At 39.6% G+C, this 72,089-nt stretch overlaps 1 protein-coding gene across 3 annotated transcripts; it reads right to left on the reverse strand.

The window, feature by feature from the left end:
• Positions 1 to 5,620: 5,620 nt before the first annotated feature.
• Positions 5,621 to 57,117, reverse strand: XPO1 (exportin 1). 3 transcript variants are annotated; one of them, XM_079792411.1, is made up of 25 exons: positions 56,326 to 57,117; positions 52,663 to 52,794; positions 44,506 to 44,607; positions 40,721 to 40,793; positions 24,549 to 24,610; positions 24,286 to 24,330; positions 22,551 to 22,732; positions 20,845 to 20,893; positions 20,647 to 20,766; positions 18,886 to 19,014; positions 17,650 to 17,808; positions 16,018 to 16,215; positions 15,451 to 15,589; positions 15,086 to 15,267; positions 14,850 to 15,006; positions 14,590 to 14,753; positions 14,219 to 14,353; positions 13,687 to 13,870; positions 13,298 to 13,404; positions 9,995 to 10,189; positions 9,129 to 9,297; positions 8,132 to 8,266; positions 7,893 to 8,052; positions 7,715 to 7,811; positions 5,621 to 6,676 (listed from the first exon to the last, which is right to left on the reverse strand). In XM_079792411.1, exons 2-25 carry the CDS (start codon positions 52,786 to 52,788, stop codon positions 6,530 to 6,532), a joined length of 3,216 nt encoding a protein of 1,071 aa, XP_079648537.1. In that variant the 5' UTR covers positions 52,789 to 52,794; positions 56,326 to 57,117; the 3' UTR covers positions 5,621 to 6,529. The 3 variants fall into 3 exon arrangements, with proteins under 3 accessions (XP_079648537.1, XP_079648538.1, XP_079648539.1); XM_079792412.1 differs by lacking the exon at positions 56,326 to 57,117 and adding an exon at positions 42,519 to 42,601; XM_079792413.1 differs by lacking the exons at positions 44,506 to 44,607; positions 52,663 to 52,794; positions 56,326 to 57,117 and adding an exon at positions 43,552 to 44,481.
• Positions 57,118 to 72,089: the final 14,972 nt, after the last annotated feature.

A 72,089-nucleotide genomic window follows, 5' to 3' on the forward strand; every position in this document is an offset into this window, starting at 1 on the left:
GAGAAAGATAAACATTGATGTGAGAAACAATGATTAGAGAAATATCAGTTGCCTCCTGCATGTACCCCAACCAGGAATTGAACCTGCAACCTAGATATGTGCCCTGACTGGGAATCAAACCTGCAAACTTTTATTTATTTTTTTTTATTTTTACAGAGAGGAAGAGAGAGGGATAGTTAGAAACATCGATGAGAGAGAATCATCGATCAGCTGCCTCCTGCACACCCCCTACTGGGGATGTGCCCGCAACCAAGGTACATGCCCTTGACCGGAATCGAACCTGTGACCCTTCAGTCCGGAGGCCGACGGTCCATCCACTGAGCCAAACCGGTTTTGGCCAAACCTGCAAACTTTTGGTGTATGGGACAATGCTGTAACCAACTGAGCCACCTGGCCAGGGCTTATATTTCTTTATAATCCAGACCTTTATCCATGAACTTTTAAAATATTTTCATTGATTTTAGAGAGGAAGGGAGAGGGAGAGATATAGAAGCATCAATGATCAGAATAATTGATCGGCTCTCTCCTGCATGTGCCCTTGACTGGAATCAAACCAGGGACCCTTCAGTTCACAGGCTGATGCTCTATCCACTGAGCCAAACCAGTTAGGGTCATCCATGAACTTCTTAATCACAGAACCAAAACCAGTTCATTGCTTTATGTGACCATATTTTATGAAACTTTTTCTTAAAGACTTGTTACAGAATGAATTCTGCTGGCAACATTTCTGGAGGAAAATCCAATACATATGAGTAAGTCGGACTAATTAGTTCTCAACATTCTATATTGTATTTTTCTTTCAAATTCCATCCTTGCCTATCTCTGTTGCTATCATAACATGAAATGCCTGCATTCCAGGAAGTCCTACCAAAGTAGATTAGACTTAAATGGGCTAAGAATAGCCTATGAAGACAAACTCATACTTGGTTTACTTACTGCTTTATTTAAAGTCAAAGATGAGCCCAGCCAGCTTTGCTCATGGTTGAGCATTGACCTATGAACCAGATCAGTGTTTGATTCCTGGTCAGGGCACATGCCTGGATTGTGGGCTTTAACTCCAGTAGTACAGGGGTGTGCAGGAGGCAGCTGATCAATGATTCTCACCATTGATGTTTCTCTCTCCCTCTCTGAAATCAATAAAAATAAAACCATGAAAATGAAGACAACCAACTGAATGGGAGAACATATTCACCAATGATACATCAGATAAGGGGTTATCCAAAACCTATGAAACTTACGCAACTCAACACCAAAAACAATGTAATTATAAAATGGGCAAAGGATCTGAATAGACACTTCTCCAAAGAGGACATGCAGATAGCCAATAGACATATGAAAAAATACTCAATGTCACTAATCAGAGAAATGTAAACTAAACCTGTAATGAAATGACTCAACACCTGTCAGAATAGCTATCATCAATAAATCAACATATAAGTTATTGGCAAAGATGTCGAGAAAAAGGAACTCTCGTGCACTGTTGGTGGTAATGCAGATTGGTGCAGCCATTGTGGATATGGAGTTACCTCAAAAAATTAAAAATGGAATTGCCTTATGACCCAGTAATTACACTCTGGAAATATATGCAAAAACCCCCAAGCACTAATTCAAAAGAATGTACTAGTATGTACCCCTATGTTCATTGCAGCGTTAACAGCAGCCAAGACTTGGAAGCAGCCCAAAGGGCCATCAGATGAGTGGATAAAAAAGTTGTGGGTGCATTTACATAATGGAATACTATTACTTTTTCTGATAGCATGAAGAATATTATTCGAAGTGAAATAAGCCAGTCAGAGCACCATATGTGGAATCTAATGAACAAAATAAACTAACAAAGTATAAACAGACTCAGAACAGAGTGACAGCTGTTAAGAGGGTTGTGGGGCTAGGTGAAAAGGGGGAAGCGATTAAGCAAAGAAAGAACAAAGCGCTGAGACACAACAGTATGGTGATTACCAGAGGGAAAGCAGGGATGAGGGATGTAGAAGAGAGTAAAGGGGAGATAAATGGTGATAAGAGACTTGACATGACTGTGAACACCCAAAACAACATACAGGTGATGTATTATAGAATTGCACAACTGAAGCTTATATAATTTTATTAATGTCACCACAATAAATTCAGTAATTTTTTAAAATTTTTATTGATTTCAAATAGGGAGAAATAGAAACATCAATGATGAGAATCATTGATTGGCTGCCTCCTGCACGCCCCCTACCAGGGATCAAGCCAGCAACCCGGGCATGTGCCATGACTGGAATTAACTCGGGACCCTTCAGTCCGTAGGCCTATGCTCTATCCAAACCAGCGAGGGCTCAATAAATTTTTTTAAAAGAATGAGAACAAAAACTCTGGAGGGTGAGGGCATGTATGGGAGTGTGTGTGTGTGTGGGGGGCAATGATAAGATATGTACATGTAATACCTTAATGAAAAAATGAGAACACTTTTAACTGGGTATATATTTATGATACTCGTGTGAAATGTGTAAACTGGTTACCTCCTTTTAAAATGTAATTTATCTGTTTCACTTATAAAATTGCATTGCTTGGCATTTGGTAGATAATTCTTTGCAGAGCTTATGAGGAATGCTCTTATTTGGTTTAAAAAAATGTTTTTTTCTAAAAATATACTGATTTCAGAGAGGGAGGAGAGATAGAAACATCAATGATGAGAATCATTGATCAGCTGCCTCCTGCATGACCCCCACTGGGGATTGAGCCTGCAACCCAGGCATGTGCCCTTGGCCGGAATCAAACCTGGGACCCTTGAGTCTGCAGGCTGACGCTCTATGCACTGAGCCAAGCCGGCTAGGGCGGTTGCAAAAAATTTGGTTGCCACTTTGGAGGAAAAAAATAAAAAGAATTGTGGTTATCCCTCCAACAATGAGGATTTTCTTCTTAATATCGTTTATGTCTGCTACTTCTTTTTACATAAAGAGGAACAACTTAATTTAATGTTGAACTATCTTTTGGAAGACAATTTTAAGTACCAATACTATCAAATATATTATAGCCAACAGCTATAGGTAAGGTCAGACCCAGGAAGTACCTAGACTAGGATCCACACACTCTTACTATTTACTAGTAAGACAATCCCAATTATACTTTGTCATTTCTAACAATTGAAACAGTACCTTATTATGAGTTAAATAGCAGTATGCCAAACAGCTAAAATGGCGTTTGCTGTCAAATACCTTGAGGCTGACCCAAATATGATTAACATTTAATTAAGCAAGTAACTGCCCATCTAGGATTTAAGTTGCTAACACTTGGTTTCTATAGTTTTGGTAAATATTTTTGCTTAATACGCCCACAAAATAATCTTCATGCAGGGATTGAATTAACGAATAGAATCATGGACCGCTGATGAGATCCACTTTATATAAAAACACTTAAATCTTATGTTTCTAGTTTAATCTATGAATTATCCTTGAATATGTGAGGTTAATATATTGTAAGCCTCAAAGAAGCGATACTCGTTTTGCTTATAGATGTAATTATCAACTCATTTGTGATATAAATTTACTTTTGGCAGTGGTGGAATCCACGGTTGCAAAACATTAATTCAAAATGGACTATCCTGGTTCCCAAGCCAAAGCTTGGTTTCTTGCAACATCCCCAACATATCAAGTCCTGTGGAGCTATAGGAAGGTAAGAACATTATACATGACCATTATTGAAAAGTTACAGAAATTATAAACTAACAATATGTACCTTATATAACTAATTGAAATAGGGCAATCAAGGCCTAAACTCTTACCTGATTTAAGAAAACCCCTTAAGCCCTAGCCAGTTTGGCTCACTGGATAGAGCATTGGCCTGCGAACTTAAAGGTCCTAGGTTCAAGTGCGGTCAAGGGCAAGAACCTTGGTTGCAGGCTCCTCCCCAGCCAGGGCCCTGGTTGGAAGCAACCAATCGATGTGTTTCTTTCACATAGATATTTCTCCTGTCTTTCTCTCTAAAAATCAATGGAAAAATATCCTTGGGTGGGGATTAAAAACAAAAATAAAAAGAAGCACAAAACAACATAGTACTTAAAAAAACCACACAAACCTTTAAAAAAATTTGTTAATCCTCTGCTGAGTATATTTTCCCTCATCGCTTTTCAGAGAATGGAAGGGAGAAAAATACCAATGTGAAAGAGACACATTGACTGGTTGCCTCCCCACATGTACTCCACCAGGGGTGGGGAGTGAACCCACAACCCAAGTATATGCCTTTGATCCAGAATCGAACCCAAGATATTCTGGTCCATTAAGGAACACTGGCCAGGGCCCCTTAAAACATATTTTGTTATACGCCAAAAATTAATAACACAGCCAAAGAGTTGAATAAAGCTGAAACTTTAAAAGTCTTCCAATATTTCTCTTTGAATACATTTAAATCCTTACCATTTGCTATTTTAGAAACAAATCGCTTAAAGTAGGATTATATTCTATTGAAATGATGGCAGTGTTGCCACACACTTGTTAGGAAGATGGCAATTATATAAAATTGCTGATTCTCCAACTAACATGAGGTCCTTTGGGTGCTTAAGCTTTAATCTAGTTTATCCTCTGGAAACAAGTTCACCCCAGCTGGTTTCCTTTTTGTATTCCCTTCACTCTACCAGTTTTTGTGTTTTATAGGTCCTGTATACGTTTTTCCCCTTCCATCCACTTACTTCTAAGGGTTACATTTCAACAGAACACAAATCAATATCTGGCCCTGGCCAAGTGTGGCTGTTATCCTGTGCACAGAAGGTTGCTGGTTCAATTCCTGATGAGGGCAATTGCCCAGTTTTCGAGCTTGATCCGACAGGGGGCCTGAGGAGGCAGATGACTGATATTATGCTCTCACATCAATATTTTTCCCTGTCTCTCTCAAAAAATCTATTTAAAAAAATATATTTATTTTTTAAAATATATTTTATTGATTTTTTACAGAGAAGAGAGAGGGAGAGTGAGTTAGAAACATCGATGAGCCCTGGCCAGTGTTGCTCAATGGATAGAGCGTCGGCCTGCGGAATGAAGGGTCCCAGGTTCGATTCCGGTCAAGGGCATGTACCTTGGTTGCGGACACATCCCCAGTAGGAGGTGTGCAGGAGGCAGCTGATCGATGTTTCGCTCTCATCGATGTTTATAACTCTCTCTCCCTTTCCCTTCCTCTCTGTAAAAATCAATAAAATATTAAAAAAAAAATTGATGAGAGAAACATCGATCAGCCGCCTCCTGCACACCCCCGACTGGGGATGTGCCCGCAACCAAGGTACATGCCCTTGACCGGAATCGAACCTGGGACCCTTGAGTCCGCAGGCCGACGCTCCATCCACTGAGCCAAACCGGTTTTGGCTATTTTAAAAATATTTTTAAAAAAACAATTATTTTTTAAAAAACACCTGGGTTAGGACACAAGACACTCATTCTCTTTAATCACAAATAAAGGTAAAATGTATCAAATAAGAAATTTGTTTCTTGGGAACAGAAGGTATCTGAGCATATTAACTTTATATAACTTTTACTCCCAGGCACTTTAGAAATATTTGCATGTCAACAGGTTGCACACATCATTTTAAAATGAAATACCTAAACACAAACAACCCCTTTAATATAGGAATAATTTTGAGCCAATAAAGGGAAAATAAATGTAAACCAAGTTTATTTTGCTTTTTAAAGTAGTGTTCTTAAAGCACTACAGCTTGGTAAACAATGTAAATTAGTATAAGTCATCTCAAAAGCCAGTTTTGTTGTTTGTTTTTTAATGAGTTGTTAAAAAGATGCAGCCTATTCTACCAGGATAAATATTTTTAACCATTTCACTTCGAGTTAATGAAGGCTCACAAATGAGCAACACTCCTCATTGAGGAAAACAAAAAGCTGTTGTCGACAAGCGACAGCACACACACACAAAAACAAAAAGAACTGTGTAAAAATAACTAACTGTGTTCACATATTTTTTGAAGTTGCTTTACAATGGGATGATATGCACATGATCTTGCTGCAAACTTGCCATACAGACTTGTAATACATGTAGTCTAGACAAACGATTCAGTCCAAGAGGTGCTAACTTCAGACAATGCAGCACTATAATCCTTTTAACAATGCAATTTGTTTTACTCATTATTTTTCTTCTAGACTGAAATACAGGCTAGAAAGAAAATTCTCCCTAATTAAAAATTGGTAGTTTACAGAAAAAAAAAATTGTATAATTTTGCATTAGAATTTACAAGTATATGTTCAAATCGAATTTGCCTCCTCCCCCATCCTAGCCACAAGATGGGCATGAAGTAGAATTTTAAAAAATGCCTTAATTTTCAACTTCATGCAGACTAAATAAAGATGACCAAAACAAAAGCTTAAACAATGGAAGGTATTTCACAGAAAATTTCTTATACAAAAAACACATAAGAAAAAGGGCCACTAGGTGACATTTTAATTTACAAATTGGCATCATTTTGGTCGACAAATATCCAGATGCTGTTTTCTTCTGCTAACAAAAGTTGCAGAGAGGAAAAAAAAAAAAAAATCAAACCCCAGCATGACTTCTGATTTTAATCACACATTTCTTCTGGAATTTCATGTGGATTAAGGATGCCAGGGACAGACATTTGAAGTTTATGTTTCTCTTCCTGAGCCTGTCGGAGGGCTGTTTCTCTTTCTTCCAAAAAGAGGTCAGATGTATCTTCACCTGCAAACTCCTGTGAAAACAGATAGTTGAAAGGTCAACATAAGTGTGTTATGAAAAACAAATAGTTTTTTTTTTTTGGGGGGGGGGCGCGCAGGCGGGGCAAAGGTGGAGATAAGCATATCCCTGTTTACACAAGGGATATAATTTTTCCATCAATTGGTTAGGTTTGAATTTCATTATTATGTGGCTGAATTAAAAACCAAAAGGTGTTGCACAGAATTTGCGCATCAACCTATGAACCAGGAGGTCATGGTTCAATTTCCAGTCAGAGCACATGCCCGGATTGGATTACGGGCTTGATCCCAAGGAGGGGTCCTGCAGGAGGCAGTTGATCAATGATTTTCATTATTGATATTTCTCTCCCCAAAATCAATAAAAATATATTAAAAAACACAAACAAAAAAAACACAAACAAACAATAACCAAAGGTGCTAGTGGGGAAAACGTTATAAAAGAGCCATAGAATGTCATATATACAAGGAGTGGCCAGCTTATTATGACCTCTAGAATGCATAATAATGTGGCCACTGTGTGTGTGTGTGTGTGTGTGTGTGTGTGTCTCTCTCTCCTATATAATGAAAGGCTAATATGCAAATTGTCCTCTTGACAGGGAGTTCAACCAGGAGTTAGACCAGGGGTGGAGCCGGCAGGACAACAACCTGCAGCCCCTCCCCTGGCCGGCTCCACCCCTGATCAACCTCCCCCACCCCAATTGGGATGGGCCGGCTGTACCCCACCCGTGCATGAATTCCTGCACTGGGCGGGGTCCGGCCAGCCTGGCCAGGGGGACGGGACATGGGCGGTTAGCCTGCCTGCTGGTCCACCTCCTGGTTGAGGGGACAATTTGCATATTAGCTTTTTATTATATAGGATATACACTGAGTGGTCAGATTATTATGCGTTCAGTCAGAGATCATCATAATCTGGCCACTCAGTGTGTGTGTGTGTGTGTGTAAAAATCATTAGCAAAGATATAAAAAAGCTGTTTCTCTTAAAACTAATGACCAAGTTAGTTTTATATTTTTGCAAATGCAAATAAATCACGTACCTTTATTTGAACTAGGAAATCCCTAAGATGTTCCTTGAAAGCAGGAATATCCTGATTTAAACTGAAAAGCCCTGTCACAAAGAGCTTTACTTGAGCACTGCAAAACAAAACACAGTAATTAAATAATTGCTCTTTTTAAAATAAGAAATTTGCTTATTAAAAGTATATATATATTTACTCTTGCAGATGAGGGAATGCAGACTTAAGGAGATTAGCCACATATTCCTGAATAAACATTTGGTTGTTAACTGGATTCCCAGGATTTAATGGTGTACTTATTTTTCCTTCTTCAACCAAATTGAACATATATGCAAGTATTGACGCATGCATCGTCAAACCTGTTGATGAAAAGAGTAGTCTTAGCTCTAAGATTTAACAACTGGAACATTTAACATTTTTATAGCTTTAAATCCTTACCAGCAGTATGTGAGGTGTCTGTCACAACAGAAAAGATATGTTGAAGAATATCACAAAAATAAGTTTGATAAAAACTTTGAGCTGCAGCTTCTTCTTGTGCAACATTTTGCAAGAGTGTAAAAAGGATCTGTAAGCCTAAAATACATAGAACAGCAGCAAATTACAGACTGACAACACTCACATAATACACTCACATAATAGTATTTTACCAATATACTATTCTGACTCAAAGCCCATTCTCCCTCTTTTTAGCTAATTCTTTGCCTAAATTATCCTGAATCAGTAATAGGTCTCTTAGAATCAATGTCTGCTTTCTGACAAACTGTAAATAATAACCATAACCACCTTACCACTATGTCTAAAAGATCAATTGATTTTCTCCACATCCACACCAAAAACAGCACAAATACATGTTTCTGTTACATAAACAAATTACTATTTAAACAGACAACAAATAAAAAAATCCTCCTGCTAGAGATGTTCTTTAGGTTTATCCTCAGTAAATTCTTAGTGCGACAGTGGAAAAGCATAGGGAGAAAAGGAAGCAGTAATAAAGATACGGAGCGCGGCCTGCATGGCTCAGTGGTAGAATATCAACCTATGAATCAGGAGGTCTCGGTTGGATTCCCAGTTAGGGCACATACTCAAGTTGCAGGCTCAATCCCCTGCATGTGGAGGCAGCTGAACAATTATACTCTCTCATCATTGATGTTTCTCTTTCTCCCTCCGTTGCCCTCCCCCATCCCTCTCTGAAGTCGATTGGGGGGGAAAAAGAGATCAATAAAGTGATGTTCTCCCTACTTTTTAATTTTATGCCCATCTCCCCATAACTAATTCTGCCTATGTACTATGTATAAAACAGACAACTAAGTTGCTTTTATGGTTTACACAGACAAAACTTGACAAGTGAAGTGATACCTACCTGTCTACAACTAAATATCTATCTCTGTAGAGTTTGTAAATTGGCAGGCAAATAAATAAATTTCTATGCATTTACCTGTATCTGCAACATTCCTCATAGTATGTTTGAAAGCCCAAATAATGGAATCTAAAACAAGTTTAAACTGTGCAGGTGGAATAGCCAGAAATGCTGGGAAACAATGAGAATTGACAGCCTGAAGTAGTAAGAAAAAGTTCGTTCTGTGCTCAGGATATTCTTCAAAGTCCTAAAAATAAATAGTAAGAACAAAATAAAAAGCAAGCCCTAATTCCATATACTTGTTAGTGGAACTCTTAAGTTGTATGGTTATTGAAAGGCCAATTCAAAGACAATATAATTCACCTCTCATGGATCATAAAATTACCATCTGTTAAACAAATGAATTATGAAAATAAGGAGACCTTAGGTCACATTTTAAAGCAACTCATCAAAATGCACATAAAAGAACATCATGTTTAACATGCTATATAATCATTAGTAACTTGAATGCAATCTATCAAATGTACTCCTTGCTGTTATTTTATAGTAAACTAGAAGCCCGGTGCACCTCACCCTCTCCAATCTGGGGCCCCTCCAGGAATGTCCAACTGCCCGTTTAGGCCCGATCCCACCGGGCCTGTTGGCTCCCAACTGCTCGCCTGCCTGCCTGCCTGATTGCCCCTAACTGCTTCTGCCTGCCAGCCTGATCACCCCCTAACCACTCCCCTGCCGGCCATCTTGTTGTGTTAGAGTGATGGTCAATTTGCATATTACTTCTTTATTATATAGGATTAAAAAAACAAAACAAGCATTTCCCTGATCTAGAAGTTCAAGCATTTAACTACAGGACCTATGCTGCACTCAAAAATACCATTTATGCTTTCAAGAGTTTAGGATATCCTGTAGAATTTCCCATTTTATAACTGAAATGTAAATCACATTACCTTATTTATCATATTCAACGTGCATTCAAAAACAGCATCAAATATTTGAGGTATTTCAGCTGTTATATGTCCTCCCAACTTGTTGACAATAATAGCCATGGTACTAAGCACTTCTGGTTCTCTAGCAGCTGGGACATTTCTCTGATAATCAATGAGAACTGCATCCAACAAAGGAGGAACAAAATTTTCAGCTACCTGTTTAAAAAAACAACCACACTTTTAAGTTTAGAAAAATACATACATACATACATACATACATATATTTTAGAGAGAAGGGAGTGGAGGATAGAAACATAGATGAGAAACATCAATCAACTGCCTCCTGCAGACTGCCCAATGGGGAGCAAGGCTGAAACACGGGCATGTGCCCTGAACAGGAATTGAATTGGTAACCTCCAGGTGCAATGGGATGACACTTAACCAACTGTGCCACACTAGCCGGGCAAAACTTTTAATCTATGTATTTGGTCACTATTTTAAAAAGCTAGGTCACTCTTGTCTCTCAGGATGCTTTACTATAAACTGGAAATGCACTTTGACTAGGTTTTTTGTACACTAAAGCATTTAACCAAAAGAAACCAAAACATCACAATAGGCTGGGAAGGGCCAAAACACAGTGTAGTTCAAATTTATAATTATGAAAGAAACTAAGGCCCAAAACCAAGCGACTGGCTCCAAGTTGCTGTGGCACAACCAGGATTCTAGGAATCTTACCTATCAATAGACAAACATGTAAATTGATTGCACCTCCGCCACACCATCAGCCAATCAGGAACGATATGCAAATTAACCCAACAAAGTTGGCGGTTAATTTGCACATACAGGCGCTGAATGATGGGGGCAAAGACGCAGGTGTTCTGCCCCACCCCCGGTCTCTCAGGGCCTCTGGGCAGCTTGGGAAGGCGGGGCCTGAGCGCAAAGGGGCTGGGTCAGAGTGGAAAGGCGGGTGCTGGCAGCCAGGGAAAGGAAAGCCCATTCTAGCACGAATCTTCGTGCATCGGGCTTCTAGTACTGTATATAGCACGAATCTTCGTGCATCGGGCTTCTAGTACTGTATATGAAGGATGAGGAATCTAGCAGGAAAGAAAAATCATCCTAACCAAGATTATATCAGTTTCTTCAGTGGATAATATCTATAAAAACCAAAGTACTCATATCTAACCAAAATACACCCAATGTATTTTATTTATTTTTTTAAAATATATTTTATTGATTTTTTTACAGAGAGGAAGGGAGAGGGATAGAGAGTTAGAAACACTGATGAGAGAGATACATGAGAGAGAAACATCCATCAGCTGCCTTCTGCACACCCCCTACTGGGGATGTGCCCACAACCAAGGTACATGCCCTTGACCAGAATCGAACCTGGGACCTTTCAGTCCGCAGGCCGACGCTCTATCCACTGAGCCAAACCGGTTTCGGCCACCCAATATATTTTAATAAACAAAAAGAATAGCCATCACTTTCACTTCTTATATAAGAAAACAGAACTGCACCAGAGACTGTGAAATTTCTAGAATTCTCAATAAATATAGTCATATTAAGGTGTGACACCTATGCTTTTCTAAGACATGTACAATAAATACAACCATTTTTTCCTTCACTGAAGATCACCAGTGTCAGTGGTGTAGTAATATACAAAACAGGTTTTATAAGATTGAAGAATAAGCACAAAATTATTTTTCCAATTACCCACTTGGCATCTTAAAGAACGGTTCTCATTTACATGAGACACCTGGTTTGGTTGCCTCCCACAAGTGCCACTACTGGGGCCGGGGAACTTGCAACCTAGGTATGTGCCCGGGACCAGGAATCAAACCTGTGACACTTTGGTCCACAGGCTGACACTCCAGTCACTGAGCCAAACCGGCCAGGGCATCATTTCTACTCTTTTTTTTCTTTATTGATTTTAGAGAGGAAAGGAGAAGGAGAGAGAGATAGAATTATTGATCGGCTGCCTCCTGCACATCCCCCACTGGGGATCGAGCCTGCAACCCAGGCACGTGCCCTTGGCCGGAATCGAACCTAGGACCCTTCAGTCCGCAGGCTGACGCTCTATCCACTGAACCAAACAGGCTAGGGCTCATTTCTTTTTCTTCTTTTTTTTAAAAAAATATATTTTATTGATTTTTTAAAGAGAGGAAGGATGAGGGATAGAGAGCCAGAAACTTCGATGAGAGAGAAACATCAACCAGCTGCCTCCTGCACATCCCCCACTGGGGACGTGCCCGCAACCAATGCACATGCCCTTGACCGGAATCGAACCTGGGACCCCTCAGTCCGCAGACCGACGCTCCATCCACTGAGCCAGACCAGCTCCGGCCAGGCTAGGGCTCATTTCTACTCTCGACACTAAAAGAACTCTTTTCCTAGAAACTGAATCTAAAGTGTTTACTATCTTTGAAGTTACTGCCCTAAACCATGACATAAGTCTAATTGTAAAATATAATGGTGCCATCTTTATTATCACCACTGATATGCCTAAAATTTGCCCAACTTATTTTAAATTACGAACTTCATAATTCCTTCAATTCTTCCTACTTTTACTTAACAATTTTAAATACAGTTGTACTTTCATAATGCACACGTTCAAAACTTTTCAATATTTAATCTGATACCTTGAGAATTCCACAATTGTTTTCTGAACAAGTTTCCTGGGAATTTCCTTATCAATTGGAACAATATTGAAATTTTAAAATTATACAAATAGCTCACTTGTCAACCAATATTTCCACACAGCAGTGTTAATAAAGACAGAAATTTTTGTAATGTTCCAAGGATCAAGAGAATGAAAAGGTGTAACAAAAACGAATAATTATTAATATTTTTCCAAGTCGAGGCATATGGAGCTCAATTAGTTTCTGAAAACCATACTCCTTTCTGGAAATGATTTAGACTAAAAGCAGTAAGAGTAAATGAGATTTTCAAACCTTCAACTGGTAAAGCACTTTTTCTGAGGAGGCAAACTAATGACAGCTTTGTAAATTGTTTTGAAAATCATGATGAACACAAAGATTTCACCTGACCTCTTTATATATCTATCCATGGAAAAATTAAAATTACCAAATCTATTCCTTTCAGCTATCTTGTTACATATCAGCACCATCTAAACGTCTTTGCAAGATGGTTTAAAACTGTTAGTATTTTTAAGTAGTCAAGGAATGTAATAAATAGAATGCTATACAATAACCCCAAATGTAGACATCTAAATTACCTTTAAGTTAGCCAAATACATACAGAGATAAAGCTTACACCAGAGAATGCAGCATCAACTTAAAAAACAAAAAAACACATCTCACTTACCATCTGTGGATCATTGGACCGGCTCACCCAACCAGATATTAACTTTAAAGTTTCCCTTTTTACTGTTCGCATACTTCTAATCAACGGTTGCTTTGTAACCATTTCACCTAAAAAATACAACCAAGTGGAATCCAACTTGACAACTAAAATTCTGCATTGGTAATTACATGTGCTTCCAATACTATTTACCTCTAAAGATCAATTTAATGGGGAAAAAAAAAAAGACTAATTTTATAAGGGAAGGGGCATGCAACTGGTTAAAAAATTATCTAGGGTTATCTGGAGGGAGGCTTATTTAAAACCTGTAAGAACTACCGAATGCCTACACTAAGGCAGAGAATATAGAACTGATGTTGTACAACATTCCATAAGAATTCAAAATCACTCACCATTAGCTTGGATAGCTGCAGAAATATTTTCACTGAGGCACTTGTATACATTAAGCATATCTAAGTAAATTCTCCCAAGCTGAATTACGAAGGGGTGTCCAACAGCTTTGCAGGCTCTCACATTTGTTTTCAATATGCTACCAAGCTGCTTAACTGTTTCAGGATCTTTAAGTATATCCACATTCTGTGAAAGACAAAAACATCTATTTATCACATGAGAATTATCCTTGTAATTATGAAAGCAAAAACTACTACCCACGTCATTCCAAATTTATAATCACATTTATAATCCAAAATGGTATAAAAACACAAAAGTCTATTACTAGTTAATACCTACTAACATTAGAGTGAAATCTTCCCAATGTACCAGCAAAACAAAATAAAAATATACTTATTTTTTTAATGCACAAAAACACACACAAAAGTAGTTATGAATCAGATATACATGTCAAAGGTACCAAGATCACTGCTCTTAAAAATAACCCTCTTCTTAAATTCCACCATAACTTCTGTAATAAGTAATATAACTTACTTTGGTTGCCTGCTGGATTATGCTATCCCAAACTTGATTAGGAAGCAGCATGTATTTTTCTATCAAATGTTCTTGTACTGTTTGGTCTGTTTGTGCACCAATCATGTACCCCACAGCTTCATAAAATGTATGGACCTACATTGAAAGGCAGACATTTTACTTTTATGTATCATACACAAACAATTCATGTACATACTGAAACTAATTTTATTAAAGTGTCAGAAATAAATTATATTAACAGGAAAACAGCCTGACAAACTTCTGGTTGAATTTTGACTTAACCAGAGATACTGGGAACTAAATTTAATAGTGACATTCTTTATATTCCCATCTGACTAAAACAGAAGTTAATAGGCTAAGATCCCCCATACCTGTTGAGGTTGAAGATCACAAATTATAGTGTTAATGTTGTTCAAAATCTCATCAATAAACGGCATTACTTCTCCAACCTGAACCTGAACAAAATGTCTGCGGCACTTCTGAGCTATTTTAATGAAAGTATCACAAGCCATATCTTGGACTCCATCATGGGTCTCTAATGAAACAAAAACATTTATTAAAAAATTTTTAAAAATAATTTTTAAACAAAAACAAACAACTAAATAAAATATATTAAATAAAAAGGATTTACCATGCATGAATTCAAACAGCTTGTTAACTACAGTCTTTAAAAATTTCCAGTGAGCTCTTAAAAATCTTGGATATTGACCTACTATGTACATGATATTTGATGCAATTATAGCTTTATTATCTTTGCCTCTTTTCTGTTCACATAATCCTAATAGATCCTGTAAAATAAGACAAATTTCAGTAATTTGTAATAAAATATAATTATTTAATTCCAGTCTATACATACCACGTGCATACCTTTATAACAGTAACAAGAAATCGTTTTTCATCCTCTTCATGCATTGCTCCACTAATGGAGCCTATTGCCCAACACAATGTATTTAAATTTTTCCATGACCATTCTGTACCATTCACTTGATTGTGAAGCTTTTCAGTCATTATTCTTTCTGTATCTACATAATCCAGATGAGTAAGATAAACTACAAAGGAAAAAAGTTTCAGATGCAAAATTTAATGAGCAAAATCTTTTACTAAGGGAAGAGCAGCACATTAATAAAATGGCTATTAACAGATTCATAAACTAAGTGGATCACATTTCCTGCAGTATTTTAATTCCAGAATAGAATCACAAAGACTTAAATTAATAGTATTTATTAACTTACCTAATGTTTCTCTCATATTCTTATACAAATTTATGGAATCTGTATCCTTCATGAATTCTCTTACAACTTCTCCCTGATCATTTTCTACAACCAATACTTCCTCTGGTTTAGCCATACGACTAACCATCAATAAACGAACCTATTCAACAAGAAAAATCTGTTAGATGTTAGAAATCAGCCACATCAAATAAAGATTAAAAAATTAGGTTATATGCACCTTAAGGTACCAAATTGCCCTGACAATATAAAAGAATGGACATATTTAAAATGTAATTCTGTAACAGTGGTTCTCAAACTTTATCATGAATAAAAACCAACTGTCAAATATACAGTGTTTCATCCAGACACTGAAAGGGGTAGCCTCTTAACTTGCATTTCTAATAAACTCACAGATGTGCTTATAAAAATCCTTTGCATGTTCTAGTTTTCAACATGCATGGGGAAGTTGGACTCTTTTCGTAGCTCATTTATTTGGATCGATTAGTGAAAAACAAAAGCCAGTGCTTGCATTTAGCTCTCAAAATCACAGTAAGCAACAAGAGCATCAACCACCCATTTTACTGTTACCTTGGATAACACGGGCAAATACAGCTGCCTCCTGGGAGGAACATCAAAATGTTGACTTCCAGATAGTAACGGAGAGGCCAATGTAGAGAATGGGCTCTCTCTATAGAGTTCAGCTGCCAAATGATTCCAGTACTCAAGACAAATCTTAAAGATTTCTGTTTCCTCCACTTCTGATACCAACAACATATAATGAAGGGCCTACAAAGAAGACCAAAACTTATTAAAATAACTCATTATTAATTGCTTTGCATTCATTGTGCTATTTAGAAATAAAAGTTCCTGCTTTAAGTTTCACAACTCTGATATTTCATTATTCATGCACCATGCTAAAAATCCTCTAGGAGCAAATTGCAAATTGTTTTCTTCTTACATGTCCTGGAACACTTATATAGTAATTAGTTGGTATCAATAGCAAAAAGAAAGAAACAATCCAAATATCCATCAACTGATGAACACACAAAATTTAATATATATATATGCCATACAAGAAACTATTACCCAGTCATGAAAAGGATGAAGTACTGGTACATGATGTAACAAGGATGAACCTTGAAAACCCAACTACAAAAGACCATATGATTCCATTTGTATGAAAGGTTTAAGAGTAGGTAATTCCAGAAACAGAGAGCAAATGAGTGGCTGTGAGGGAATGGGGCAGAAAAAAGAATGACGTAACTTTCAATGGGCATTATCACTGGTTTGTGGGTAAAAATCTTTTGAAAAATATAGATGGTTGAAAACACTGTGAATGTACTAAATGGCACTAAATTATACACTTTAAACTGGATAGTTTTATGTAGACTACAAATCAATTGTTTTAAAAAACTTTTTAAAATTGATTTGAATTATATATAATTTTTATTTCAAAGAGGAAGGGAGAGGTAGAGATAGATACAACAATGATGAGAGAAAATCATTGATCGGCTGCCTTCTGCATGCCCCCTACTGTGGATTAAGCCCGCAACCTAGGTAGTATGTGTCTTTGACCGGAATTGAACCTAGGACCCTTCAGTCCAGAGGCTGATACTCTTCCACTGAGCCAAACCAGCAAGGGCTTTAAATTGATTTTAGAGAGAGGAAGGTAGGAGAGATAGATAGAAACATCAACAATGAAAATTATTGAAAAGCTGCCTCTGGCATGTGCCCCCCCCTCCCCCTGGGGGTTGGAGCCCATAACCCAGACATGTCCACTGACGAGTAATAGAACTGCAACTTCCCAGTTCATGGTCGACACTCAACCGCTGAACTACACAAGCCAGGCTATACATCAATTTTTAAGCAAGGTAATTAGACTTCATCTTAGAAATGACACATCTGACCCGACTGGTGTGGCTCAGTGGTTGACCATGGACCTAGGAACCTGGAGGTCACGGTTCGATTCTCGCTCAGGGCACATGCACGGGTTGCAGGCTCGATCCCCAGTGTGGGACATGGAGGACGCAGCCTGTCAATGATTCTCATCATTGATTTTCTATCCCTCTCTCCTCCAATCCTCTCTTAAATAAATAAATAAATAAATAAATAAATAAATAAATAAATAAATCTCAACACGTCTGTACATCCTTTAGGTATTTAAGAGTTATTATTATGTAAAAAAAGAAGTTCAGAAGCCAAAGGCTCTACAAAGCCTACCTCCATGAGTGTTTCCCTGAGATTTAGTCTTTTTTCTATAAGTTGACCATGTTCCTTAAGAAACGTGCAGAGAAACAAACTGAGATTTTGAATAAAGTTCTGTTCATCATCTTTTCCATTTGAGTATGCAAGTCGAATATTGGTATTTAAAGGAAGCATCTGCAGGTTTAAATAGAGACTATTAGTCTGTATTTTAAAATCAATGAAAAAAGACACTATATTTAAGCCCAAAGATTCTATTACCCTTTTACCAATACTAAAATAGCCAAATAGCTTATTCTTCACGAGAATTCCTTGGTCAGTTATAACTGTTTTTGTATCTATGTGTCCTGGCTTTGGACATATTAAAAAAAAATCCTTTATTGTTTTAAATATTACATATGTCCCCTTTTACCCCCTCCAGCCTGCCCCCACCCCTTACCCTAGACCTTGACCACTCTATTGTGTGTGTGTCCATGGGTTATGCATATATACATAGGGGGTCTTTGATGACCTCCCACCCACCCACTGTCCTCCACCTTCCCCCTGAGATTCTGCACTCTATTCCATGCTTCCATTATTTCTGGATACACTCTGTTCATCATTTTATTTTGTTACCTAGATTCTACATATGAGTGAGATCATGATACTTGTCTTTCTCTTTCTTTGACTGACTTATTTCACTTAGCATGATACTCTCCAGGTCCCTCCACGCTGTCTCAAAAGCTAAGGTATTTTTCTTTTTTACTGCTGCATAGTATTCCACGGTATAAATGTACCACAGCCTTTTTATCCATTCATCTACTGATAGGCACTTGGGGGCTGTTTCCAGATCTTAGTTATTTCAATTTATGCAAGTAGTAAGATTTATTCAGACTATACTCTGAATTCTTTCCTGGGTCAAACTTTTCCCTCCTTAATGTTATCAGAAATGTAAAAACATTCAATTAATTTATTCATATAACATACAGTAATGTAATATCATTAAGCTTCTAGATAACTTACATAAACTAGAACTGTACAATCCTTCATTTCAGACATAAGGTTAGAAGCAGCTGACATTAATCCCCAGATTTGCAAGCATTTAATGAACTTTCAAAATGACTCATTAAAATGGCTAGTTTACTCATCATTTTATAGAATAGATATGCAACCATATTATACTTGGTCTATTATAAATTGCTCTGAAATGATTAAACTCTAATCCACCCTTTTCTAAGGAAAATAAATTTACTCAGTTTTTGAGTGTTGTTTTACCTGTTTTAGCTGCATCATTGTCAGTGTAAATAGTGTTACAAATTGTTCCTCGTATTGGCTTACACTCACACCAGCAATCTCAGTGAGGCACTTCAGAGAGACATTTCGAAACATTGGAACATTCAGGAACTATTTTAATACAAAAAAGAAAACATAAAATCAAAGGGCCTGAAACATTTTACTTAAAATTAACAATTGGGGGGGGGGGGGCTAAATTATTTTACTAGTACATCAAATATAGACACCCCCCAAGCAGATACGCAGGTGACAGATAATTTTGTTCTGCACATGTATTTTGAGAAAATTTCATTAACCACCCTATTGACAATAATTATTTTAAGAGCAAACTATGCTTTCTTTTGATGTGTCTGGGACATCTAAAAAACACAAATTTGCTTAGTAACTTATTCAGGATCTATTATGTGACTTTTAAGAATATTATATTTTCTGTGTAGTCTAAAAAGAATCCAAGATTTATAACTGTTCAGATTTTAGGATACAGGCAACACACCAATGATTAATGAAGGTATAGGAAAACTAGCTCTTTCATATTCTCTTGTTGAGAAGATATAAAGATGGCATGCCATTTGTGGATGGTAATTTGGGAAGTAACAAAAGCCTTAGAAATGGACATTACTATTTACCTGATATTTAACACAAACTCACACAAAATAAATATTCCGACAAGGGCATAAATGTCTTATGTACAAGAATGTAACCTTTAGTACTATTGACAATAGCAAACAATCTTATACAAATTGTCTATTAATAAAATATCTCCAGCCTTAGTCGGTTTGGCTCAGTGGATAGTGTCAACCTGTGGACTGAAAGGACCCAGGTTCAATTCAAGTCAAGGGCACATGCCGGGGTTGCAGGCTCAATCCCCAGTAGGGGGTGTGCAGGAGGCAGCCAATCAATGATTCTTTCTCATCATGGATATTTCTATCTCCCTCCCCCACTCCCTTCCTCTCTGAAATCAATAAAAATATATTAAAAAAAGTAAATTATCTCCCAACATTACAAATTCATTGGTCAGAATAAGACCTTTCTCAAACCCTGAACTACAAAGCCCAAAATGTAAATTACAATTGCCTACTTTTATAAAGTCACAATTAGGTACATTACATCTGTTCAAAAAAGATTTGAAAATATAATAAAACCACTTGGAAACTGATTATGTCTAGATAAACAATTATAACACTTCATCTAGGCATTACATGTTGCTTTTATTTTTTTAATATATTTTTATCAATTTCAGAGAGGAAGGGAGGAGAGAGAAATATGATAGGAAAGAATCATTTATCGGCTGCCTCATGCACTCCCAACACTGGGGATTGAGCCCACAACCCAGGCATATGCCCTGACTGAGAATGAACCCGTGACCTCCTGGTTCATTTGGTCGATGCTCAAACCACTGAGCCATGGCAGCCAGGCTGCTGCTTTTAAATTATCAGGAAAAAAATATAGATGTTCCATTTTTTAGAAACATTCCTTACGTTATCTCCCTGTAGTCTATATAATCACCTAAAATAGAATAGGATCCGTTCACATGGAATTTATGAAATTACATGGTATAAGTAGAACATATCATTTCAAAGAACTACTAGCTGAACTATGGAAAAGTTCTTCTGAGCAGGTTCCTTATCTCAGAAACAAGGTTAGTTATGGCTATAAATGCAGAATAATTTTCTATATGAAAGAGCATTATAAAATAAGAATAAATACAACTATTCAGTGATAAGTGAAATGTATTCACTCTACCTTATAAATTAATGTGCTGATTAACTTGGTCTCAAAAATATATCCCAGTGGAATCCAGTTAAGAAATCTGAGCAACGTTTCCAATGTTGCATGTACAAGTGGAGCATTTTGGGAATTTTCCTGCAATGAAAACAAACCTATATAATAATTATCTTCTTATATAATTATTATTTTAAAAGTAAAAATGAAAGCACTTACCATTACAAACTGACACAGCTGAAAGATTTGTGAGAACTCATTGCACATGCTAAAAATAAAAAGTGATTGGTTTAGAAGACAAATAAAAAAAAAATACTGTAATTACATACTAACAAATATTATATAGTCCAATCTGCCCATTAAAAACTTGAGTTACTTTCATTTTGCCCTAACCGGTTTGGCTCAGTGCATAGAGCGTCGGCCTGCGGACTCAAGGGTCCCAGGTTCGATTCTAGTCAAGGGCATGTACCTTGGTTGCGGGCACATCCCCAGTAGGGGGTGTGCAGGAGGCAACTCATCGATGTTTCTCTCTCATTGATGTTTAACTCTCTATCCCTCTCCCTTCCTCTCTGTAAAAAAAAAAAAAAAATCAATAAAATATATATTAAAAAAAAAAACTTGAGTTACTTTCATTTAAACACATACACCAACTTCATCAAATGCTACAAAGTTATTAAACCGTTTCTTCATGTTTTTTTACTCATCCTTACTCTATTTAATATTAATCAATCTAGTCTTTGATATCAAGTTAGTTAAAAACAAACAAACCAACCAAACCACCCACAAAACTCTCCAATTATCCTGGCTGGTGTAGCTCATGCACTAAGGTCACCCGTTCGATTCCAGGTCAGGGCACATGCCCAGGTTGCTGTCTTGATGCCCAGGAGGGGGAGTACAGGAGGCAGCTGATCAATGTTGATATTTCTCTCTCTCCCCCCCCCTTCTTTTCTCTCTAAAAAAATCTATAAAAACATAAAAAAAACAAAGCTCACAACTCCCCAAAATACGTGGTGGCATTATATACATGGTTGGACAAAAGTAGCTTTGCAGATGTGAGTACGCGAAACAGTTTATTCTTGCATGATTTACTAGCTAATGTATTTTGTTCCATAGGAACAAATTGTAAACCTACATTTGTCATATCCTGTATATGCCAAATACACCAAATCAGAGGAAATATTCTAAATTCTGAAGCTAGTTTGACCACAGAATGGTATATAAAAGTAATATACTGCTGTGTCCTAATGACTTCAACAAATTTTTAATAACTAAAAAGAAAAGAAAATCTAGCATGACCCTAGTGTTAACAGTAGGAAACCGACAAGATGCAGGACTAGTAAAAATTCAGCTGGCATTTGGACACAAGTAATTTTCCTTGGAAGCCATAATTAAGTAGTCACCATATAAAACATATCCCAAAGGGAACTCTCAACCTATAATCCTTTCCCATATGACATTCTTTTGCTGTGACAATGAAGTATAACATCTTATCTTTAACACCACATGTACTTTTTAAGCCTCCAGAATTAGAATATTAGGCTCACTGTAGGACTATTTAAATTTGCAATGAAAAACAATTAAAAGTAATTTATCGCCGGGACCGGTTTGGCTCAGTGGATAGAGCGTCGGCCTGCGGACTCAAGGGTCCCGGGTTCGATTCCGGTCAAGGGCATGTGCCTTGGTTGCGGGCACATCCCCAGTGGGGGGTGTGCAAGAGGCAGCTGATCCATGTTTCTCTCTCATCAATGTTTCTGGCTCTATATCCCTCTCTCTTCCTCTCTGTAAAAAATCAATAAAATATATTTAATTAAAAAAAAGTAATTTATCATATAAACAATCACAATTCTTTAAAAACTTACAGTCTGCCTTCAAATTCCTTTAAATAGTTTGAGAAATTACTTAAGCTTCTAAAACAGAATACTCACCTGTCTTTTAAATGCTTAGCTTTTACTTGGGTTATCTGTCCACTGGAGAAATCAAATACTTCTTCACTCAAGAGTTTAAGAATCACCATATTATTCTGACAGAGACTCTCACTGGTTCTACTTGCTCCAACAATGTCACTGATAAAAGTTGGCCAGTGTTTTGGCCATTCCTGTTTCAGTATCTAAAATAAGAAAATGGTAATTTCATTTCACTTGTCAATGGCAAAACTTCAAAGAAATTGTATCATATTAAAAGGAGCAAATATCAAACCACTTTCCATTTTCTACTGCTTTATTAAAAGAGGAAATGTGCCACCATCCACAAAGTACACTGGATAGAAAGTACAACACAGATAAAGCCCTCTGTCTAAAATGCCCTACAACTACTCTGTTATCCCAACTGGTCTAATCTGGCTATAATGTGCATGCATGTAATATCTGCCAGATAGGCATATGCAAACTATCCCAGGAGACTCTTAAGCAATTAAAAAGGTGATGGGCAGGGAAACACTTTTTGGCTGAAATCTGGCCCTTGAAATATAGTAGAGTTTGGACATATAAATTAAATAGAAGAAAGGCATTACAATTGGGGATAGAATAATTTTTTGACCAATAATCAACTATGTTCGATTTTTTAATCTGTATTGTATATATACTGTACACTAGGGATATTTCTGAAGCAGATATTCTGTAACAGCACCTGTGAATAAGAAGTTAGTAACTATCGCCCTAACCGGTTTGGCTCAGTGGATAGAGCATCGGCCTGCGGACTCAAGGGTCCCAGGTTCTATTCCGGTCAAGAGCATGTACCTTGGTTGCGGGCACATCCCCAGTAGGGGGTGTGCAGGAACAGCTGACTGATGTTTCTCTCATCGATGTTTCTAACTCTCCCTCTCCCTTCCTCTCTGTGAAAAATCAATAAAATATTTTTTTTAAAAAAAGAAAAGAAGTTAGTAACTATCTTCTTTGTACTCCTTCCTCTCCCCAATTCAGAAATGTTACCAACAAAAAGTCTTTAGTATAAAAGCCAGTATAACTTAGTGAAAATGCAAATGTTTTAAAAATCATTTAAGTTCCCAAAACTTATTATAGAGAAAATTTTCTTTTTTCCTTACACACCAGTTAATCTCAGAAAATATTTTTTGACATATTAAAAACAGTTAAGTTAAAATTTCTAAAGTTAGACTATACAGAAAGTTTGAAAAACTGTCTTAGAGGTTAATTAAAGGAATGCTATATTAAAAAACAATTAAAACGGACAGATAACATGGAAACACACACAGTATCAAGCATAAATGATAAAATTTTAATTGAGTCCAATCCATATTGGAGCCATAAAGTGATGGGTTTTCAGTTTTACAATTTCAAATGCTACATAGTAGGTAAACAATTAGGAGTTATTATAAAGACTACTATCAATTTGGCTGAAGGGTCCCAGGTTCAATTCTGGTCAAGGGCACATGCCAGGGTTGCCAGGCTTAGTCCCGGTAGGGGGCAAGCAGGCAGGAGGCAGCTCATCAATGATTCTCTCTTATCATTGATGTTTCTATCTCTCTCTCTCGCTCCCTTTCTCTCAGAAATCAATCTATTTATCTATCTATCTAAAAAACCCTACTATCACTACTTCTGCAAGATGTTAGTTTAGTTATTCAATAGAGTGTGTTCAAAAATTTTGTTCAAGTAATCAGCTTAACTGAAACATTGAACTCTTTTGAGGAAAACAGCGAAAGCTTACCTGAACAAGAATCATATTCAATTTCCCGATATATACTTTTTCCTTCTACGAAAAGAGAAACATTTAGATTAAATGAGAGCCTAAAATAGGTATAGTTAAGAACAAAAGCATAAGAAACCTCAGAGAGAAAAATAACTGTATATTTATTAAAAATGACTGTGTATATGTTTATAGCTCTGTGATAGTGATAGTAAGGTTTAAGTTGAAGATTCAATATTTAAATGCTTTTACATTTTCACAATAATCTTCAAAAAATCTCTTACCTCTACACAAGTTGGATCAGATGAGGTCTTGATAATAAGGCCAACAACATATTTTTTTATTCCTATGGGGGGAAAAAAATCAATATTTTTATAGCATATTTAATAAATCTTCAGAAACAAAAAATTTGGGGGATGAAGAGGGCTGAGCACACTCAGATAATATGCCTAATCCCATCACCAATGTTGGCTTTTGGGGAAAAATTTAATATACTACTTTATACTGTTAAAAAAAATTTTTTTTTTAAATTGACTTTAGACAGAATGCAAGGGAGAGGGAGAGGAACATTGATTGGAATCCTGTGCATGGCATGTGCCCTGACAGGGAATTGTGGGCGACCCTTTGGTGCAATAGAATAATGCTCAACCAACTGAGCCATATTAGCCAGGGCTTTAGTGCACTACTTTAAATTTTTAGGTTTTGTTCTTAACCTTTACAAAATCTAGATGGAACAATTACAAATTAATATCTTCTAAGAAAGCAGTCGCCAACCGGTGGTCCGTGAGGTCTGAAAGGTTGGCAACCATTGTTCTAAGATAATCTTTAAATGCTCTACCAGTTAAATTCTTTAAATGCTATACCAGTTAAATATAGCAATATAGTAATTTTGAGAAAAACAAAAAAAAATACTGCAAGAGAATAATGTGATCTTCACTTAAATAAACACACACATCAACTTATTTTTGTGGGTCAAAACTGCAAAAACCCTAAAGATGTTACTTTGTAATAAGCATTATAAAGTTTTATGTAAAATACTTATAAATCAAGGTCAGATATATTTACCCTTTCCCAATTTAATTATAACATTAAGCTAATCCTGGAAAAGTTATTTTTTTAAAAATTTTACTGATTGCTTTTAGAAATAGGGAATCATCAATTTGTTACACTTATTTACGCATTCATTGCTTGATTCTTGTATGTGCCCTGACCAGGGACTGAACTTGGGTGTATCCAGTTGATGCTCTAACCAACTGAGCTCTACCTGGCTACAACGTGGAAATTTGACTTTAAAAATTTCCCCACTATAATAAGGAAAAAAAAGAGGGAAATATTTTTAGTTTGCAATGTTCTTTACCTAAGAACCCCTTAATAATACAGCTTATTCTTCAAACAGTTTAAGACTCCATATCTTTGCTTTTAATTTACATCATTCAGAATTTACAAAGCATATACTCTAGGTCCCCTTAAAGTTTAAAGTAAGTCCAGCTGGTGTGACTCAGTGGTTGAGTGTCGATCTATGAACCAGGAGGTCAGTTTGATACTGGACAGGGCACATGCCTGGGTTGCAGGCTCAATGCCTAGCGGGGAACACGCAGGAAGTGGCCGACCAATGATTCACTCTCATCATTGAGCTTCTATCGCTCTCCTCCTCCCTCCCTCTCTAAAATCAATAAAAAAATATTTTTTAAAAGAATAAAAAATGCCCTGTTTGGCTCAATGGATAGACCGTCAGCCTGTGGACTGAAGGGTCCCAGGTTCGATTCCGGCCAAGGGCACATGCCTGAGTTGCAGGGTTGGTCCCCAGTAGGGGGCGTGCAGGAGGCAGCCAATCAATGATTCTCTCTCATCATTGATGTTTCTATCTCTTTCTCCCTCTTCCTTCTTCTCTAAAATCAATAAAATATATTAAAAAAATAAAATAAAATATATTTTTAGAGTAATGTGATGTACTGACATTAACATGCCCAAAGGATCTGAAGCAAGATCCCTAATAGAATAAATTTTTATTTCTCACTACATAAAGACTGCTCACATCTGTTTAATTTAGGTTTTGCTGCCAAATGATTGATAAAGATTTTCTATTTTCAGAGCTGTCTGAACTTTGCAACTACAGATAAGACTTTCTGAATCTGTGTCCTAATCCTCATCTACCAAATCAGAATACCCTTTAAGAACCGATCTGCTGGCCCAAGCCAAGATCGGCTCAGTAGATAAAGCATCAGTAAGGGGCATGCAGGAGGCAGCCAATCAATGATTCTCTCTCATCATTGATGTTTCTATCTCTCTCTCCCACTCCCTTCCTCTCGGAAATCAATAAAAAAATATTTTTTAAAAAAGTAAGTTCCACATTAGGCAAAAGACAATACTGACTGTTGCAGACAAGACCCACCAATGTGCTAAAACGAATGGGCAAGTCGTCAGGAGAAACTGGATATCTGCATGGTGTGAAATTATCTCTCCAAGATACTTATCACTTTCAACATGAAAAATAGTAATTTCGTAAACAAAAAACCAGCAGGCACCATAACCACTGATAAAGGTTAATAAAGTGAACAATTAAACATATTGACATTATGTAGTCCCAAGTTAGATGGTATTCTTGCTTAAAAAAAAAATGTACCAAAAAAAAATGTACCACAGTCTAATCATATTAAGAACAAACCTAAACTAAAATATACTATATAAAATAATGGACCAGAACTCAAGTGTCAAAAGCATAGAATCAGGAATTAAGAACTGTCACAGATTGTAAGACTGAAGAGATACAACTAAATGAATTGTAGAACAGAGAAAGGATATTAGAGAAAAAGCTTATGAAATGTGAATCAAGGTCCACAGTTCAGTTAATAATACTGAACCACATGTTTAATTTCTGGTTTGTTCGTTTTATTATTGTGTGTAAGTTGTTAGTATCAGGACAATCTGTACTTTTCTGGGCAACAATTCTATAGTCTAAAATTACTTCAAAGTATTAAGAGGCTTTGTGGACACAAAGTAAAATCAGGCTTAGTTTTAATAAGGTGATTTTTATTTATTTTTTTAAAATATATTTTATTGCTTTTTTTTTTACAGAGAGTAAGGGAAAGGGATAGAGAGTTAGAAACATCGATGAGAAAGAAACATTGACCAGCTGCCTCCTGCACACCCCCTACTGGGGATGTGCCCACAACCAAGGTACATGCCCTTGACCGGAATTGAACATGGGACCCTTCAGTCCGCAAGCTGACGCTCTATCCACTGAGCCAAACCAGTCAGGGCAATTAGGTGATTTTTAAAATGTAACAATTAGGGGAGCCAAATTATTTTTTTAATGACTACTAAATTATACCACACAACAATCACATGTCCGCATTACCCGTTAAACCTAATAAAAAACAATTCTGGTATCAATGGCCTTTCTGTTCTTTACACAGAAATTACTATCATTAAGGCCCACCCAAAATAAGAAAATGGGCAGTCTAAAAAAAAAAAAAAAAAAAAAAAAAAAAGAGCAAGCATTCCTCTGAAACCTCTTAATCCAAGTTTACAAGTTTAAAAATAGAAACAAAAATATAGTCTGCTTTTGTTGTTAATCCTTATCCGAGATTTTCCCATTGATTTTTTAAAAATATATATTTTATTGATTTTTCACAGAGAGGAAGGGAGAGGGATAGAGAACTAGAAACATCGATGAGAGAGAAACATCGACCAGCTGCCTCCTGCACGCCCCCACCGGGGATGTGCCCGCAACCAATGTACATGCCCTTGACCGGAATCGAACCCGGGACCCTTCAGTCCGCAGACCAACGCTCTATCCACTGAGCCAAACCAGTTTCGGCTTCCCATTGATTTTTAAGAGTGGGAGGGAGGGAGGGAAAGATTGATGTGAGAGAGACATTGATTGGTTGCTTCCTGTACTACCACCAAGCTGCTTTTCAAAAAAATTTGAAGGGGGCTAGAGACTGAACTTACAATTGAGGTATGTGCCCTTGACTGGGAATTGAACCAAAGTCCATTTGGTGCACAGGCCAACATTCTTAACCATTGAGAATCACTGGCCAGGGCAGCCTGCTCTTTGATTAAATGACTGACAATATGAGTTTGCCGACCACTGGATTAGAGCATCAACCTGATATGTCAAGGTTGGGAATTTGATCCCTGGTCAGGGCACATAAAAAAATCTACCAACTAAAAAAATAAATAAATCTACCAATTAATGCATAAATAAGTGGAACAACAAATTGATGTTTCTCTTCCTCTCTAAACTAAAAAAGAAAAAAAAGATTCACTACTTTTTCTTCTAATTCTGTCACAAGGAACAAGACAATGTCCAAAACTGCTACTGTTGCCTCTAGTCAGAATATTTAACATTTGGAGGCTTTTCTCGGCCTCAGAGAATATAAAACAGGATCAGACAGCCTTCAACTTCTCTGTTACCAATTCATTAATTATCTTGACCCTCTTTTCAGAGGCTTCTAAAACACACTGTAGATGGAACAAAGGCTAAAAGATGAAAATAGGAAAAAAGCAATATAAGTAGTCAATAACTGGAAGATTCTCGTAGATAATAAAATCTCAATTTAATGTCACTTTACCATAGTCAGTACTTCTTTCTCTTCAAAAGACTGTAACTTTTAAATATAAACAACCACCTTAAGTCTGCCCAGAATCTCCAATTGCTAGATACCATATCTTATTTGATCAAGTACCTTAACTCTTTCCCCTAATTCTTTCCTAAAGTTTACTCAAAAAATTTTGAAAATTAGTCCTAGCTGGTTTGGCTCAGTGAATAGAGCATTGGCCTGTGGACTAAAGGGTCCCGGGTTGGATTCGGGTCAAGGGCACATGCCCGGGTTGCAAGCTCAATTCCCAATAAGGGATGTGCAGGAGGCAGCCTATCAATGATTTTCTCTCACCACTGATGTTTCTCTCTCTTTCTCAAATCAATAAAAATATGTTAAAAAAAATTTTTTTTGAAAAGCAGCTCAGCCCTAGCCATTTTGGTTCAGTGGATAGAGTGTCAGCTTGCAAACCATTAGGGTACCAGGTTCCATTCTGGTCAAGGTCACATACCTCGGCTACAGGCTCCTTCCCTGGGCCCAGCCATGGTAGGGTGGCTTGAGAGAGGCAACCAATCAGTGTGTTTCTCTCCCATCGATATTTCTCTGCCTTTCCCTTTCTCTAAAAATCAATGGAAAAATATCCTCGGGTGAGGATTTAAAATAAATAAATAAATAAATAAATAAATAAATAAATAGCTATCAATACTCTGAACTGCACCTTTTAAAAACAAGCATAGCAAATCGAGTTCAATTTGGTTCAACCATTGTGCAATACATAGAATATCCAATCATTCATTGTAATTATTTTACTCTAGAAAAGCTATAAAAGTGTAAACTTAGTTACCCTAACCAGTTTGGGTTAGTGAATAGAGCATCAGCAGGTAGACTGAAGGGTCCCAGGCTTGATTTCAGGTCAAGAGCACATGCCCAGGTTGCAGGCTCGATACCCAGGAGAAGGGGTGCAGGAGGCAGCCGATCAATGACTCTCTCATCATTGATGTTTCTCTCTCTCTCCCCCTTCCTCTCTGAAATCAATGAAAAAATATATTTTCAAAGTGTAAACTAAGTAAATCCCTCTATCAAAACTATGTAAAATATGAAGGCTCTTTCCCTGTGCCTTCGATTACAAGCATTTGTCCATCCAATTTACCTACACCAATCATGAGAAAGAGTCTCTGGAATAGAGGCTGAGGGTAGGCTTTAGCTCAAGTGGTTACTTCCTCATGGTGGACACTAAAATGCAGAGTGGGGAAAAAGTAGGTTTATAGTTGTGAGCACACGAAAGAGAATTTATTCCTGTATTATTAATCATTGTAATATTTTCCATATGAACAACTATAAACCTACTTTTCCCCAACCCTGTATAGTGCTCTAAAATAGCTGTCCTTTTTTGCCTTATTTTCAGGAATCCATAATATCATCCTGGTCACTCAATGGAATGAACCTGTGAGAACAGCAATATAGAGAGACAAGTAGCTAAAAACAATTCAAAAGTGGGGGTTCTTAACCTAGGGCTCCCATTGATAGGTTAGAATTAGAGTAACTTATTTATTTGCCTACATGTTTAGTAATTTGAAGAGAAATTGATCTATAAGACTATCTTTCTTAAAAAGACTTATGGCCTAAAACAGATACTTAATAAGAACTTTATAAGATAATGCAGAAATCAAAATTTTATTAAGCTTATAGCATTATTATATTTAATAGCCAAAATATAAAAACCCAAATGTCCATATACAAATGAATGAATAAGTAAAATGTGTGTATACAACATACAATGGAATATTATTTGACCATAAAAATGAACAAAATTCTGATGCATGTTAAAACATGGGACCAACCTTGGAAATATGCTAAGTGAAATAATGAGAACCCCCCCCCCCAAATATGGTATGATTGCACATATATGTGATGACTAGAATAGGCAAATTCATAAAGAAAGTAAGTGTAATAGTGGTTAACAGGTACTGGGAAGACTGGGAGGGAGTGTAAAGTGTTAATGTTTAATGGGTAGTTTCAATTTGGGATGATAAAAAATTCTGGAGATGTACAGTGATGATGGTTGTGCAATATTGCGAATGTACTTACCAACACTAAATCATACACTCGAAATGACAAATACTGTTGTGTATATTTTACAAGACAATTTTATTTTATTAAAGATTTAACAATTTTTCCTCTAACAACAATAAAAAAAGCAAATTTATTAAAATCCACCCTTCTGTAATCAAGTCTTTCTATAAGTGGTTCCCATCTCCTATTGCTATGTGGATACAAGCTAAGTATTAGGTATTGTCAGGTCTCAAGTAAACATCTCTTATGCAAATTCCACATAAATAGGAAATCTTGTAAGGACAAAAGTGCTACCTTATCAGAAGTGGTAGGAAAATACTGTCAAATACGTATGACACTAAAATATAATAGGACATTTTGAAAACACTGACTTGTTTTTGAAGATATTACCAACAATGGAAACCACCATCTGTGTTCAATAAAGAGCAATAGTATCAACTTACAATAATATAGAGATGATGTGAAAGAATGCTCACAGCATTAGTCATTAGGGAAATGCAAATTAAAACCAGAAGCCATTCTATAATGGCTAGAATTAAAAAACACTCACCATACCAAGCTTCAGTGAGGATGTAAAGCATATTCATACACTGCTAGTAAGAATGTAAAATGATACAACCATTTTGGAAAATAGTTAAACATACACCTACTATGTGGGTGATAGAAAACAGGTTGAAGGGTAGGGTAGGTAATTACAAGATGAACATCTTTTCTTTTCTTTTTTAATATATTTTTACTAGAGGCCTGGGTCCCTGGGCCTGGCCTGTGGGAATCTGGCCAAAACTGCCTATCCGACATCCCCTGAGGGGTCCCGGAGTGCAAAAGGGCACTCTGCAAAGTTGCTGTAGTTTGGCAGCTCCTGAGTTGAGCGTCTGTCCCCTGGTGGTCAGTGTGCATCATAGCTACGAGTGGGCCGGCCGAATGGTCGGCCAGTCACTTAGGCTTTTAAATACATATATAGAATAGATTGATTTCAGAGAAGAATGAGAGAAAGTAAGGGTAAATACATCAATGATGAGAGAGAATCACTGATCGGCTGCCTCCTGCACACCACATACTGGGGTAGAGCCCACAACCTGGGCATGTGCCCGGACCAGGAATGGAACCAGGACCTCCTAGATCATAGGTTGATACTCAACCACCGAGCCACGCCAGCCAGGCCAAGATGAACATCTTGATTATAGTGGTGGTTTCATGGATATATGCATAAATCAAAACTTATCAAATTGGGTGGGGCTATTTGGCACAAGGGCGTGTGAGGTGGGGAGGGGGCTGCTGGCAGCTGCTGGAGGGGTGTGCACAGGTGGACTGCGGCACACACAGGCAGACTGAGGCGTGGGGCGGCCGGGGACCCGAAAAATAACTTATCAAATTATACACTTTAGAAATGCTATCCACTGTGTATGTCAAATTATACTTTAATAAAATAAACAAAAGAGCAAATACAAATAATTTTAAAAGCCAATATCACTTACAATCAACATATTGAACATGTGATCTTCAGTACAATGGGAGGTCTTAATTAAGCATGGGAGTGACCCAATTATTTCTGTCTTTTAAACATCATGGTAAATCCTTTGTGGGGACTATAACACACAAAAGTATACAGTACTAAGAAGTCCAGTTAGGAAGCTATTGCATAAATTTTTTCAAGATAGCTTGAGACTAGTAGATGTATACCAGAGGCCCAGTGCACAAAAATCGTTGACTGGATGTGTGTGTCCTTCAGCCCAGTCTGTACCCTCTTGCAGTCCGGGACCCCTTGTTCCTTACCGCCTGCCTGCAGCAGAGGCAGGAGACTCTCGCCACTGCGCTCACCAGCCGTGAGCCCGGCTTCTGGCTGAGTGGTGCTCCCCCTGTAGGAGCACACTGACCACCAGGGGGCAGCTCCTATGTCGAGCACCTGCCCCCTGGTGGTCAGTGTGCTCAGCCATTTGGGCTGACTTGCATATTAGGGTTTTATTATATAGGATGGTAAAATAAAAATGGATATATTTTTGTGAAAAGAGAAAAAAAAAGATTTCAACACACGAAAAACTATGTGTTTATTCATATCCAGCACCTAGAAACAGAGAGCTTTACACACATTTCACCTCTTATATCCCAACAACCTTGGCAAGACAGTCAAAATTCAAAGAGGTACAGAAATTCATGTAAAATCATATAGTAAATTACCATGTGCCTCATTCCAAAGGAAAGCATTGTATAAAACCTTATGGGTAACCTAGTCAGTTTGCTCAGTGATTAAGGCCAGGCATGCGGACTGAAGGGTTGCAGGTTCGATTCTGATCAAGAGCACATACGTCTGTAGCAGGCTTGAGCTGGGCCCGGTTGGGGCATGTGTGGGAGGCAACTAATTGATGTGTCTCTCTCTTACATTGATGTCTCTCCCCCTCACTTCCATTCTCTCTTAAAAATCAATGGAATAAAAAAAAGGGGAGAAAAAACAATGGAAAAGTATCGTAGGGTGAGGATTAAAAAAACAAAACAAAAACCTTATGGGTAATCACCTTTGGTCTGTCAACTTCATGAATTATAACACAGAAATGCACAACTCAGAAGCTTTGTCCAACTACTTCAAGTGACCAAACTGTTAAATGTTCAATTATAATTATACTAGAGGCCCGGTGCATGAAAATTCATGCACTGGAAGGGGGTGTCCCTCAGCCCAGCCTGCCCCCTCTCACAGTCCGGGAGCCCTCAGGGGCAGGAGGCGACCCAGCGATCAGGGGAAGGTGACACCCCCATCACAACTCTGCTGTTGCCACTGCTGGCAGCGCAAGCCTCAGCCAGCCCTGGTTACTTGAGCCTCAGGCGGCCCTGGGTGACTGGGCAGCCGCCATCTGAGGCTTGCCTGCACCTTGGGGTGGCCCTGGGCGGCTGGGGGACTGAGGGGACTGGGGGACTCCGGAGGCAGGTGCGCGGAGCAGCCGGACCCAACTGGGGGCGGACCCGGCCGTGCTGTACACCTGCCGCCCCAGCGGGGCTGAGGGGACTGGGCACCGCCATCTTGTGGCTGTGGGTGCCTCCATCTTTGAGGGCATGACAGTCAGTTAGCACATTCCCTTCTTATTGGCTGTGGGCGCCGCCATTTCTGTGAGGGCATGATGGTCAATTAGCATATTCCCTCTTTATTAGATAGGATCACTTTGGACTATTCATTAATTCATCACTCCTCTTTTCAATATCAGGAAATTCATATCTATCTCATAAAATGATTTATAAATCATATGCCTTAATGGAGTAAAACACAAGCCTTTGGTTTACATTTTTAAAAACACAGAGATACCTTTATACAGATAATCATTTCAGGGAGGAATAAAAGGAGTTTTAGTATCTGCCCCCACTCCATTACAATTTGAAAGCATGTACCAGTTGCAGCTTGATTCCAGTTCCAGTTCAATGCTTCTCTCCCCCCACCCTTCCCACTCTCTCTAAAAAATCAATGGAAAAATATCCTCGAGTGAGGACTAAGAATAATAAAATTTTCTAAAATTATTTTGTAAAAGGGAAGGGGGCTTACCTGAATAATGAAAGTTGTTGTGCAACTAAGACATAGATTCAGTATCACTGACAATCCTAGTATACCTTTTAATTACTCATTTGACTAGCACACACTCCCCATCTGAAAACTATTCTACTTCACATTAAAATTACCTCTTCATCTTTAAGTCAAAAATATTTAGTATTTGATTTATAACTCATCTATGCAAATATTCACTTCAAAACTTAACCTCAAAGATATCAATTATATAACACACTAGAAGCCCGTTGCACAAAGATTCGTGCAATAGACCTTCCTTCACCTGGCTGCCGGCACCAGTTTTCCTCTGGGACCCAGCCCTTGGCTCTGGCCACCTGCCGATCGGAGTGCCTCCAGCCGGCGCGATCGGCCACCCCGAGTCCCGCTGCCCACGCCCTCCACCAGCCCCATCAGTCCCCGCTCAGCAGCGTGGCGGCCGATCGTGCCAGTGGGAGGAGCAGGGGGAAGGAGACTCGCAAGTCCCTGCCCCCCGCCAGCCCAATCGTGGGTGTAGTGGAGTGATGGTTAATTTGCATACTATCCTTTTATTATGTAGGATAATTTATAAGAATAAAAATACAGGAAAAGTCATTTCCTTAAAGTAGAAGAATACAATAAATTGGAGAACATTAACTCAATAATATGCAATTCATTAATTGAATAATTATATATTGACACATGTCCTAAGAAATAAGAATGCAACAGATATTCTCTGATCCTTAACACCATTAAGCTAACATTTTGATGTATTAAGAGAAAGAGTGAGAAAAAAACAATGACAGCCATGTGTGAGAAATGTTAATGTGGTGGTAGTGGAGGGAAAGACTCCAAACAGTTAAAGTTTTTTCTGGCCTAAAAAAACAAAAACAAAAACAGAGCAATTTGTATCATATAAATCTATATTTATTAAAATGTTTTATTATGGCCCTAGTCAGTTTGGGTCAGTGGATGGAGCATCAGCGTGTGGACTGAAGGGTTCTGGGTTCAATTCCAGTCAAGGGCACATGCCCAGGTTTGCAGGCTCGATCCTCAATAGGGGGCATGCAGGAGGCAGTAGATCAATAATTTTCTATCATTGATGTTTCTATCTCTCTCCCTTCCTCTCTGAGTTCAACATAAATATATTTTAAAAATATATTTTTATTATGATGTTGTATCTCCCTTGATCATTTTTAAATTAAAATGTCATTTAATTGTATGGTTTTTGTGTGTTTTTTTAAATGTCTTTACTTGGCTAATTATTACCTGTGTTTTTTGCTCAATGAAATTGTATTCATCTGTGATCCACTGGTACAGAATCTACTAAGGCAGTGGTTCTCAACCATTTAATGCTGCGACCCTTTAATACTGTTCCTCATGTTGTGGTGACCCCCAACCATAAAATTATTTTCGTCGCTACTTCATAACTGTAATTTTGCTACTGTTAATGAATTGTAATGTAAATATCTGTGTTTTCCGATGGTCTTAGGCGACCCACAGGTTGAGAACCGCTAACAAGATCGCCTAAGACCATCGGAAAACACAGATATTTACATTACGATTCATTAACAGTAGCAAAATTACAGTTATGAAGTAGCGACGAAAATAATTTTATGGTTGGGGGTCACCACAACATGAGGAACTGTATTAAAAGGTCACGGCATTAAAAAGGTTGAGAATCACTGTACTAAGGGAACATGCAGCAAGAGATATCTAAACACAGTCTAGAATTGTCAGAGATTTTCCTGGCAAAGTGCTTTAGACAAGAGGCCTGAAGTAAAAGTACCATTACCCTAAAAGAACATGTGAAAATTAAACTGTTAATGAACAAGCACCTGAAATCAGAATTTAAAAATTGCTAATTTGGAAAAAAAAAGGTTGAAAATTTATTTTGGTTTGTTGTGTAGCTAAACCTACACTTCCTTTAAAATACAAGCATTGCAATTTGTATGAAGGAACTTGTCTAAAGGCCTGACCTAATCATCATTCCCTTCTTTTAGCACATTCTGACCCTTAGCATGCACTCTGATGTAAGGATATATTTATATAGTCTTAATACCTAACAGTGCTTTGTATGAAGCAGATATACAATATGTGCTCCAGGTAAATATATAATAAAAGTGTACTATGCTAATTAGTCCGGATGTTCTCCCGGAAGCCATGGTGGCGGGGAGCCAAGGCAGAGGCAGCTGCCACGGCGACTGGGGGCCAAGCCCCTTTCATGAATTTCGTGCATCAGGCCTCTAATAAATATATATGCTAAGATAAAGTAAGAAGTGGCGTTGACAGCTTTAAATGACATGACAAAGAAATGTACAGTATTTGGGGGGTTATACTAATTCATTTCCAATACCAAAGTTACTTAAAGATGAAGGAAAATTAGCTTTCAGAAATACTAGCATATTTTGTGAAACACAAAATCATAAGCTTGGAGAAGCCTCCATAGGACTGACAATTTTAAAAAGAATTATAAAATTAATACAGTATTGAATTTATTTTCCAATGCTTTACAGATGAGATCAATTACCTTAAAAAAGAACATGCATCATTAAATCCATCATGCAAAGTTGCTGTTAATATCAAAATCTAGGGTCCACTAACATTCTCTGGAAGCCAATTTGCCTGGTCTTCCAACAATGTGCCTCTCCAAGACCCTAGAATAGTGATGGGCAACCTTTTGATCTTGGTGTGTCAAACTTCGCCAAAAAACTGAGCATAACTTGGGTAGTGTGTTACTTTGAGGAAAAAATATTATTTCGCAAATGTTTCATCCTCGGCATGCGGCCGCCTCAGCGGCCGCATGTCATCAGAAATGGCTACGTGTGTCAGTGCTGACACGCGTGTCATAGGTTCGCCATCACTGCCCTAGAAGTTACACCACACTTTTTCCTTCATATAATGTCTTCACCAATAATAGCTATTATACATGGGTAAAAGGGTAACTTCAGGTAATTTTATGAAGTTTATACCATACTTAATCTTAACACTAGTGATGAAGGGAAATGCAGGGAGAAAGGTGATTCTGATACTTTTTAAAAAAAATAAATATAGCTTGGAGAGAAACAAAGAAGTTATCTCAACAGAGAATAAGAACACATGAATAAAACAGAATTCTCTTAAGCTAGGCAGAATAATGACCACTGCTTCCCCTCCAGTCTTTTCAAACATGACAATTGACTCTCAAAAGCAGTCTTAAGCCCTCTGAAATATTATATGTTGGATACTTGCATATTAATCCATGGGAGCTCTTATGATCCTATCTAATAAAGAAGGAATATGCTAATTGACCATCACATAGTCGCAAAGATGGCAGCGCCCACAGCCAATGAGGGAATATGCTAATTGACTGCCCCACCCTCAAAGATGGCGGCGCCCAGTCCCCTCAGCCCCCCAGGGCCAGACCAAGGCGCAGGCAAGCATTGGATGGCGGCTGCCCGAGGCTCAGGTAACCAGGGCTGGCCGAGACTTGCACTGCCAGCAGGGGCAGCAGCAGAGGAGTGATGGGGCGTTACCTTCCCCTGATCGCTGGGTCGCCTCCCACCCCTGAGGGTTGCCGAACTGTGAGAGGGGGGCAGGCTGGGCTGAGAGACGCCCTTCCAGTGCATGAATTTTCATGCACCGGGCCTCTAGTGTAATAATAAAAAACCAAATATATATGCATATGAGCATAACCAATGGACACAGACAGTAGGGGGGTGAGGGCATGTGCTGGGGGATGGGACCGACCAGGGAGAGGTCAATGGGGGAAAAAAGGAGACTTACATAATACTTTAAACAATAAAGATTTTAAATTAAACAAACAAACAAACAAATATACCACACTCCCCTTCATGTAGAAAGCAAAAAATGTTGAATCCTTAGGTAGACCCTTAGCCTCTAATTTTATAACAAATACAACCATGACTTTGATAGACTAGTTTAATTTTAAATCACTTAAATTTAAAGCTGGAAAAGGTCATGGAAGAGCACCTAGTACAATCCTTATGTGATCACAAGCAGAGGTCTAGGTGTTTAAAAATAAAAGAGGGACTTATACTACAGTAAAATGGTACTGAGGTAAAAAAGTAAACACCTTTTTTAGGTATGGTAAGTCATGGCCAAAGTTAAATTTGAGGCTCAGAACTTGTGTATCAAACAAAAGTAGTGAAGGAAAATAGATCTAATGTCCCTAAAGAGCGATGGGAAAGTATGAAGAATCTATTTGGGCCAACAGTCAAACAGCTCTTACTAATTTCTGAGAAGGTCACAGAACATAATCTAAAATGGTTGCAATGCAAAATAAAACATTTAAAGAAATAGGAACTTTTTTTGGAGACACTATTTCCTCTTGCACTATCATTCTTAATCTTTATTTAAAATATATTAAAAATATTTGTCATTAAAACTTATCTTACTTACCTCTAAGCATGCTAAATAGATATCAAGATTTAAGTCAGACTAGCTGAGTAAATCCAGGTCCCTATCCCATCATAAAGATGACATGAGAGCCTGGCCCGTGTGGCTCAATGGTTAAGCACAAACCCATGAACTAGGAAGTTACAGTTCAATTTTCAGCCAGGGCACATGCCTGGGCTGCGGGCTCGATCCCCAGTGTGGGGTGTGCAGGAGGCAGCCAGTGATCAATAATTATCTCTCATCACTGCTGTTTCTATCTCTCTCTTCCTCTCTGAGATCAATAATAAAAAAATTTTTTTAAGAGATGACACGAGAAATCAAGTGAAAGACAACATCTTAAAGATTCATAGTCAAAGAAAGGGGCAGCTATATAATCTATATAATAAAAGCCTAAGCGACCGTTATGGCAGAATGACTGGTCACTATGATATGCACTGACCACCAGGAGGCAAATGCTCAATGCAGGAGCTACCCCCTGGTGGTTAGTGCGCTCCACAGGGTGAGCGCTGCTCAGCCAGAAGCTGGGCTCATGGCTGGCAAGTGCAGCAAGTCGAGTGTAAGGAGCAGTGAGCAGGCGGGTGGGTAAGGAGAAAGGGGTCCCGGACTGCGAAATGGCACAGGCTGAGCTAAGGGGACCCCGTCCCCCAGTGCATGAATTTTGTGCACCAGGCCTCTAGTATTTTAATTAAAAATACCTCCAAAAGTAGTATACTCTCTCTTATAAAGTATAGACTCTATTTTGTTTTTCAGAGATTAAAACAAGTGATATAAAGTAGGCAATAAAGGCAGTACATGAAAAATTAAAGTAAATGCAAGGAATTCCAAGAGACTACCTTATCCCATGTTTCTTAAACTACTGACTACTTTTACCAAAAAGAATACAAAGGGAAAAGTTAAATGCCAGGTAGGGCAAAAGTGGGCTTACAACTGTTCATACAGAAAATATTACAATATAAGAATAAACTTTCACATACTCACAACTGTAAACCTACTTTTGCTCACCACATCTTTATTTTATTTTAAGATGTCAACCTCTTATAATTCAAAAGGTAAAGGCTTGTGATTTTTAAAATGTGTTTTTTTTCCTTTTCTCTTTTAAGTTTGTGTTCTTTTCATGTGTCATTGTCAGTTACTGCCCTACATTTTTAAACAATTCACATGTTCAAATTTTATTCACTTCAGACATGGTTCCAGAGTAACTGAATTCATACATATCTTTCATCACAATATTTATTATAAAAAGTCTGAATAGTCTGGTATCCTATGTCCCCAAAAAGATAACCTTATAAACCTGTTTTGCCACATAACATCCATAATCTCCATCTATTTATCTATAATAATAAAAGGGTAATATGCTAGTTAGACTGGACATCCTTCCTGACAAACCTGGGCCAGAGGAAAGCCAGCCTGGGTCCTGAGTGCCTGATGGCAGCTGGAGGAGGAAAGCCCAGAACCCGGAGGGAAGCCGGTGCCAGCAGCCGAGGGAAGGAAGGCCTACTCTTGCACAAATTTTCGTGCAACATGCCTCTAGTATATATAAAAGCCTAAGTGACCGGCCGACTGGTAGCTATGACGCACACTGACCACCTAGGAACAGAAGCTCAACACAGGATCTGCCGAGCTGCGGTGACTTGGCAGCTGCAGTTCCTGGGTGACGCACCTGGAACCAGAGAGGAGGGAGCCCAATTCTGGGGTACATCACCCGAGAACTGCCCTCTCACAATCCGGGACCCTTTGGGGGATATTGGAGAGCTGGTTTTGGCCCGATCCCCGGAGGCCAGGCTGAGGGACCCCACCGGTGCTGAATCCGTGCACCAGGCCTCTAGTTAAAGCATAATAAACTAGATTCAATACACCCACTACCCAAATACTTAACTATGATAAAAAATGTCAGGATTAATAAAATTTCTCTGAATTTATAATTTCATGAAGTATTTCCTACCTTCACACTGGTTCCTCGGAAGAATCTTCCATCTTGTTTTTATCACATTTTCCAAAATTTGTAGTCCATAATACTGAAAATTGGATAACAGATATATGTGAATATATTACTGTAAGACTAGCAACTTTCAGGATTCACAAATGGACAGACATTCACACATTTACATCTAAAGTTTCAAAAACATTATGCTACCAAGTTTAATTACATATATTAAACAAGGATCTATTCACCCATATACTGAATTTTCATGCATTTTCCTCATTTTATTGTTTACTACTCTATTTAATGTCCTGCTGTTTACACATGCTCACACCAGGAAGAACCAAATAAAAAGCCTTTTTGCAGCCAATTGGGCTTATCTGTAGAAGGAAGTAGCAGCCAGATATGAATTCACAGCATAAATGACTGCTTATAGGCTCACGTACTTTAACACGACCAGGTTCCTAAGAATTTAGCAGCTTGGATGCTCTCAAGCTTCCTACCATCTTCTAGGAGTTGTAAGCTCTTGGCCAAGCATTAAAGTATTGCCAAAGATACTTTCTGTAGAAAGTCTTTATAAAAATCACTGGTGTGTTATTTAAGGAGCAGCAAGACAGCCCATGGGTTTAATTTTAAATTTTAACCCCACCCTTATATTTGCTATTTCTACTAACTTAAAGATAAACTTTTGTGCACAGTCAAAAATAATACAAGTGCATGTTGCAATCTGTATCTACCTTTCAGGTATTCCTTCCTAAATATAGAAGTTATAACTGAAAATGTAAAAAAAATGAATAAACAGATACCACTTTCAAGCAATTTTGTCCCTCCTGCTGATTACTCACTCTAAATAGTCAAGAATGTTTACAACAATTTATAATGCTATAGGAGTTAAAACCCAAAATTATTATCATGACCAATTAGTGTGGATAGACAGGAGGAAGAAAAAAGACAAAATTATTGTGGTATGTTTTAACTGGTTAAATTAGGGAAGAATCAGCTATAATACCTGAAAGGTAAACTCACTCATATATAGACATATAACCTCAGATTGCAAGTTTTGGCTGAGAATAAGAGTTCATCTTTAAAATGGTTAGTCATCACACAATAAAATAGGAGCATTGGTATTTCAACCAAAGGGATCATATGAATGCTCATTTTATCCAAAGCACAATATAGACTGTCCCAAACTACATTGTGCTCAAACAGTAAACGTTTTTGCTGTTTCTTTCATTTTAATATTTCACACTTTTCAGGAAAATTTTCAAATGAAATCCTACATTTGCAAAAACATTCCTTAAAAAGACTTCCAGATAAAAACAAGGCCAAAGCAAAATTCTGAAAATATAAATTTGATGCATGTGTTTCATAATCAGCAGTAAATAGTGAAGCTTTCTATCAGGTTCATTTATACCTCTCTAAAGTTCTCAGAAAAATGTAAATAAAGCAAAAAGGGAAAGTTTCTGGTTGAAATTCTAAATTAACTAAAAAAAAAAAAAAAAAAAACTGCTCTAAAAACTTTAATTTTATAGGCATGAAATCAGACTATCAAGTTGTCAAAGCTATGTATCTTTTTACTACATGGACTATTATCCTCTTGCTAATACTAAACTAATTAAAGAGATCTTTAAAAATTATGAAGCAAAACAACCATAAATATACCAGTAAAAAGTAATAATTTAAATAACCATACCATATTTAGTCAGTTTTTCAGCTTAGTTTTTAATTGAAGGATAGTTTCCCCTTCCTTTATTGTTACATTTATTTACATCTTCCTTTATATTCGATACTTTGTTATTTCAATTATCTGTATACTAACCTCTAGTCCTTTCTCCAACTGTAAAAAGGTAGCATAAGCTTGCAGAAGATACAACTCATATTTGGGTCTTTCTGCCAAGGGGGCTGAAGCAAGAAGCCCAATATAAGCTTTTCACAAGTTAGGTCAAAGAAATAGATAGATCACCATCATAATATCCTAAAACCCAATCTGTCCTAAACATTTAGACTCTACAGTTGAATTCATATTTATTTGAACAATAATATTTTGATTAAAAAATCTAAAGTGGCCCACCCGGCATGGCTCAGTGGTTGAGCGTTGACCTGTGAACCAGGAGGCCACAGTTCAATTCCCGGTCAGGGCACATGCCTGGGTTGTGGGCTTGATACTCAGTGTGGGGCAAGCAGGAGGCAGTCGAAAAATGATTCTCTCTCATCATTGATGTTTCTCTCTCTCCCTCTCCCTTCCTCTCTGAAAGAAATAAAAATAAATTTAAAAAACAACAAAAACACACCAAAATATCTAAAGTGACAGCCAAATCTGAAGGCCAATGAAAAATGACTACTTTGGAAATATCCACAAGTAATTCAATCATTCTAAAGAATTACATTTCTGCTTTACATCTCAGGATTTGAGAAATCCACTGCTGAGTTATGAAGATGAGGGACAGAAAACAGCAAAGACTAAATGAAAAAAAAAATAAATGCATGAAATGATCCCTATGGTAGAAATTTCTACTGAGCCCCCAGAAATACTTATTTTATGCATTGAATTCCCCTTTCCCCTCCCACCGCCCATGAAACAAAAACAATTGATGAACAGAATTCAGTTAAAGGGAATCAAAAGGGTAGACCTTGTGGAGGCCTGCCGTCAAAGCCTAGCTGTGTCAGTTGCACAGGAAGACACCCCTTTTCTTCCTATTACAAGCAATCAACATAATGGAACATTATGATTAATATCAGGTAGTGTTAACATCTTTAAAGAAAAAAAAATGATTGCATAAAAGCCAAATGTCATAGTGCATAACTTTAGCACCAAATCATTTGTAATTTATGTAAATTGAAGAATTCTTTACCTGTTGCTTTCTTTCTGTTCCTCTAATCATCTCATTTTTCACAAGACAAATTTGAGTTTTTAAAAATACTGTTGATAAATCAACTTAAACATTAGTAATGTCTGTCAGTATAAAAAGCAAAATTTACCAGGCAAGCAAACAGGCAAACACTGTTATGTTACTTAAGGTTAGCACTTTGAGGAAGTTCTGAACTGTATTTTTGCCCGAAAATTTACAAGATGTCAAAACTAATTAATATTTTAAAACTGTTAATTAACACAGTCTGATTTCAGAAACAGATGTGAACATGGCTATTTTCTGTTTTAACACAATGTGTAGCAAATGGAAACCTTGTGCATATTAAACAGAATGCCATGCACGGTATTTTGTTAAGTTAATGCAGTTTAAAGAGAAGTGTGAATCACCAAGCCTAAAACAGTCAAAACACATTTTGATCAACCCTTCTGTCCAAACTTAAGAAAAAAAGGACCTGGATTATAACATTTTCAATTGCAAATAAAAACTGAGAGCTGTCCCATTAAAAGCACTGATACCACAGAGTAGGGTTTTATGCTGCCCATACAACTTGGTGTTGGAGGTGCTTAGAGCCTGTATTATATTGATTACTTGCCCCCCCCAAATTCCTCTGATGTTATGTTTCATCTCTGAGTAACATTCAGAATTTTTTATGCTACTTAGATCTGTACACATATTCTAAAAAGAAAACAAAGCAAAACAAAAAACCCAAAACAAACAAAAATCCACCTTGCATACTAGTCCCAATTACAAAGCTTCATAATTCTTAGGACTATTTGCAAGAATTAATCCTATGTTTAAGACTCAATTTTGAATAAGTTAACAATATTAAATGATTTGAGATAACAAATGCTCATACTAAAAATGAGATACCTTCCTCAAAGTTTATGACTGGAAGAAAGAAGAAATAAATGGATTTTAAAACCACTACTTGCTTACTTTCGTGTTCATATTCTGTGAAAATTCCAAAATTGTATCGACTCTTGTCCATGCATCAGGATGCTCCTTTAAATGTGTCAGTACTTCTTGAGCCATTCTTTGCTAAAATATTATACAAGAAGAATTTTAAACTCACTTGTTCTTTTGAATCATTTACTAAAATGGTATTGAACAAGGCACAAATCCTAACAGGACAATGATTCTACCAACTTTCAGAAACACTCAAATAATAAGTCTTTATAGAAATAAAAATGTGTTTGTTATCACTCAAACTTCAATTAAAAATAGGAATATTTATTCCTTTGAAATAAAATAGCCTTTTTGGGGTACTTAAATTCAACCAATGCTAACAAAGATCTTCTCTGACATACACAAGTTCTCAGTACTTAGAATCAACTAAAAGCAACATAGAAAACTTCATCTACTTAGATGAATAATGGTAAACTCTGTTTTACAAGAGTCACCAACCTACCTCTTAACAAAATTTATCTATAAAAATGTAGTGTGTGAAGGCATATAAACGAGGTCTAATACTTTAAATCTCAAATACATACATACATATATATATATATATATATATATATATATATATATATGACATTAAGACCCTTAGACTAATTTTTTAAATAGTCTCTTAAATATATTGTAAACTTACTTTTCTGAATGTCCTCAAATTTCATACATTAAATCCTAGCTTATTTTGAAAGCTTTAAATTTTAAAGAATGCATGCCCTAGCTGGTTTGGCTCATTGGATAGAACGTCAGCCTACAGACTGAAGGGTTCCAGGTTTGATTCCAGTCAAGGGCACATGCCTGGGTTGCAGGCTCGATCCCCGGTAGAGGGAAGGGGGGTTGCAGGAGGCAGCTGATCAATGATTTTCTCTCATCATTGATGTTTCTATCTGTCTCTTCCTCTCCCTCTCTCTCTGAAATCAATAAAAATAGATTAAAAAAATTTTTTAAATGCAAACCAAGAAAAAATATTAAATCAATGTAGCCATTATCTAGAATGTGTTTTTGTCTTAAGCATAAAAGACCTAAAACTTATGAAGTCATCTTTTATAAGTTTCTCCAGTGCCATTTCCTTCCTTTGTTTCTTCTTTAAAGATAGTCACTATCATGAATTTGGTCTTTTCCTGTCCATATTTTCAGAGCACGTGTATGAATTTCATAGAAACTACAGTTGTGTAGCCCTAGCCAGTTTGTCTCAGTGGACAGAGTGTCGGCCTGCAGCCCAAAGGGTCCTAGGTTCGACCTCTGTTGCAGGCCCTTCCCGGGCCCCGACCCTGGTCGGGGCTCATGCAGGAGGCAACCAATCGATGTGCTTCTCACATCGATATTTCTCTGTCTTTCCCTCTCTTCCACTCTCCCTAAAAATCAATGGAAAAATATCCTCAGGTGAGGATTAAAAATAATAATAATTTGCTCTTTCCATTGGACAGTTTTTAGCTTCCTCACATTTACTGAAATATGATTGAAATGAACAGTTTTAAAGATCTAGCCAGGTTTACATTATTTATCTAGTTTTTTAAACCATTATAGTTTTCTATCTATACATGAAAAAGACTGTTAATTCTATTATTAATAATGTGTGTTTTCCTTAAAAAGCAATAGCTTAATCTTTTTTATCTTTAAAGGCTGTTTTGTAGCTCAACTGGATTCTCCCTAATGATCTTTTACCTATTTCTATCACATATTGTAGGCAAAAATCTAGCTTGATGGTTTTTAAGTTTGTCTGATTACCCTCCTGTTAGACTAATTTACTTGATCAAGGGTTTAAATCTATACTATAAAACAAGAAAAATAAAAAAAGGGGGATGGGGGAGAAGCATTCTTACTTCAATAATCTGACAGAGACATCTCAAAATCTTTGACTTGGCTTTTATTCCAACTTATGGAAATAACCCTTACTCCTACTTTGGCTTTGATGTTGAGAATTATTTTCCTCAGGTGACAGTTACATCACATTCACCATTTTGCCATTAGTCAACCAGCAACATATACTCTTTATTGTTTTTAAAACATTTGAGTTAAACTAAAGCTAGGTGGTGGTTCTAACACCATCACCAGAAGCCTCATGCAACTTAAAAATCTGCTGCCTGGGTTTCACCTGAGGGTCTGGGGCTAAGGCTAGAGTGTAAGCTGGAAAATGCAATTATATATATATACACCAGAGGCCCGGTGGGGTCCCTTGGCCTGGCCTGCACCATCTTACAATCTGGGACCCCTCGGGGGATGTCGGAGAGCGGGAGTTGGTCCGATCCCTGCAGGCCAGGCCGCTAGGCCAAGGGACCCACTGGTGCCTCTACTATGCATGTAAGACCTTTGGCTAATCTCTTCCCGTCCTCCTCTCTCCCCTCTGAGATTCATCAGTTAGTTCCATATTTCCATGCCTGTGGTTTCAGCTTCTGTGTTGAGCGTCTGCCCCGGGTGGTCAGTATGTGTCATAGCTACCGGCCGGTCGCTTAGGCTTTTATATATATATATATATATATATATATATATATACACACACACACACACACACACACACACACACACTAGAGGCCCAATGCACGAAGATTCATGGAAGAATGGGCCTTCCTTCCCCTGGCTGCCAGCACCACCTTCACTCAGGCCCAGAGCTGCCTTTCTACCTTCCCATGCTGCCCAGAGGCCCAGAGGGGCTGGGGTGGTGCAGAACCCCTGCGTTGTCGCCTGACGACGCAAGTGTCCCACCCCTGGCCATTCGGCACCTGCACATGCAAATTAACCCGCCATCTTTGTTGGGTTACTTTGCATACTCACTCCTGATTGGCTGGTGGGTGTCACAAAGGTATGGTCAATTTGCATCTTATTCTTTTATTAGTGTAAATACTAGAGGCCCAATGCATAAAATTCATGCAAGGGGCTTGGCCCTTGCAGCCCTGGCTTTGGAAGGTCATTGGGCTGTCCAATATAATTAGCATATTACGCTTTTATTATTATAGATTTATTATTATAGATAGATTTTATTTCATTTCATAAAGGACTGATAACTTAAGGGACTATAATTATACTAGACGCCCAGGGCACGGATTCGTGCACCAGTGGGGTCCCTCGACCTGGCCTGCGCCCTCTCACAATCCGGGACCCCTCGGGGGATGTCAGACTGCTAGTTTTGGCCTGTTCCCCGCTGGCCAGGCCAAGGGACCCCACTGGTGCACCAGGCCTCTGGTATGCATATAAGATCTTTGGTTAATCTCTTCTTGCCCTCCCTCCTCTCTGAGATTCATCAGTCTGTCCCATGTTTCCATGCCTGTGCGTCTGCCCCCTGGTGGTCAGTGTGTATCATAGCTACCATATGAACGGTCACTTAGGCTTTTCATATATATATATATTATATAAAAGGCAGACAAAAGGCAGAAAGAGTACTTGATGTGAGTTATCTAGGGCTAAAGCACATTTTAGCAGTTTTGATTCTGAGAATCTCTAAATATTCATTTCTTACTAAACATAGAGCTGCATTTTAAAATAGTTAACAAATAGCCCTAGCTGGCTTTGTTCAGTGGTTAGAGCATCAGCCCTCAGACTGAAGGCCCTGAGGTTCAATTCTGGGCAAGGGCGAGTGTGGGAGGCAACAAATCAATGTTTCTCTCTTTTGTCTCTACTCCTCCCTTCCACTGTCTGAAAATCAATGGGGAAAAAATACCTTCAGAAGAGGATTAAAAAAAAAAAAAAAGTAAAATATAAAATAGTAACAAATATTAAGAGATATAAAAAAACCTATGCCTCTTATAATCGTTTACTTTTAGTTTTCCTGTAATTTTACTCTTCAAAGTTAATTCTAGTATTTGCATCCTAGTATCTTTATTTTGCCCTAATCCCACTATCCTATATTATAAAAGGCCAGAGACCATAAGCATCATGACCAGAACAACCGCTCGACCAGTCACCATGAAGAGGCATGGACCACACCTCTTGGTCCCTTCGCCCTGCCCCCCAACCCCAGGCCTGTGAGCGGGGGCAGGGCGGAACTAGGGACTGGCAACTAGCAGGCTCCAATGGGTCAGCAATGGTGCATGGGGGGGGGGGGGGGGGGGGGCGGGGGGAATCAGGGTGGGTGGAAGGAGGACCAGGCTGGCTGTCAGGCTGTTGGGATCACCAGCTCATGCCCAGATGCTTGGGCCTCAGGCCTGTGGGAAAGTGGGCACCAGTGACTTCACCTCCATGTGCGTGCATCGGGCTGGCTACTGATGGAACACGCTGCCCACTCAGGGCCGTGGCACGTGCGCCCCACAGCTTCCATCACTGCCTCAAGCAGCAGCAGCAGCGGTGGCCCCAATGGCAGAAGGCTAAGCCTAGGGACCCTACGTGCGCCGGGCCTCTAGTCCTTATATAATATTCTTTTACTAACTTGACACTTCAAAGAGGTTAAAAAGAGGAAGAAAATCTTGCATCTCTCTGTGCTACTAACTGAATGGTGAAAGTATTCTAGTTGCTAAGCAATAGATTAAAAGAGTTAAAGGCAACACTATAGTGGAGAAAACACCCAACTCTTCCATATCTTTTCCCCCTGGCTACCTACTTGCCTAAAAATAGAAAAATGCTTATTACGGAAGGTAATCCTAATGTTTTAGTGCTAAATATCCTACTCTAGTCCCCCCCATTTAAGTAAAAGTTCTGTTGATGGATTTTAAAAGGCACCCTTGGGGTAGGGGTAAAGGAGGACCTAATATATGGTGACAGAAGATTTGACTTTGGGTGGTGGGCACAAGTTACAGATCTTGTAACACAGAAACCTACACCTGAACCCTTTATGATCGTATTAACCAATGTCACCCCAATAAATTAAAAAAAGCCACCCTTCTAATAATTTCTTTCCCTCCAAATTTATGTAGTCCTTTTTAAAAAGTTATAACTATAGTTTAGTTTAAAAGTTTAATCAGTATAATTTCTAGTTGCCATTTTTAGCACATATTTTGAGATTAGGAAAAAATATATACTGTACTTTAAAAACAATGAATTTGACATCACCTATACTAAATCTTTATACTTCCAAAAGTACTCTTTAAACAGAATTCCTATTAAGTAACAGGTACTATAACAGGTACTTTACAAATCTCATCATTAGTGGGGGGGGGGGGTGTGGAATGGTAAGATATGTACACATATAATACCTTAATAAAAAAAAATTGAGAAAAAAAACAAAACAAAAAAACAAACAAAACAAATCTCATCATTAATCCTCGGGTAGCTTGCAAGGTAGGTAATAGTTTATAGAGGAGACTCCAGAGCAATAACTAGAAAACTTACTAGAATAAAATTAAGACAACACCATGTTTTCTACTACATCCTTTTCTTCTTTTCATTCAAAGTAAGAGCTTCAAAAAGGTGGTTACAAAAAAAAACAGAACTAGAAGTTTAAAAGACATGATTTTTAGAAAAGGAGTTCTTAATCTTTAAGCTCTAAACCTCAGTTTCCTTATCCTATATATAATAATAAAAGCATAATATGCAAACCAACCAAATAGTGGAACGACCAGCCGGGACCACGCTCTGACACCCATTGGGCCCGCCCATCACCCCATGATCGCCCTGCAGAGAGAGGCCCAGGCCATCATCCAGCGGGATGCAGCAGGTGGGTGGGGCCTTCCTCTGCGAGGGAAGCCTGGGTCTGGAGGGAAGCAGGTACAGGCAGCCAGGGGAAAGAAGGCAGGCCTACTCTTGCATGAATTTCGTGCATCAGGCCTCTAGTCTATAATATAACAAATACCAGTTTACTGATCATCTTTATGCAACTGATTTGTCATGAGATCTAAACTTAAAATCCTTACATTTGAGATAGTTTTGCTTTTAAACATAGAAAATATTTACTTTTCTAAACCTGTTTATTAAAAATTCAAATTTAAAACAAATCATTAAATCTCAATGCTATGAAACATTACTGAAGGCAGTATTACAACATATTTTTCTTGATAAAAATTACTCTAATTCTCATTTATAAGCCTAGAACACTGGTCTCTTCATTTATTCATATTACTTTTAGATGTTGTAAATCAGGTTAAAAAAAGACAAAGATTAAAGAGCAGCAATAACCGATGTGAAAAAATTAAATGCTCATCTTCCTAATGGCTATAGATTTGTGTTTCAAATATATTCAAAGCTGAGCCCAACTTTACTTCATGCATTTTTAACCTTACTTTTTATACTTTCTTCCAAAAGCAGCTGCTTTCCATACATACGTTAAAATGAAATTAAGCTTAAAGCTCCATGTCGAATGTACAGCATGAGGAAACAACATGATATGTGTGATACAGATGGATTAACTTTTTCAGGAATGCTTTTGGAGAAAAGAACTCTGATCAACTGCTCTTAGGAATATAAAACTGGACTAACAAGCTTACAACCATTGCAAGAGTAATTTTTCCACTCACACAATTTTCATGGCCCTTTCCTTTAAAATTCTCTTAAGACTTTCTTATCCAACAGAAAGGAAACTTACTCATTTAAAACTTTGACATTAGCCCTGACCAGTTTGGCTCAGTGGATAGAGCATTGGCCTGCGGACTGAAGGGTCCCAGGTTCGATTCCGGTCAAGGGCATGTACCTTGGTTGCGGGCACATCCCCAGTAGGGGGTGTGCAGGAGGCAGCTGATCGATCTTTCTCTCCCATCGATGTTTCTAACTCTCTATCCCTCTCTCTCCCTTCCTCTCTGAAAAAATCAATATATAAAATAAAAATAAAACTTTGACATTAGTTCCACAGGGTGAAGTCTCAAGACTGTCCAGTTTCTTGTTAACATTACATTTTAGAAACATTCCTGCCTCATCTCTCTTTAAATGGGGTATTAAAAACAAACAAAAAACCCACACTTTACAATGATCAAAAATTGATTATATGGTAAGATAATTCCCTACATTAACAGTACCACTTTTACAAATGTTAAAATTCAAATAACAGCCCAGCCAACCTATGAACCAGAAGATTACGGTTCAATTCCCAGTCAGGACACATGCCTGGGTTGCGGGCTCAATCCCTGCAGCGGGAGGAGGAGGCAACCGATCAATGATTATTTCTCACAATAGATGTTTTTATCTCTCTTCTCCATTACTTTCTGAAAGCAATAAAAAAATATATTTTTAAAAATTCAAATAACATAAAGATTTTGGTATTAAGATTCTTAAAACAAGTTTATAGCACAGCTGGTGTCGCTCAGTGCTTGATTGTCAACCCTGCACCAAGAGGTTTGATTCCTGGTCAGAAAGCATGCCAGGATTGTGGGCTCCATCCCCAGTAGGGGGTATGCAGGAGGCAACCGATTGATGTTTCTCTCATCAATATTTCTATCTCTCCCTCCTCTCTTAAAAAAAAAAAATCAAAACAAGTTTATCTGTGAAGTAGTTTTGTAATTTAATTTAAATATTTTACAGATTAAAAGAATCATATCAACTACAAATACATGATATACATGTAAGGTACATACTATCTTTAATATCTCTACAAAACATTTAATACATTGTGCTCTATCTTTTATTTTTTTCCTTTCTTATTTTTTTAAATCCTCACCAGAGGATATTTTAAAAATCCTTTTTTAGAGAGTGCAAGGGAGGGGGTGGGAGAGAGAGAGAGAAAAACATTGATTTGTTGCCTCCCACATGCAGATTGCATGCAGATCGATCCTGCAACCAAGGTATGTGCCCTTGTTCTTGACAGCAATCAAACCAGGGACTCTTCAGCAGGATCCACTGAGCCAAATTGGCCAGAACTCTATTTTTTATTAAATGGAGTAAATGTTTAAGAACAATAGAACAAGTGTAAGAAAATATTATTTCACTCTGTGTCAAAATATAATGCAGCCCTAGCTGGTTTGGCTCAGTGGATATAGAGCGTCGGCCTCCAGACTGAAGGATGCCCGGGTTGCAGGCTTGCCCACAACTGGGGATTGTGAAGGAAGCAGTAGATCAATGATTCTCTCTCATCATTGATGTCTCTCTCCCTCTACCTTCCTCTCTGAAATCAATAAAAAATATATATATAAAACCCAACTTCTCTTTTCAGACATTTATCATTTTCTATTTAATTCTGAATTAATACAAACTATGGAATACTTTTTAAAAAGGCAATTATATAAACCTGTATTCAAAATCCAACAACTTTGTTACACTATGCTCTCAAGTTTTGAACAGCTACTTTACCTGGGCTCCTTCTCCATGGTATAAGCAATTCACCACATTGTCTAAAAGGTTGATATCCAGTTTTTGGCTGAAATCAAGCAGCTGACGAGCTGCATGGTCTGCTAACATTGTCATAATTGCTGGCATAGATTACTGAAAATAAAGAAAAAATATTTAAGATATCTATGAAGTTTTGATAATATCAGTCAAAACTTGCTACTGTTATTTTACTTCAACCATGTTCACACAAATATTTTAATGAGTATTTCAAAGATTTAACAAAAGCAAATAAAAGCTGAAATTACTTAGCTACTCCATAACCATACCCAGTTATCAGCATCTATTCAACTCTAGATGCCAGAAAAATTGTATCGCTCTCTAATAACATTTATATAAAGTTACCCTAACTTGTTTTTAAGATGAATTTATTAAGAATTTATGGTCCTAAATATTGACAGTTCAAAGTCTTGATCTCAAATTTTTAAGTACAGATCAACTTCAAGTGGACATGTTTATTTTCCCCCTGCATAAGTAGGTCTAGTTCGGTAAAGACTCACTTCCCCTCATTTCATGTTACCTTAATTTTTAAATTAAGATATACTGAAAAGGCAGGAAGATGCTAAAAATTAAATGTGGTACACAAGTTTTGCTATTGTATGTGTCAATGATTAGCAGGAACCACCAGCCTAACAAATTTGGTATTCTTAACATCTATAAAGAACTTAAGTTTCTACATACAATTAAACCATCTACATTTGCTTCTTTCAACCCTCAATGAATTTGGGACTAAGATTACAAGCATACAAATTCCCTGAATATATGGTCTAGAAAAAACACACACCTTTATGATATGTCAAACAAGATTTTTTTCCTTCAAATTTCCGGGTCTTCATTGGCAAGGTAAAAACTGTAAAGCTTGCCAACTATTTTCCAAATAAAAGCAAATTTCATCACAACAGAAAATGAGCTTCTTCACCTCAAAAAATGCACTGGCTAAAACCTACTGGTTCATATGCGATGTTATCCTTTTAAGAGGATTCCACTCCAAGATGCTGGCACACATCCACATTTTTGTTGTCCAGCAGTATAAAAATCTTTCCTTTGCTTTTACTTCAAAGCTAATGCCACTCAAGTCTGACTGGCTAGTAAATCAGTACTCCTTAACATTTTGGGGTCAAGATGCCTTACAATCAGAGGAGATGACAGTTCTTGCCAAATTAAAAGCTCACAGCTTTGTATACAATTACAGAAGATGCAGGACTCTTTGAAAGCCAGGCATGAAACCTCAGGTTAAGAACTCTTAGTTTACTGTATCTAGATCCAGCAAGGTTAGATGGTCATCTCCACTTGTTCCCCACTTTTAAAAAACTTCCAGGATCAGGAAATGGGTGGCTAATTTGATCATTTTTGGACAAACTAGCTTGATCAAATGTTTTATTTAATGATAATGTCAGTTACAACAAATTAGAAGTGGGTTAAGTTAGACATAATGTAAAAAATTGAGTTATTAAGAGATGAAGGGCCCGACCTGGTTTGGCTCAGTGGATAGAGCATTGGCCTGTGGACTGAAGGGTCCCAGGTTCAATTCTGGTCAAGGGCACATGCCTGGGTGGCAGGCTCCTCCCCCAGTGGGGGGCATGCAGGAGACAGCCGATCAAAGATTCTCTCTCATCCTTGATGTTTCTATCTCTCTCCCTCTCCTTATCTGAAATCAATAAAAAGATATATTTTAAAGAGGTCTGAGAATCTTCATTAAAAAAAAAAATTGAATGATTGTTAGTAACCTGAAGTCTGTTGACAGTAAAGCTGATGAGATTTCAAAAACTTTTATGTAAGTTATTAAACATGTTTTTTAGTACAGAGTACCTGGCATACACAACAAAAATCTTTGCTCTAAATACTAACATAAAAAAGGAAATGTGATTCAAATAAAGATGTTTCAATTTCCTCCCTTCAAGAGCCAATTTTAAAAGATCAGAACAATCTTAAAAATTGAAGCTGAAAACAATGTCCACAAAGCATCAAGATCTACATATCACGTTTTCATTTTTTTTGTTTTTGTTTTTGGTTAAACATTGAACGAACTTTCCTATTTGGCCTACCTATCATAATTGAATAACCAAAACAAAAAATAAAGTGACTCTAAAAAGTTTCATTTTCAAGAAATTGTTCTCTCAGAGTTCTCTGAGCTAAATTCTTTTGAAAAAAATCAGGTTTAGAATAGAAGCTTGTGTTAAATACTGAAGAGTTTGCCATCTTTAGAACTAGTGGCTATCTTCGATATGACCTGCCTATTCTTGAACTGTACGGAGCACAGAAATGGCGGCTTTCTGGTCAATGCCAAGCACATTTAGTCCCCCACATCAAGTAACTTCCAAAGCATTCTTTCCACTACCTGCAGTGTCCCATACACTTACGATATACAACCAGGCAGATAAACAGCCATAGCGAGAAGGGCAGAACCACAAAGGCTTCTTTTTATGTTCCCTTGGAACACTCAATCCTAAAACCCACTCACTGGATAGTGTGGTGACTCTACAAGTGACTACCAACTTCCAACTCAGGAGGCAGGCAGCTACCTACTGCCACTCCCATCCAAAACCAAGAAAAGCATAACCGCTGGTTCATGATAACTACACAGTAGGCAAAATAATAATAATAATAATAATAATAATAATAATAATAAAAATCCCAGCCGCTACAGCAGAGACGGCCCCCTTAGGTGTGGGCCAGGGCTGGCTTCATTCACTACAAACACGCCGCACTAGGCCCGCCCTCCCTCGCTCCCCGAGCCCATTCGCCGCACTTCTGCCTCGAGCACACGGAGCGCGCACTCACCCCGCCCAGACTCGCAGGAGGCACCGCCAGGCGCCCGAAGTTCACCGCCCCATTCTCTATGCAGCATGGCCTCTGCGTGATCAGGAGGTCCGGGCTGGGCAAACCTTTAACGCTTCCTCCACTACACCGCTTCTCCCACCCACACCAAACTCAAGAGACATCGGAATGAAGGAGAATTAGGACATCATCCACTAGGAAATATCAGCAGTAAACACCCATCACAGCGAGCTCAACCCGCCGAAAACAAACTATGGCACGAAACCCCATTTGCAGATCCTTGGGGAAAAAAAATCAACTCCTCTTCCCTACTTCTAATCTCACTCTGCAAAAAAAACACACACAAAGATTGTGAGTTTCCTCGCAGGAGGTGCAGGGACTCGGCAGCCCCTCCCTCCCCCGATCTCCAAGCTCTCCACCGAGCGGCCACGTGATGCAGGCGGACGTTTCAATGCTGCTGCACTAAATATTTCTGGAAACTTCCACTCCTAATAATTTACAGAGATGCTCCCGAAGTCACCCCAACTCCTGCCCAGCCCTTTGGGCTGGGGAAGCCCTTCCACCCCCGCGCTGGGGCCCCTGCTTCACTACCACGCTCCTCCGCTTTCCTCCACCGCCACCCGCACACGCGAATGACCCAGCAAGCGCTTCCCCTCCCGCGGCCACCTCCCCGCCTCCATCTCCCAGTGGCAGGAGCGGCTCCATTCAATCGCAGGCTGCGCTGGGCCCGCCGCCGCCGCCTCCTCGGCTCGCTTCCCGCGGCCGCCGCCGCGCCCCACGCCGGCCTCCTCCCGCCCGCCCGGCCGCGCCGCCGCCCGGCCCCCGGCCCCGAAGACACAGCCGACTTACCCAGAGATTGAACCAACTGCTGCTTCCTTCCTGGTCGGGGGATTAGGGAGAGGGAAGGTGGGGAGAGGGGAAAGGGGAGGAAATCAAGGTGGGTTTCAGTCTTCCCACCTTAAAAAAAAGGAAATTTAAAAAAAAAAGGAGAAAGGGCAAAAAAAAAAAAAAGGCTCAACAGTATTTACTATGCAGGGACACTTCACCCCGACACACACCCACACACCCACACACCCCCCAAAAAAGGAGGGGAATTAATCTGAGAAATAAATGCTCCCGCCTGGCTGGGGAGTAAGGGGAGGGGGAGGGGAACGGGGTCAAGTCCCAAAGATTCAGCCCCGGGGGGACCCTCCAGCCACAGGCGGCGGCGGGAGCGGCAGGAGTAGGGGTGCAGAGTCCACACGGCCGGGGAACGCTCTGCCGCCAGTTGCAGTCCGACTTCCCCTCCCAAAACACGGCTCCCTCTCTCACGCGGCTCCGGCGCTGGCCCCCCCACCCCGGCTCGCCTAAACTTTCCCCCCTTCTCCTGCTTCTCAGCGACTGGTGGTTCCCCCTCCCCCTCCGGGTGGTTGCACGGACTGCAGCAGCAAAGACTGGAAGAGGCAGCGCCGCCGGGGCTGTAGCTACTGTTGCTCTTGCTGATGCTGTAGCTCCCGCTGGTCCTGCCGCGGCCGCTGCAGCCGCTTCTCCCCCTCCTCCTAGTGCCTCAAACTCGGAACCGGTTGAAACCGGTTCAGACTGGGAGATTCCATCTCGGTTGAGTTTTCAGCCCATGGCGCCGCGGAGCGTTTGGAACCTGGGCCTCCGCCCCCAGCCCGCCCGTCTATTGGCCTGTTCCAGCCACAGCCGCGCCATCAGTCCACCTCTTATTGGTCAGATCGCCCGTCAATCCCACCTCAAGTCTCCACACGAGCCCGCCGCTTCTGCCCCCGCCTCCTTCCAGCAGCGATTTGCCCGCAGAGTGGGGGAAGGGAGTTGGGGCGGGCCGAAAAAGAGCGAGAAGGGGGGGGTGGAGGAGGAGGAGGCGGGACAAGAGTTGAGCCCAGCAGAGGAGAGAGCGAAGAGAAGCCGCGAGGAGGACTGGTTCGGTCACCCGTCAATCAAAGGCAGCCCGCCCTCGACTTCCCGTTCCCCTCCCGCCGCTCCCCCTCCCAGGGCTTAGTCCGCAGGCCCGGCCTTTCCGAGCCGCTCATTGGCTGGCGCCTTTAGTGACGAAGAGGGTGGGGAGCAGCTCGTGAGCTGGTGGCGGCGCGAGTTTGAGCGTGGCGCGCGGCATCCTTCTCTCGGCTTCCCGGGACCCGCGGCGGCCCGCCCCCGCCGGCTCCCGCCAACCTGCGTGGCCTGAGCCCGCCGGGATGAGGACCCGCCTCTCGAATGGGGGCCGCGCTCTGAAAAGGGAGTGCGCACCCAGTGTTTTTCTTTAATCGGGGCGGGGATGGAGAACGAGCGAAAACCACACGCCTGGCCCGAGTGTAGGCCCCAGACCTCTCCTCTGTTTGAAAGCCCTCGGCGTGGGGCCTGGAGTGGATGGGGAGGAGAACCCTGAAGGAGGCTGAGATGAGGTGTGGGGTCTTTACCTCTTGCCGCTTTGTGACCTCGGAGCCCTGGGGGGAAAAAAAAATACTTAAAATAGTTTTTGGGCAAGTCTCCTTCAAATTTTAACTCTTCCCCAGACTGAAATTTGGCTACTTCAACAAGCAACCCTGTCTTGTAGAATTGTGCACCCGAAACCTATATAATTTTGTTAACCGCCGTTACACCAATAAGTTTAATAAAAAGGCAAAATAAATAAAACCAACCCTTCCTAAACACTAAGACTATAATCCCGGGAATTGATTGAACATGGCGCATGGGTAAACTTGCATGCCAAGTGCCTCCCAGCAAGTGCCCTTGCTCTGTCTCTACCCTCGTTTTTTCTTTTCAGCATAGCTGTCCTTCACACACTGCACCATCACCAGATGGCATTTTCTTTGAAAGTCACACGCACGTGGCCTTTCACATGGTTGCCTCTGGGTTGTCCCCAGGTGCCCTCCAAATCAGCTTTACTGATTATCTGATTAAGAAACGCCAAGCAACCCACCCAAATTTTATGGGGCCTATTGTGCCACCAAGAGGTTGGTAAATGGTTTATTAAATCAACACAATTTTCTCCGGCAAATCTTCAACTCACAGTAGCCATAGCTAACACCAAAGCACCCTTAAGAATAACTCCCTCCACTTGATCTCACTCATATGTGGAATCTAATGAACAAAATAAAATAAGAAAATATATCCAGAGACACAGAAGCATGGAACAGATTGGAATCAGAGGGAAGGCGGGGGTGGGTGGGTGGGTGGGAAGAGATCAACCAAAGAACTTGTATGCAAATATGCATAACCCATGGACACAGACAGTAAGATGGTGAAGGCCTGGAGGAGCTGGCGGGGTGAGCTAGAAAGGATCAATGGGGAGAAAAGGGGGGACATATGTAATACTTTCAACAAAGATTTTTAAATTCTGGGGAAGTGGGGGTGGAGAGTAACTCCCTCAGCCTCCAATAAGAAAACCCCAATGAGCCCTGGCTGGTTTGGCTCAGTGGATAGAGCGTCGGCCTGTGGACTGAAGGGTCCCGGGGTTTGATTCCAGTTAAGGGCACATGCCCGGGGTTGTGGGCTCAATCTCCAGTTGGGGGCATGCAGGAGGCAGCCGATCAATGATTCTCATCATTGATGTTTCTAGCTCTCGCTCCTTCTCCCTTCCTCTCTGAAATCAATAATATATTTAAAAAAAAAAAGAAAAAGAAAACCCCAATGACAACGCCTAGATTTACCAAAGTGATATTAAGTGACTTTCAGACCTAAGATTTTTATGCATTGGCTACTTGAATAATATTAAACCATTATGTATAATATATATGATGGACACTGATCATTTGGAATACTTACATTCTATTACTAGAAAAACTGGGGCTGTCTTGTGTTTTGAAAAGTTTTTTTCCTCCACATTTTTAGCTCTTTGACCAGAACACTGATTTTTTAGATGGCAGGGCAATAGGAATAAAAACTGGGGTATTTGTGTTCTTTTTACTAGTTCACATTGTCTCACAAAACAATAACATTCATCAGATATAAGAGCAACAGAAACTCATAAATTTCTTTCTACCACTTGTCATGTATTTCTACGTTTTAAATGTTTTTATTGATTCAGAGATTGAGAGAGAGAGAGAAAGAGAGAGAGAGAGAGAGAGATTGAGAGAGATTGAGAGAGAGAAACATCCATATGAGAAAAACATCAATCAGTTGCCCCTTCCCCTACTACCCACAACCTGGACATGTACCCTGACCCAGAATCAAACCAGCGACCTTTCAGTGCAGGGACAATGCTCAACCAACTGAGCCACACCGGCCAGGGCTCTTATTTCTATTTTTGTAAATTATTTTTAGTGCTCGCTTCAGTAGCACATACAGGGTGTTTCCCAAAAAATGTATGCACACTTTTTTTTTTTTTTTTTTTTTTTTTTTTGTTGTATGCACACTTTAACAGCTGATAGCTTAATTTTGAAAATGAAATGTACTTTAATAAACACTGTCTTTATAATTATTCAGTGTGTGTATACATTTTTTTGGACACCCTATATACTAAAATTGGAGTGATATAGATAAGATGAGCATGGCTGCTGGGTAAGGATGGCATGCAAATTTGGGAACTGTTCCAAATTTTTTAAAAATTATTTTTAAATTAAAAAGCAATACATGATCACTGTTAATAATTCAAACAATAGAGAAAGAATTATCTGCAGCTAAAAATAAAAATCCTTTCTTATGCCTTCCTCATTTCTTTTCCCTGTCTAGAGATAATCATCTTTTAGGGTGTGGTTTGTATGCTTTGAGGTATTTTCTATCCATTTACAAATATGTTTGCTTTGTGTTTTGTTCATTATACTAGTATATGACATCATACTATACATATTGTTCAGTGACTTACTTTTTACTTAACAGATCAGAATGTATAAATCCACTTCATCCTTATAACAGTCCCATAGCTCTCCCCATCTTCTCAGTACCATAAAATTTATGGTATAAATCATTCAACCATTTCCCTACTGAGGACAATTGGGCTATTTCTGGTTTTCTCTCATGAATAATACTGCAGTGAATGCCCCATACATTTATCTTTAGAAACATATGTGAATATATCTTTAGGTTAACACCCTAAAAGTGGAATTACTTTGTCAAAGGCCATATATAGTTACTAGAGGCCTGGTGCACGAAATTTGTGCACGGGTAGGGTCCCTAGGCCTGGCCAGCAATCAGGGCTGATCAAGTTCCCACCCCCTCTGCCTCCTCCTTCCCTCCCAGCCTGTGCACCACCACTGCCACTGGTTGCCCGCCATGTTCCACACCACCCCCTGGTGGTCAGCGAACGTCATAGGGAGTGATCAAACTCCCAGTCTCCTGGTCGAACTCCCAAGGGGACACTTTGTATATTAGCCTTTTATATACACTGAGTGGCCAGATTATTATGATCTCTGAACGCATAATAATCTGGCCACTCAGTGTATATCCTATATAATAAAAGGCTAATGTGCAAATTGTCCCCTTGACGAGGAGTTCAACCAGCAGGCAGGCCGTCCAATCCCCCATGTCCCCTCCCCCTGGCCAGGCTGGCTGGGCCCCACCCATGCACAAATTCATGCACCGGGCCTCTAAAAAAAAATATATATATATATATATATATATATATATATATATATATATATATGTATATATATATATATATACACACACACATACACACACACATACACACACACACACACACACACACACACACACACACACACTGAGTGGCCAGATTATTATGCGTTCAGAGATCATAATAATCTGGCCACTCAGTGTATATATAGATTATTGTGGTAGGTACTGCCAAGGTGTCCCCTAAAATGATTGTATCAATTTACATACTACAATATATGAACAGTACCTGTTTGTTCCCTATTAAAGCTATAAATATTTGCTATTAAGATCACACCAGAGTCGCCCTAGCTGGTTTGGCTCAGATTGGAGCATCAGCCCAAGGACTGAAGAGCCATGGGTTCTACTCTGGCCAAGGGCATGTACCTCGGTTGCAGGCTTGATCCCCAGCCCTGGTCAAGATGCGTTCAGGAAGCAACCAATTGATGTCTCACATCGATGTTTCCCTCTCTCTGTCTCTCCCCCTCTCTTCCACTCTCTCTAAAAATTAATGGAAAAAATATCCTCTGATGTGGATTAACAACAACAACAACAACAAAAAAGATCACAACACAGTCAAATGAGAAATCTTTGCATTTTTATTTGTGCTTTTGGCTCTGAAGACCATTTTTCTTGACTGTGAGCTCTTCAAAAAATACACAAATAATAAGATTTAGTGCCTATATAATGTTGTCTCTGCCTTTAGAGACTAGAACTGCAGACAGGGGCAGGTGTTATTTCTCCCTTCTGCTTTTTCTCACAAATGAACGGTGTGGGGTATGGAGAGTGGTTTCAGGCATTTGCACTTTAGTGGGAATGAGAACTCTGCAAGTATATTTCTTATGAAATCAGGGTGGCTAAGGGAAGAAAACAGGACCACTAATGGGACCTGAAGAGACAGAAAGAGGACTGGTGAGGGAAGACAGACTAAATGGGGCTTCAGAGGCAAACTCTTCCTGTCGTGGAAACTAGAGAGGGAAGCAGAAACTCATGCAGATCTGAGAAGGCATCTGTCAGAATGTCATAATGAGGTTCCTGGTAGGAGGGCATAAGAGAATTTGCTTTTGTTGGCCCCAGCGAACATGAAATCCCCAAGGTCTCGTGTACAACATAAACTTCATTGGCTGTTGAAGACTGCAGCCAAACAACTTACACTGTGGAAATAACTGGCACACAGAAAAGCATACAAAGTTTTCTTGAGGGACAAAAACGCCTTCACTTATGAATTCCACATCTATGTTCCAAATTCTGCTGCTGCAGGAGATATATGGCTCTGTAGTAATTCTGCAGTGGAGAGAGATACATTTGAGCTGTACAAACAAAGTGGGTTTCACAGGATCAAATAATATTCTTATGAATGTCGCCACTTTTTAAAAAAGTTGGAGTTGCAAAATGGGACAGTGAAAGATGCCTGAAAGCAGGAGATCCGGATTCTCTTACTCCTTCGGCCCTTAATAAGGCAACAGAGCTCTTGACCGTCCGTGAAGTGATCGAACTGTTAGAAGGTTTCTGAGGTGCTTTCTGTGTGTTCCTTTCTTTTCTTTTTTTTTTTTTTTAAATATATTTTATTGATTTTTTTTACAGAGAGGAAGAGAGAGGGATAGAGAGTTAGAAACATCGATGAGAGAGAAACATCGACCAGCTGCCTCTTGCACACCCCCTACTGGGGATGTGCCCGCAACCAAGGTACGTGCCCTTGACCGGAATCGAACCTGGGACCCTTGAGTCCGCAGGCTGACACTCTATCCACTGAGCCACACCGGTTTCAGCTGTTCCTTTCTTTTGAAGATTAGAGCAGATAAATAGAAATACAGAAACGTTTTTATTAGGGATTTTGTCAATGTGTTTGCCTTCAGGAAGCATTCTCTATACTTATTCAGATATCCATTTATTTAACTCATATTTTGAGTCCCATCATGTGACATGTACTGTGTTGGGACTGGGGATACAATTATAAGAAAAACCTTTTATTTCTCTTGACAGAAAAAGACCAAATGATAAAAAAATATTTTCTTGAGATGTGATTTTTCCTACAATTGGATCTATAATAGTTTCTGAGTAATCACACAGTTTCATAAATTTGAACATGTTATCTTTAATAAGTGGGGGTTAACTTAGTTGCATTGTTGGCTTTTTTTAAATACCAGGGAGTTATTTTCATCGAACAATATTGGAAGAGGTATTTGAAGACATTTCAGAGACACTTGGTCAAAAATATTTATTGATAATCTACTGCATACTAGATTCTGTTATGAGTGATGAGGATATGGTAGGGAACAAGTCAGGCAGAAGTCCTGCTCTCAAAGACTCATACTCTTGAGTTTATTAAAATAGGAGAAATTTAAACTAGCATGTATTTATGCAATTTAAACTTTGTTAGCATGCTAGTAAATGGCCTCAGCTTCATAAGGCAGCCCTGAAACTTTTGGGGTGATTTCCCCCCTTAATCCAGGACTGTGTGTGCTTATTTAAGCAATTTGTGACAAATTGCCACTTTTACTAACTCCCTAGCACAGTGGTCAGCAAACTGCGGCTCGCGAGCCACATGCGGCTCTTTGGCCCCTTGAGTGTGGCTCTTCCACAAAATACCACGTGCGGGCGCACACGTACAGTGAGATTGAAACTTCATGGCCCATGCGCAGAAGTCGGTTTTCGGCTCTCGAAATGTCAATCGTTGTACTGTTGATATTTGGCTCTGTTGACGAATGAGTTTGCCGACCACTGCCCTAGCACATCATGTAAAAGGCTCTCGGTGACTGGGCCCTGCCTCCTGGTCTCGCTCGTGCTTTGGGGTTTACACATCTTCTGCTCAGGCCACACTAATTGCCAATCTTTTACACATGCTGCTTCCTCATTTCAGACTACTCTTCACTCTCTTCCTCCCTCCAGCACCTTCACTGATTTCTAGGTTGGCTTTAGCTATGACCCGCACAGTTCCTATGTCTTCATCCATCCGGGGACTTGACCACTGCAGAGTCATGGCCGGCTTACACTCCAGCTCCTGACTACAATGGGAAATTTCAGGATAGTGTACCGGGCTGGACACATAGACACCCTTAATAAAAGAAGCTTTGAGTGAATAAAGAAATTAACGAGCACACATTTACAGATGACATTCCAAGCAGGAAGAACAACATGAGGAAAGTCAAGCATGATAAATTAGGGACTCTGAAAGGAACTCAGAATGGCTGAAAAACATGTCTGAAGAAAGCAAATGGCTAAAGATAGGACAAAGGAGAGAAGCGAGGTCCGATTCAGTCACTTTGACAATTTAGACTTTATCCTAAGGACAATAATGAGTCATGCCCTAGCCCATTTGGCTCAGTGGATAAAGTGTCAGCCTGCAGACTGAAGGGTCCTGAGTTCGAGTCCAGTCAAGGGCATATACTTGGTTGCAGGCTTGATCCCTGGACCTGGTCAGGGTGCATGTGGGAGGCAACCAATCGATGTGTCTCTCTCACATTGATGTTTCTTTCTCTGTCTCTCCCCGTCCCTTCCACTCTCTAAAAATCAATGAAAAAATATCCTCAGGTGAGAATTAACAAAAAATAAAAATAAATAAATAAATAAATAAATAAATAATAAATGTTTTAAAAATAGTGAGTCGTTAAAAGATTTTAGGAAAGGAAGTGATAATATTAGCATTTTAGAAAATACACTGAAGAACAGATTTGGGGACAAGGAGATTTGTTAGAGGAAACCAAGGAAAAGCTGGTGGTGGCTTGAACTAATATAACAGCTTTGAAAATGGCAGGAAGTGGAAGGATTCAAGAAATGTTAAAGAGGTAGAATTGTCAGAACTTGGTGTTTCGTCAGCTGTACATCTTCCCTTCCCAATCAAGTGATAAACTTCTGAAGAGCAGGAATTCTGCAGTTTATGTCTTTGTCTTCCATTAAGTTACCTATGGCGCTTACCTATAGATTAGGTGTTCAATAAATATTTGTTGAATTATTAGATGAATGAAATTTGAGTGCTATACACAAGGTAGAGCTGATAAATCCTTACCCTTTGTAAAAAACAATATTTTTTTTATTGATTTCAGAGAAGAAGGAATAGGCAAAGATACTGGGGTAGAGCTTGCAACCTGGGCATGTGCCCTGATGGTGAATTGAATTGTGACTTCCTGGTTCATTGGTTGACGCTCAACCACTGAGCAACATTGGCATGGCTAAATTCTTACTTTTTTAAAAAATATATATATTTTATTGATTTTTTTACAGAGAGGAAGGGAAAGGGATAGAGAGTTAGAAACATTGATGAGAGAGAAACATCGATCAGCTGCCTCCTGCACACCCCCTATGGGGGATGTGCCTGCAACCAAGGTACATGCCCTTGACTGGATTCGAACCTGGGACCTTTCAGTCCACAGGCAGATGCTCTATCCACTGAGCCAAACCAGTTAGGGCTAAATCCTTACTCTTAAAACAAAGCAAAACAGCACTGAATGGGTAGCTTAATTGGTTGGTGCATTGTCCTGATGTATCAAGGTTACGGTTCAACTCATTCAGGGTACATGCAGGAGACAACCAATGAGTGCTAGATGGGTGGGACAACAAATATATGTTTCTCTCTCTCTCCCTCTGTCTCTAAAAAGCATCCTACCTAATAAAATAGTAATATGCAAATTGACTGCACCTTCGCTATGCCCAAGCCACGCCCACCAGCCAAAGCCATGCCCACCAGCCAATCAGGGCGAATATGCAAATTACCCAACAAAGATGGCGGTTAATTTGCATACGCTGAGGGAGGGAGGAGTGAAGACTGAAGACAACTTAGAAGGAAGAGGGAAGAAAAACAGAAAGCAAGGTGGCTGCCAGAGGGAAAGCCCGGGCAGGGCGGAGCCGGGCAGAGTGGGACAGAGTGGGGCGGAGCAGGGTGGAGCGGGGCAGAGCAGGGCGGGCTGCAGTGGCGCACAGGTGCAGGCGAGGCAGCCGCCACGGCGGTGGCAGCGGCAGCGCACGCGGCCACAGCGGCCGCTTGCAGGATTCTTCCTGCAAATGGGCTACTAGTCATATAATAAAAGCCTACTATGCAAATTGACCAAACAGTGGAACGACCAGTCGCTATAATGCGCACTGACCACCAGGGGGCAGACGCTTAACGCAGGAGCTGTCCCCCAGCCCACAGGCCCCAGGCCAGCCAAGGCGGGTGCCAGCGGGGGCCGGGGGGGCCCTCATCGCCCCACTGGTCGCCCTGCAGATCGGCCGATCGCCGGCTAGGCATAGGGACCCCAGCCATGCATGAATTTCATGCATCGGGCCTCTAGTAAACAAATAAAGACAAAAACAAATCAAAAGTGATTCAGGTAGTCACTTTAGACCTGAAAGAGATCAGAAAAGGCTAGCTTGGTAGAGTGTTCCTATTGTCAAAAAAGGCAAATATAACCCTGGCTGGTGTGGCTCAGTTGATTGGAGCGTAGTCCCATACATTGAAAGGTCACAGGTTTGAATTTAGGTCAGAACCATATGCCCGGGTTTTGGGAACCCCGTGGGGGAGGCCACTGATTAATGCTTCTCTCTCTCTTTCTCTCCCTTCCACTTTCTCTAAAATCAATAAAGTCTGTCCTCCAGTGAGGATTAAGAAAAAAAAAGAATTTCCTATTGGAAGAAAGGACACTTATTTTAAAGCATATACTTAAAAGGACCTCATTTTACACAATCTGTACAATGAGAAAAATCTGTGCAACCAGCCACTTAGAATCGTATCACATAGAGAACTCTTGTCCAAATCAATGTAAAAGTATACTGTATACTATCATATGCTACATCTGTTTGGAGAAATCTTGTCACTTAGAATGTCAGAAATGTCAGAAACAATGTTCTCTGTTCTTTCCACAGAGAAAAATCCTGTATACTTTTCAGATTCCCTCTGGAAATCTTCTTGTAACTCTTCAAATATTGAACTATGATTCATGAACTTACAGGTCAAACCAACCCACAAAAAAGATGTTGGAGCCCAGCTGGTGTGGCTCAGTGGTTGAGCGTGGACCTATGAACCAGGAGGTCATGGTTCGATTCCCGGTCAGGGCACATACCCAGGTTGCTGGCTCCATCCCCATTGTGGGGCATGTGGGAAGCAGCCGATCAATGATTCTCATCATTGATGTTTCTATCTCTCTCTCCCTTTCTGAAATTGATAAAAATATATAAATAATCTATATCTTATTATTATTTAAAAATATATCTATATCAACCATATTTTAGGTTAGTAGGCTGCAAAGATTTTTTTTTACCTCAACCCACAGTAAAAATACATTTTACATTGTGACCCAGTCCACATGTACTTGTCTACATATAAATGACTAATCTGCTGACCCACATAAACTGTGAGATAAATGTGTGGTCTTCTGAGCTGGAAAAATAATAAGTTGAACTGATGCATTTTTAGGTTTAATTTTGCAGGACAAATAAGATAGCTGTGATATCTTCCCTTTTTGGAAAACTGATTCTGTTAGTTTCACATTTGTGAATCAGGCTTTGTAATGTACTTTTTCATTTGCTGCTGTGCAGTAGATTGTTTATGTGTCTACACATAAATGACAGTCGTTTTATGAAACATTACTTACCTTTGCTACTGTGCAGTCTGGATATTTTCTGTTCCATTCTATTCTGTTTAATTTTTAAAAGAGCCATTAAAGTGATGGGTTATGGCCTGCCACTTGAAAACCTCAAGTTTCATCATCCCATATTTAAGAAACAGCAATGATTAAAGACTCTAGGGGCAGATGTCTGATTTTGAATTCCAGCTCCATCACCTCTTAGCTCTGTGATTTTGTTCAAGTTCCCCATATTCTTTGTGATCCAGCCTTGCCATCTGTAAAATGAGGATAACAACAGAACCTACTTTCTAGGGTCATTGTGAGACTTGGTAGTTATACATGTAATACTTGTAAATCTTGCTTCAAAGTCCCTACCACATGATAAGCACTCCATACATATTATTATCATCATCACTATTATTATTAATCACTCACCAGGTGTTTCCTAAATCTGTGTACAATCCTTGGTACCAGGCACTCTCAGGTATTCCAAAGACACACTCCTCTCTTGACTCATCTTTTATTTGATTGACTAGAGGCCCAGTGCATGAAATTCGTGCATGGGGCGGAGGGGAGGGGGAGGGTGTCCCTCAGCCCAGACTGCACCCTCTTCAATCTAGAACTGTTGGCTCCCAACCGCTCTCCTGCCTGCCTGCCTGCCTGATTGTCCCTAACCGCTTCTGCCTGCCAGCCTGATCACCCCCTAACCACTCCCCTGCCAGCCTGATCGACGCATAGATGCTCCCCTGCTGGCCTGATTGCCTGTAACTGCCCTCCCCTGCAGGCCTGATCGCCCCCAACTGCCCTCCCTTGCAGGCCTGGTCCCCCTCAACTGCCCTCCCCTGCAGGCCTGATCACCCCCAACTGCCCTCCCTTGCAGGCCTGATCGCCCACAACTGCCTTCCCCTGCTGGCCATCTTGTGGCGGCCAACTTGTGTCCACATGGGGGTGGCCATCTTTGACCACATGGGGGCAACCATATTGTGTGTTGGAGTGACAGTCAATTTGGATATTACCTCTTATTATATAGGATAAATTGTAACCATGACCAATTGGCTTTTACAAATTAGTGAGATATATTTATTGTCACTTGGCCAAAATTAAGTGTTTCCCTAGGTTTAAAAAAGTTGACTTCTAGCCCTATCTGGTTTGGCTCAGTGGATAGAGCGTTGGTCTGTGGACTGAAGGGTCCTGGGTCCGATTCCAGTCAAGGGCACATGCCCAGGCTGTGGGCTCAATCCCAGTGGTGGGCGTGCAGGAGGCAGCCAATCAATGATTCTCTCTCATCATTGATGTTTCCCTCTCTCTCTCTCTCTCTCTCTCTCTTCCTTCTTCTCTGAAATCAATAAAAAATATGTTAAAAAATTGACTTCTATATAATTATCAGATAGTTACCCCTCAGAGTAAAGAGTAATTTTATCACAAAGGGAGCTTATCAAAATCATCAAGTCACTCTGAAAGGAGATTCCAGGTTTGAGATTAATTTTCAGATGGTGTTTACAGTCTCTCCCTCTGGTGAGGAAATGTGTTTTAATAAGACATTTAAAATCTTGTTTGTTGCCTTTAGAATTTTTACTCATTCAGATTCACACAGCTTGCAGTGCCTCATTTGATATCTACAGCATTAAATATATTATCAAACAATGCCTTTTCCTCTTTTTTAGAATGCCACAGGAAGGAAAAAAAAAAGATACTTTTCCCCTAAAGTCACAATCTTCTAAACAGACATTAAGAATTTTATTACTTAGCACCTATATCAGCAAAAATGTCAAATTATTTACAAGATGAAGATAGAATAAAAGTAATTACAGATTTTAAATTGTGTATTAGTATTGTTATTTTTATTTTGGTAGGCAAAATGAAATCTGTTGTTATATCATTTGAATTCTATTAACTTTGGCCAAGTATACAAGATAGTTCTTATTAGAATAGAAACTCCCTAATGACATTAGAATTCCAAGATTATCATTTTCAGAACTGTTACCCAAACTGATTTCTAGATGATTAAGGCAGCCAAAGAGTTACTGTAAAAATCACACAAATTAGATAGATATTCCTCAGTTCCCATCTTGTTTTTGATATTCCTCAGATCCCATATTTGTTTTTGTTCCTCTGCCAGAGCTATGCACTCGCTTATTTTTCTTATAAAGTTCTCTGAGGCTTTTCCTAGTAGAATAATTTCACGAGGTGGTAGCAAGGAGTGGTGTTGGGCAGTTGGGTAGGGTAGAATGAAGACTATGAGGCTTACTACATGTGGGGGCGGATATGGTCTCCCCAGAGTTCCAAGATTTGATTACTCTCTACAGTAAAATTATATCAACAGGTAATAGGATTTATCTATAGGGGTAACCTTCCTAAAAGTGGTTAATAATCTGTAGCTTGAAGAGATCTGTGAATTCCTAGATAAGGTAAAGTAAAAGACGATACAAACCGGCTGGCGTGTTTCAATGGTTGAGCATGGACCTATGAACCAGAAGGTCAAAGTTCAATTTATGGTCAGGGCACATACCCAGGTTGCGGGCTCGATCCCCAGTATGGGGCATGCAGGAGGCAGCCGATCAATGATTCTCTCTCATCATTGATGTTTCTATCTCTCTCTCCCTCTCCCTTCTTCTCTGAAATCAATAAAAACATGTTACAAAAATAAATAAATAAATAAATAAAGAGGATACAGTTTCAGTGAAGTATAAAAGGATGTGCAAACCAAGTAAATTTGTAATACAAATTTGAATATAATTGGTGATGAATTGTTGTTTGGGTTTTCTATGCAATCATGTAACACTTCGTCACTATCATTATCCTCAACAGTTGCAAAAACCTCTTAAACTTTCCATAGCAGCCAGAAAGATTTTTAAGAAATGAAAATCTAATCAATTCTTTCTTCTGCCTAAAATCCTTCAATGGAAACTCATTGTTCTTCTTCTTTTTTTTAAATTTTTTTATTGATTTCATAGAGGAAGGGAGAGGAGAGAGACATAGAAACATCAATGATGAGAAAGAATCATTTATTGGCTGACATCCAGGTTCATAGGTCGATGCTCAACCACTGAGACATGCTGGCTGTGCCTCATTGTTCTATTATGATTTTCTTTTATTTTTCAATTACAGTTGAAAAATATAATATTACAGTAGTAGCCCATTGCAGGAAGATTCCTGAAATAGGGCTTCCTGCTGCACTCTCCCCCGCCCCACCTGCTTCCCTTCCTTCTCCCCCTGCCCTGCCTGCTTTCCTCCCTTCTCCCCCTGGTCCCACCTGCTTTCCTCCCTTCTCCCCTGGCCCCGCCTGCTTTCCTCCCTTCTCCGCCGGCCCCGCCTGCTTTCCTCCCTTCTCCCCTGGCCCTGCCTGCTTTCCTCCCTTCTCCCCTTGTCCCACCTGCTTTCCTCCCTTCTCCGCCGGCCCCGCCTGCTTTCCTCCCTTCTCCCCTGGCCCCACCTGCTTTCCTCCCTTCTCCCCCGGCCCACCTGCTTTCCTCCCTTCTCCCCCGCCCCGACTGCTTTCCTCCCTTCTCCCCTGGCCCTGCCTGCTTTCCTCCCTTCTCCCCTTGTCCCACCTGCTTTCCTCCCTTCTCCCCCTGGTCCCACCTGCTTTCCTCCCTTCTCCCCTGGCCCCGCCTGCTTTCCTCCCTTCTCCTCTGGCCCCGCCTGCTTTCCTCCCTTCTCCCCTGGCCCCGCCTGCTTTCCTCCCTTCTCCCCTGGCCCCACCTGCTTTCCTCCCTTCTCCCCCGGCCCACCTGCTTTCCTCCCTTCTCCCCCGGCCCACCTGCTTTCCTCCCTTCTCCCCCGCCCCGCCTGCTTTCCTCCCTTCTCCCCCGCCCCGCCTGCTTTCCTCCCTTCTCCCCGGCCCTGCCTGCTTTCCTCCCTTCTCCCCTTGTCCCACCTGCTTTCCTCCCTTCTCCGCCGGCCCCGCCTGCTTTCCTCCCTTCTCCCCTGGCCCCACCTGCTTTCCTCCCTTCTCCCCCGGCCCACCTGCTTTCCTCCCTTCTCCTCCTGGCCCCACCTGCTTTCCTCCCTTCTCCCCCGGCCCTGCCTGCTTTCCTCCCTTCTCCCCTTGTCCCACCTGCTTTCCTCCCTTCTCCCCCGGCCCTGCCTGCTTTCCTCCCTTCTCCTCACCCTGCCTGCTTGCTTCTCCACAGTTTCGCTCCCTTCTGCAGCGCTTGGCTTCTTTCTATGCTGTCTTGATATGCAAATTAACCATCATCTTGGTTGGGTTAATGTGCATACTCACCCTGATTGGCTGGTGGGCGTGGCTTGGGCATAGCGAAGGTGCGGTCAATTTGAATATTACTCTTTTATTAGGTAGGATTAGTTTCAGGTGTACAGCATAGTGATTAGACAAGTATATAACTTATGAAGTTATAACCCTGATAAGTGTACTATCCATCTGACATTATACATAATTTAATATTAATTTAATATTACTATTAATTTAATATCATGAATTCGTGCATGGGTGGGGTCCGGCCAGCTGGCCCCCGACCTGATTGTTAATCAGTTTATGTTGTTCATTAGATTCCACATATG

This window comes from Cnephaeus nilssonii, assembly GCF_951640355.1.
Source record: "Cnephaeus nilssonii genome assembly, chromosome: 15".
Lineage (NCBI taxonomy): Eukaryota > Metazoa > Chordata > Mammalia > Chiroptera > Vespertilionidae > Cnephaeus > Cnephaeus nilssonii.

What these genes read in the sequence shown, in the direction of transcription:
- XPO1 (XM_079792411.1), bottom strand. Translation starts at nt 52,788, where the DNA reads ATGCCAGCAATTATGACAATGTTAGCAGACCATGCAGCTCGTCAGCTG. An exon ending in ACCATGGAGAAGGAGCCCAG is followed by an intron (nt 44,608 to 52,662) that starts GTAAAGTAGCTG and finishes ATAATATTTTAG; the next exon opens with CAAAGAATGGCTCAAGAAGT. An exon ending in GTGATCTTCAACCTCAACAG is followed by an intron (nt 14,354 to 14,589) that starts GTATGGGGGATC and finishes CTTTCAATGTAG; the next exon opens with GTCCATACATTTTATGAAGC.